This window comes from Doryrhamphus excisus, linkage group LG9 (assembly GCF_037039965.1).
Source record: "Doryrhamphus excisus strain RoL-2023G ecotype Guam linkage group LG9, RoL_Dexc_Guam_v1.1, whole genome shotgun sequence".
In the NCBI taxonomy this organism is placed as follows: Eukaryota; Metazoa; Chordata; class Actinopteri; order Syngnathiformes; family Syngnathidae; genus Doryrhamphus; species Doryrhamphus excisus.
The window spans coordinates 11,582,683-11,654,771 of NC_136365.1; the positions used below are offsets into that span (position 1 = coordinate 11,582,683).

Genomic DNA, 72,089 nt, shown 5'->3' on the forward strand with positions numbered 1-72,089 from the left:
TCCGCATACCTCTACTTCTTCTACATCTCCTGCTGCTGATCTCCATCCTCAACACAGAATCTGTTTCTCCCAGGCAATGTCCCAAAGACAAGTGCTTGTTCCTCAACGGGGAATGTTGGGGATTAATCACAGCCTCTTATCCTTCTAGCTGAGAGAGAAGGAGTCTTCTCGGGGAGAGGAAGATAGTGGGATGCAAACCATCTTTCAGCTTTTAATTCCAAGCTGTGCAGGATGCAGACATGTATATGCCTCTGAGCATGTTATGGTCCTGTGCGTGCGTGGACACACGCGGCTGCGTCGAATCAGCCCAATCGCTGTTTAATATCACGCAGGCTGCTACGAATCTCACCTCGCACCTCTTCCTCGCCTGCCCCTCTTCATCGCACATGGATTATTTGGCCTGTGTGCCGACAGCTGCAGGCCTCAATGAAATTAGACTGGGTGTGTGCAGTGGCCTGCACACCAGGGAGGACGAGAATATTAAACCGCACACAGCCAAAGCCTCCACACCCACAAATAGCTAACTGAAATACGATATAAAGTGCTTCCATCGATATATGTTGATCTAAAGATGATGCAGGGGCCAGGCTTTCATTCACATTGATTTGCCCCAATTTGCCAACCTAAACGTACATATCTGTATTTAGGTTTCTTTCATTTTATTACTCCAAAAACAAACCCAACCCAGTCTACTGAATGTGACGTATGTTTTTGGCTGCGATAAAGTGAGATGATCTGCAGTTCTGAGGATGTTGAGGAGGCATTATTATGTCGGTTTACATTCGTAGACAAACGTTGACAATGACACAAATAGGAACTTTTACAAAGTCTACTGCCTTGGTTTTTTTACGATGGCAATTTGCCATTCTATGTTCAAGTTGTATGTTCATGGTTTCTTCATCATGCCAATTGTTTCATTGTTTTTATTCATTCATTTTACTCTTCTTTACGTCAAATGTTATTGTTACTGTTCTTAGTATCGACCTGCCCTCAGGGACAGAGGACACACACAAGGAAACATTGCACATTATAAGGGAACGTCCAGAAATGCCGGATGAGCGAAAGATGGAAGACGAGAAGCACTTAATGACACTCCCAGTCAGAGGTTGGCTTAAAGGTTAGAAAGGAAGGCGGGGATGAAAGCGTAGAGAGGTAGGTTGAAGATATGACAGGGTGAGGGGGTGGGGGGCTCAGGGGGCAGAAGAAGGGAGAGAGGGAGCCAGAGAATGATGGATGGATGGGGTGTGATGAAATGAAGAGGTGGTCATAGTGGAGATGGATGAAGCCACAGCCAACAGACCCAGTGCATGTCCATGGGCCCGTTTGAAGCCCAGTGTGTGTGTGTGTGTGTGTGTGTGTGTGTGTGTGTGTGTGTGTGTGAGAAAGAGATCAATCCCCATTCATGTCTATGTCATACAATGTCAATAGAGTGTGTATCACACTTGTGTGATGACAGCAGAGGGTGGACTGTACTATTATGTGTGCGTGTGTGCAGAGAGGTTAAAGGTTATCTGCTCCAACTCTGCATCCACTGTGTAGGAAGAGTGAACAGTGAAGTAATCCCTCGTTTATCACTGTAAAAAAATCCAAGTTGACTCAACTTAAAAAAATGTGCAACCTCGCTGCCTTAAAATTGTGATTAAATTGTGATTAAATTCTTTCAGGTAATTTCAACTCACAACTAAGTTTCTCCAACTTAAAAGATCAAGTTCACGTGACTTATTGCTTTGTTTTGGGAACTTTCTTTATTAGGTCAAATATTTTGTTGCACCAACAATAGAACTAATATCAAGTAATATCAACTTGACTTTCACTTTCATTCTTGTTGAAGCTGGAGTCCAGCCATGTAACCAAATGTATTACCGTCAAAATTGTGTTGTCATGGACTACTTCGATGCAGTGCAGTCCAAAGAGCATGGAGAAAAGAAATGCAAACAAAAGTGAAGACGAAGAGGGAGGACAGAAGGCAAGAGGACAAAGAAGAAGCAGAAAGAGGTCTGCCTCTGCTCTGGCTTACTTCAAGTATATAGCTGATAGAGATGGATGGAGGTGTCTGGAGTGGGTGGGGGAGCATGAGCGGGATGCATGGCTGATGGAAGGTGCAACTTGGGGCAGGGAACGATGACAGAAGGTGAGAGAGGGAGCAGTTAGCGGCACGAGGAAGAGCTGCAGAGTTCAACGTTATGGAGTGTGGTCCACAGCCAGCCGGGCGATGGTGGGGGTGGGGTGGGGTGTGGTGGTGCTGGGGGCGGAGGGGGGGTGGGTAACAGTTTGATAGCAGGGATGAGCTGGGGAAGCAAGACAAGGAAGAATGGAGTTGGATGACCAACGGATGCAACAAGCATTTCAATACTGGGGCTGCGCTTAGTATGCGGCACTCACTGCTCAGGCATGCGGCATGCATGCTCGGATATGTATTTATTGCAACATGCATGCTGGGATATATATTTATTGCAGCATGCATGCTGGGATATGTATTTATTGCAACATGCATGCTGGGATATATATTTATTGCAGCATGCATGCTATTGCAACAAGCATGTTGGGATATGTATTTATTGCATGCATGTGCACTAAACTCACTTTGACCAAATTTACAATTCAAATCATTTTGATTGTGCTGGAAATTCTAATAAAAAAGACTGAGCTCACACACTAACCCCCCACCGCCACACATACACATACAAGTAATATTTTGCCCCGCCATAGTGATAAGCCATAATGAGCTCCGCCGGCACCCTCTCCACCTCTCACAGTCCTGCAGCTCTTTGGCTCTTCATTGCCCCACTCTGTCCATCATCTTATCATCTGGCCTGCCACCTCTATTACTCTTAACGCTTTCTTTTCTCCTCAGGTGTTCTCACCCCCCCCCTCCCCCTGCGACTTTCTCTTCCGTCCTTTTCACCTTGGCTACAACTCTGACCTTTCGTGTCTGCTCACTTCCCTGCCAACTTCTCGTCATTCCCCTTTCTTCAGCTCATCATCAACACTGCCGTATAAAGAGCAGCCCACCTCTGGGGTCTTTTGCAACCAGCTGGTTTTTTTAGTGGCCTGTTTATTTAATTTAACAAGAAAAAAAAAACCTTCATTAATTTTATGAGAATAAAATCCAAATATTAAGATAAAATGTTGTAATTTTGCAACAGTAATGTCACATGTGTGAAGAAAAATAACATTCATTTTAGGAGCATGAAGTTGAAATATTACAGAGACTATTTTTTGAAAAGTCATAATATTATGAAGTTGTAGTTTTTTTTTTGAAAATTTGGTTACAGAGAATGTTATAATATTAGTCATATTATGTCAAAATATGACTGTCACGGTGTGGCTTGCGAGCGTTGCGACCCTAGGATGCAGAGACGAAGACCGGGTGCAAATAAAAACTGAAGATTTTGACTTTACGGACTTGACTGAAATAAAGTCATAATTACAAGATGAAATACTAGAAGTAGAATAAAACATATTAAAACAAATAAAAATGATCTGTTATTGTCACGTGATAATAGTTCAAATATTTAAGAACAAAAACATCATTTTCTAAAAGTCATAATATTATGTCAAACAAGTTGATTTTTTGGAAAATCAGGTTGCAGAAAAAGTTGTAACATTATAACAATAAAGTCAAAATATTGACATTGACATTAAGAAAAGTTGAAGTACAAGTGAAAAAAAGCAGCTGTAATTTTGAAAGAATAAAGTCAAAATAATAAGTTTCAATAAGCTCATTGTCACGTCATTATTTTGAGACATACGGTGGAAATATAAAAACTATATATAACATATCATAAATACGGAGGAGCCCAATATTTACATTAAAAGTATATTATTATGACAAAAAAACAAAATGAAATAATGTTGTATTTTTTGGGGGTATAAAAATAAATATTATGGAATAAAGTCAAGAAGGTTACAAGAAGAAAAAGTTGAAAAGTTTGTTATTGTTTCGGCTCGGCCAGGTCACCCTGGACTGGTGGCCAGCCAATCACAGGGCACATATAGACAAACAACCATTCCCACCCACATTCATGCCTATGGTACATATGGTATGGTATACCAATTTGGAATCGCCAATTAACCTAGCATGTTTTTGGAATGTGGGAGGAAACCAGAGTACCCAGGGAAAACGCACGCATGCACGGGTAGAACATGCAAACTCCACACAGAAACGGCCGAGGGTGGAATCGAACTCCGGTCCCCTAGCTGTGAAGCCTGCATGCTAACCACTCCTGCGTGCAGCCACAGATTATTTAATTATTGGAAAATAATGTCAAATGTAGATAATATTTGTTTTAACATTGACTTATTGAAATGCAGCATATAAGTCCTCCCACTGCAGTATCACAGCAACACTGACATCATTCAGCATCTTACTATGAATTGCATCTTGGAGTAACAGTCAAAGTTGTGGTATCTTTATTGAAATGCAGCCCCAGCATAACTCTCGTGAAACTCTGGCTCTGCTTTTCATGATGCCAAAATAAACTTCCTGCCAATCATAAATACATATTTGACCTTGTCTTGGTCATGCCTACCTACCTTGCCTTTGGCATCATCCAACTTCCATAATTAGAAGCTGTCGTTTCTTGTTTGACTGATCCCAGTAGGGGGTATTAGACCATTTTTTTTGTTTTTTTTTATCAGGTGTCAGAGTGAGTTTGGTGCTGTCTTAATGAGTCTTCATGATATGTCTTCAAATAATAACAAAAGAAAGTAAAACCACTGTTTGCTCAATGAAAATATTCATGGGCATTGCTTGCTTAGTGTGTTTCAAATACGTCAAAGCTATTTTGGGGTACGTTTGACCATAGCTATGGTAGAAATAGTCAATCTTCACACAATTTGAAGGCTTATTAAAAATAAGAAAACATTTGGTTACAAGGCTGGATTCCATCATTAATGAGGAAAGTAGAGCTAAGAGCCCAAAATGAAAGTATGGAGCCTATGTTGCATTCGAGTTTGCTTAACTTTATCAGTCAACGCCAGAATACGTTGCAAGGGTACTACTTCACAATAAGGTAAACAATGTAGTCGTAGTAGTAGTTCATTACGAAGGAACCTACCTAACCTTAACCCTACTCATTAGTTCATCATTTTGTCTTCATTACTTCCTCAGTAAATACTCTAAATGTACAGTATGTGCCTTGCTTCCTCAGTAACTACTCATTAGTTTCTCAGTAACTACTCTAAATGCATATGCATTAGTTCCTCTGTAATTACTCTCCTCATTATATCCTCGATATTTCTTCATTGGTTCCTCAGTAACTATTGTGAATGTATGTGTGGTTTACACTTTACAATAAGGTAGACAAAATTACAATAGTTAAAGAGGAACAAACCTACCTAGCCCTAACAACTACTCATTAGTTTGTCATTAAGTATTCTAAATGTATGTGCCTGAGTTCCTCAGTAACTACTCTAAATGTATGTGTCTGAGTTCCTCAGTAACTACCCGAAGCGTACAAGTCTTAGTCCCTCCGTAACTACTCTAAATGTATATGTCTGACTTCCTCAGTAACTACTCTAAATGTATATGTCTGACTTCCTCAGTAACTACTCTTAGCCTATAAATTGTAGTTCCTCAGTAACTACTCTAAGCATATAAGCCATAGTTCCTCAGTAACTACTCCAAGCATATAAGTCGTAGTTCCTCAGTAACTACTCTAAGCATATAAGTCGTAGTTCCTCAGTAACTACTCTAAGCATATACATAAACCGTAGTTCCTCAGTAACTACTCAAAATAGATGTTTGAGCTAATCTGTAACTACTCTAAGTGTATACGCCTTAGTTCCTCACTAACTACTCTAAATGTATTGTAAAGTTGCTTTTGAGAGAAGAGAGTTTGGAATGTTGCCAGATTTAGTCACACTGATGAAGTTTGTCTTGCAAACTGCAAAAAGTGCCCATAGAGTGACATGACAAAAAACATCTGCCATTGGCTGGCCACCAGTCCAGGGTGAACCCCGCCTCTCACCCAAAGTCAGCTGGGATAGGCTCCAGCATACCCGCACCCTAGTGAGGATAAGCGGCATAAAAGATGGATGGATGGCCAGTCTAGGACTTGCAAATGTACATGTCAAACGGATGTCCTTTGTGGATTTCTCATTGTTTTGCACGTAGATCTGCCGTAGGAGCAGTTGTGACCTCGGCTAGTTCAAAACATCCATCCATTTTTTCTACCGCTTGTCTTGGGAAGCCCCCCCTGTGAATTCCAGTGGCTCTACTGTTTATCCTTCCATTCCAAGCGTCCCAGTAAGTTTTGTCCCCACAGTGGCCCCCGCCAAGGTAATAGTACGTCTCTGTGATACGGATCAACTGTTGTATAGCCAACGGATGCAAGCTGGGTGTTGGGAAAAATGGCATGACATGCAGCACAAAATATGTCTTGGAACACAAAGTAACACTCCTGTTTGTTTTCTGCTCTGCACCTTGAAGTTTTTTCTATCATTATTTTCCATGCGCTGCTTCCACAAACTCTCCAACAATATCCCAAATCCCTATGCTCTTTATTCTGCCATCAATCCAGTTTATACTGGGAATTTCTTTTTGCTTCAGCCCTTTCTCCATTCACCCGTCCTCATTTCATTTCAATTACATCCCACCTTCTCTCTTTCATCAGGCCCTTCATTTCCCTATACCGTCTCCCTCGCTCCTCTCTGAATATTTGTGTGTGTGGCAGCTGGACGCTTGTGGTTATTTTTCAGGCAGCAGCCCAGAAGATTGGACTGTCATAATCTATGGTCCTGAGTTATAAGTGTTTCTAAGCCAAACCTGGGGACAGGACCATTTTTCCCTTTTTTCCTCCTCTCCATCTCCACACCCTCTCTCGTTTTTCTCTCTTTCCCATTATTACTCACTCTTCTTCCCATTCTTTAACATGATGTCTTACCAGCCATTTTCCACAGTGTTCATAATTCAGACCTTTTGGATCCATGCTATCACTCATGCAGTAAATTAGAAGTTTACCATTGACGTGTTTTAGTGTTTCATTGCTCAATGCTCACATTGTTTTGTCCATATTTATGTTAATCCAATATGGATGCTGTTGACTGGTGCATTAATCATTTTATTAAAGTCCTCGTTGGAAGTTGTACACCATCAACGTGATGCGATATAAATATACTGTAGCTGTGCTGTTGCTTTCTCAAACTCATGTGGATGGGGAAATGTGGAGGTAATGGGGAAGTTGTTCTCCCCGTGCATGCGTGGGTTTTCTCCAGGTACTTCGGCTTCCTCCCACATTCCAAAAACATGCTATCAAATTATGAGTGATAATAGTTTTTTGCTTTATGCTTATACAACTTCAATGAAAGCTAGGTTGGTGTCTGATGGAAGCCTGGTTAGTAGCATGAATCTGTTCCAGGAGGTCCGTCTCAAAAGGAAACGTACTCCAGCTGAATCAATTATTCAGATCCGAAATATTGTACTGCTACCTTGGTTAACATCCGCCCCGCACCTTTTCGGTTATCATCCACAATTTTTTCCCCCAACAAAACTGGGTGAAGTGATGTTAAATGTTTGGTCGCCCAGTCATTTATTGTTTGTAATTGTTAACAAAGGCAGAAACAGAAAAATGTCAATAGGCGATAATCTGGCGACTCTAAATTGTCCATAGGTATGAATGTGAGTGGGAATGGTTGTTTGTCTATATGTGCCCTGTGATTGGCTGGCCACCAGTCTAGAGTGTACCCTGCCTCTTGCCCGAAGACAGCTGGGATAGGCTCCAATGGAGTACATTTCCTTTTGAGACGGACCTCCTGGAACAGATTCATGCTACTAACCAGGCTTCCATCGGACACCAACCTAGCTTCCATTGAAGTTGTATAAGCATAAAGCAAAAAACTATTATTACTCATAATTTGATAAAAACATATACGTTGCTCATTTATGATGTAATCACAGATTGACTTTCAAAAATGTTAGCAAAAATATATTTTCATAATTTCACAATTGTAGTTTGACAGGCCTAAAACTATTTAAATGCATTTTAATGACGAATGAAAGAACACGGTTATACTCACTAGGTGTACACTAACCGGAAAATGAACACATTAAATTTCAACGTTGACCAAAAACAGGCTACCCGGGGCGTACTGTACTAGGAGGAGGAAGTCGGTTCACCACATCATATCCTGTCCATATCCATAGAGATACCTTGTACAATTTTGACTGACTTTTCCTAATCAGTGATAATTTTGTGTTTGCGCTCTTTTTGTAGTTTTCCATCGGGCATCATTACTTGAGAATCCTCACCAAGGTTATGCTATGCATAAAAAGGTACTAGAAAACTCCACCAGGAGCCTTTTTTATCTCCACTGTAGCAAATTAAAAGGTCTATTACCGCTCTGTCAATACATAGATGGCCTCGGGGGTTGTCTTTGCCAGGAGATATTGATAAAAGCATTATTTAGACTTCAAGCAAGAGAGAAGAATATCAAACTTTTGAATGATTCAGAGGTTTGGGAAGCTTCTCAACTTGGAGGAAGATGGCCATGATGATAGAGCCATGCTTGGGGACACATTTTCCCCTGGAAAGCTGTGCCAAACAGGACAGAGATAACAGCAGAAATCTGCCGTCTGGGATAGTATTTGCCGACACCGCGGACACGCACAGACTTCACAAAAACACAAACAAAGGTCATTTAGTTTGTCTTTGTTGCCTCTTTTGGTCAAGGACGTGACGAGCATCATCACTCCACAGCTAACACCAACAATTAAAGCCTGAGCCCCGATTAAACTCTGTTAGTGTCAGGCGTGTGTGTAGTATGTGTGTTCTATCCACCTGAAAAGATTAAGTAGGCTGGACACAACAAAATCATGACAATGCACACAGAAGGCATGAAGTTCTTCTGGAAGACAAGAACAGCACTTTCTTGGAGCTCTTACACGACGTTATAGTCAACCAGAGATGATATCAGGTCATCTCAAACACTAATCCCTCCATCGCTGGAACTAAAGTCTACTCCTGCAGTGTCTCGCCCTTCCATTGACACATGTGGTCTATTCATTCATTGATTTTCTATGCAGCTTAATCCTCATCAGGGTGGAGGGAGTATGCTGGAGCCTATCACAGCTGACTGGGTGAGAGGCGGGGTACACCCTGGACTGGTGGCCAGCCAATCACAGGGCACATATAGACAAACAACCATCCCCACTCACATTCATACCTATGGACAATTTGGAGTGGCCAATGAACTAAAGTCTATTGTGCTTGACAAAATAACATATCATAACATACTGAAGCAGAAGCACAGACGTGAAATGAAGAGGACGTTGAAAAGAATGAAAGGATAACAAGAAAAAAACAGATTTATGAAACCTTCCAGAGGTTTATTACATTTGGGAGCCATGTTTGTTGGGAGAGAGAATTACTTTACCGGTGGCAAACAAGACTCTAAAATATTGTTATGAAATGAGGAATTGTATTGTTTTGTTATGCTTATCTGCCTTCTCTCCTCCTTTTGTTCTGTGGCATATCAGTTGGAATGCTGGTGAAGATTTGAGTTGACTTCTACTGTTCCAGCCTCCCCAATAAAAATATGCTTAATGTTATGCTTATGTTTAATTTTTGGCTGACCACATTGCTGACAAGGAGTCGGACTCATTTCCAGTGAAAGTTTTCAAGGCTGCCCATCCTGTTAATAACCTTGATGGACATCCTTTTTAGGCACAGCCACATCTGCTTTGGTGGCTGCAGGATGGGATCTCTGCTTTTTGCAGATGATGGGGTTCTGCTAGCTTCATCTGGCCAAGAACTTCAGCTTTCACTGGATCGTTGAGTGTGAAACGATTGGGATGAGAATCAGCACCTTATAGTGGTCGTTGCCCAGCAAAGGGTGGAATGCCATCCACGGGTCTGGGAAGATCCTCACCTAAGTGGTGGCTTATGGTTAAGTGGTTTATCTTGTCGATCTACATTCCTCCCCTCACCCATGGTCGTGAGATCTGGGTAGCTACTGAAAGAACAAGAGTGTGGGTGTAAGCGAATGACTATCGAGATAGGGTGGATGGGGAACCTGGTCAGAATGCATCCTAGGGGCCTCTCTGGGGAGGTGTTCAGGGCATGTCCGACCGGTAGGAGGCCTCAGGAAAGACCCAGGACACTATGTCGCTCAACTGGCATGGGAACGCCTCAGGATCTGCTGAGAGGAGCTGGATGAAGTAGTCGGGTAGCGGGAAGTCCAGGCTTCCCCCCTTAGACGGCTTCCCCCACGGCCCAACCTCGGTAAAGTGGTAGAAGATGGATGGTTGTTTCCCAAATGTTTTCAGTCTACAGCAGAAATGAAGGAATTAACCTCATTTTTCCATTCCAGTTCTCATCATCACTGAGAACCCAACTGTTGTATAAGTAAAGAGGTACAAGGTACCTTCTTGCAAATACAACCGACATTCTGAGTCTGTTTCCTTTTGTGGCCTGCCGGCTTAAGAAAGTCTTGAGTCATCAAGTGATGTTGTTTTATCTGTCAGTCATCTTCAGAAATGTTGAGTCAGCTTGAAAAATATATCAAATCCAACCCACATTACTGTCTACGGTAGCATAATATTGAAACTGGCTGGAAATGAAATGGGACAAGAACCAGCATTTTGGTCTTTAGTGCATGTGTGTGTGTGTGTGTGTTCCGGCATGCCATGTCAATGTGCAGACATGGTGTTAGTTCTGCAAGTGGAGTCACAGAAATAGAAAATGCTGACCTCTGTGCTCGTCATTGAGCTTTGTCTCCACTGATAGGAGGGGCCACGTAGGAGAGTTTCCCACACATTTCTACATGATACAACATCCACCTGCATAATGTGCTGACAGACGGAAAACTAAAGGAACTTTCTGATGAAAGATCAAATTCTATTCCCAAAAAAGTGAAAATCAATGTGTTAATAATATCCACACAGAAGTGATTCTACTCAAGCGTCAATTTATGTTCTATGACAAAAGGCTTACAAATAATGTCGTACATGATCAGGACAAAGTACTTTGAAGTAAAATAGTGAATAATAGTGTACCTGATTACACCACAAAGAACTAAGTGGATAATTGATTAATGTGACCAGACTCATCATCAAGTCAGAATAGTCGTGTGTTTGTGTTGAAGATAAACAGTCATCATCATCCCCAGTGTGCAGGGGATTTGTTGTCCTTTGTGAAGGCTACCATAATAGTGCAATCTGTTTTCTTTGCCCATGTACACCACAAGTAGCTGCCACAGATAATGAATTAATTATCCCTCCACAACAGCAAATGCTCTTATTGCCTTTTCTGCCAATTTTCAAGCAACACCTGCTGCATCCTATCCATTTCCACACTTGACACTCTTGTACTTCTGCATGAAAACCCGACTCCTGATATCCCGAGTCTGCTTTGTTAATCGTGTTTGTTACACACTGATGAAATCCTCATTTACCAGATCCTCATTTACCGCAGCTAGCAGCAACTGTGATCAGAACAAGCACAATGTTCTTTGTTTGTCCTGAGGGCAGCGGTGGTTCTGGCATGAATGACGCCTTGGGCGGATCAATGGTGTGGTGCCAAAACACCTACCCCCTGTTACCTTATAATTAACCTGAAGACCGGGGTCCAGCGGCACCCACCCCCTTCAGACCTTGCTTGGTTTCGTCCACATTACGTGGTGGACTTTTGATCAAGTTTGGCGAGTCAACTTTACAGTTTAGAGGGCGCCCGTCTGCCGTGTGCTGACCTGACGAGGCTTTGGTGAACGCTGAGCATTAGATTTGATTTTTGTTTCTTTCCCCCTCCGCAGCGCCCACTGGAGAAAGCCGCCCTGGGCAATTGCCCATATGGCCCATAGCTAGAACTGCTACTGCCTGAGGGTTGTTGTAATTATTTGCATTTGTTTTATTTTATACCGGGTTTTCACCATGGAGAAGCTGCCGAAAAACAATGCTTTTTTTATCTTCAGGAAATTGTAAGTTGAAGAGAAGAAGTTAAGTTGTCTTTAACCGTTGTATTTTCATCAAAAACAAAACCTTCAGTACTCGAAGCAAAGTTTTTCAAGTGACAAACAAACAAAATGCTTATATTTAAGTAGTACGCCTGTTTTCAGATGACTTCATGGAATAAGACATTCCATGAACATTTCAAGGAAATAGAGTGGTCATGTTACCCCTAATGCATAAGTGACTGACGTAACAAAAGCCTGCACAGTGCTGTCTTGTCAAATGCACCGTACGCTATGACAAGTTTACCCATTAATTTTAGATACAAACCCAAATAGAGGCGAGCTGAAGAAAACCTAAAAAAGTGGAGGCAGTGTGACTTGCCAATTGCACCGTGTACGTGAATGAGGCACCGATCAGCTCCTCTTTGGCTGCCGTTGTCTAGAGAGAGGCGGTCACTGTGTGCGACTGGCCAATCACCGAGCATGAAGCATTAACACGTAATGAGCATTTTCTTCAAACACGAAAACAGATGATGATGAAATGTACTCATTTGATAATCGTATTTGGCAAAAATGCATTATCCGTAATGGATACTTGGTTTATACCGAGTATCTGGCTCATCCCTAGTATATTGTATTGAACAAAAAAAATAAAAATAAAAAGTCTCTGTGATGGAAATATGCCTTTTCCTCTGACAGCGTGTTCCCATGACAACCGTTGTTCTGGGTGACATGGGTGGAGACACAGTCACGGTGGAGTTTCACAGCTGCACACAAACATGCATACACCCCTCAGCATCGCTTTGCTTTGTGCACCCAAAATATTTCAGAACTCCCCTGTCGCCCACTGTAGCCCTTCTCTTGTTTATGCTTCTCTTTCAACTCAGGGCTGGGTTGTCATTTCTAAAATTCCCCCAAGTCAAATGACAACTAACATGTCGGCTTTTGTGCTGTTTCCAAAAGCTTTTGTCTCCTTGGTGGCCTCCTTCTCCCGCCTACTTTGCTCTTTCATGTCTGTCTCTGACTTCTGTCTCTTTTCTTCTCTGTTCTGACGCCTTTCTTGCACAGCCGCCATTGAAAAGGGTTTAAATGGACAAGTGGTACTCCATCAGGCAACAAATCATCCTATTTATCTGTTTGTGACTTTGCCCTGAGTCCTTTCACGGCTGCTTCTAGCTTTTTCTAAGGTCCATTTGGGAGACCCCTGCAGACACACCTTTGGTAAATGTCATGCAAGTCCACTACTGCTACAGTTTTCAGAGTGCATGATCTGCTCTTTATTTCCAAAAGGATTATCATAGCTTTTACATCTTTGCCCATTAACACTCTGTGTTAAAGTGTGTGAAATGCCATTAGGGGATTCACATAAGACCTGAGAAGTTTCTCTTTTGAAACAACTCATCAGGTAGAAAAGATGGCTACTGGCACTTACTGAGTACTTACTGCAAGCGTAAAGGTCACTCAAATAAAGCAGCTCTGTGAGGACCCAGCTATCCCTGCTAGGAATGGGTACCGAAAACTGTACTTTTATAGGCACTGAGGACATTCCGTCAGTACTACAGAGCCCCAACTCAAGTAAAATCAAAAGGCATTACCTTTGTTTTGGTACCTAAATTTCAGTCTCCGTGGTGTGTCATGGCGGCGCACCAACCAACATTCAATTCACAAGCTTGGTTGAGGACGTTTACACTAACAAGTTTGTCTCAGTTTGCGTGTTTGCCGACCAAGGCTGGAAATGTATGGCACAAATTTGCCTTGGTTTGCATTCCCGTCTAACGACTTGTTGTGTTGTTGGAACACACTGTTAGTCCAACTGTGTTCTTTATTGGGGTGTCAAGAGACACCCAACTCACATCACGATGCACGAGATTGGGTCCACGGAAGATGAGACGAGAAGATTTTAGCTTCATTTAACTTCATATCATTTTACAATGAAAATTGGACAAAAGCAATGAAATGTTGTTTGTTGAAGCTCAAAGATATTAATCACGGCATGTTCACAGCAGGGATGTCCAGCTGTCTGCTGACATTTAAGATGAAGTCAACTATTTAGAAGAAAACACCAACACACACATACATTAACCGTGGGAGGAGATCAAAATGAGGTAGAATAAACTGTCACGCAGGAACTCACGCAGGGCGTGACAATAATAATAATAATAATAAAAAATATGTATTAATCCTACAAGGGCAAATGATCACAGAACAGCAGATACAAAACCCCACAAGAGAAAGAATCAAAGTATTATAAGTAATATAGTAAATTATATACACTATTCACAACTGTGTGCCACAGGTTTATTGCACAGTTTATTGCACAGTTATTGCACAGTTAACGTACAGGATTCCTGAAACAGTTTTTGTGATAGAGTCTGACAGTTGTAGGAAGGCAAGCCCTCCAATACGTCTCCTCCACACATTTTGTATCATTCTGCCAATAACGGAGCTCCTTAGTGAAGTGTGTGTGTGTGTTGGAGGGGGTGGGAGTTCTTTGTCCGTCATGGAGAACGGCCTGGCTGTCATGCTCCTCTTGCCCACCTCCTCCACCTGTTCCAGAGGACATCCTTGGACAGAGCCGTCCTTCTCAATCAGTTTGTCCACCCTCGTCCTGTCAGCTGCTGTGTTACTGCTGGGAGACCACACCGAAAGTGGCAGAGGCCACAACAGAGTCATGGAAGGTCTTCAGAGTGCACCCAGTCTCCTGAGCAGATAGCGTCTTCTCTGACCTTTTTTATAAAGTGCAGTTGTCTTATGGCTCAGATGCACACCCAGTCACTTCTGACGTGTCCCATCTTAATGTCTCTTCCGTGGATGTTAATAAATCAATCAATCATTTTCCCCCAACTTTAGATTGACACATATTAAAAACCCACACGGTTAATTGTATGGCCCACTTTGCACTCAGCAGAGATTCTTTCCAATGTTGCAGGAAGTTCTAATTCAGGTTGTAGTGTTAACTTCCTCACCCACACATCCTTTCACTTCTTTAAGTACCATGCCCTCGGTGGAGAAACCTTTCGACTGTTTTGGCAGGAGGTCCCGAAAAGCTGCAAAGTGCTCCTGTCACATGATCCTCTACCAACGTAAACATATTGCATGCATTTTGATTTTGGACAATAATGGTCATTTGGTGAGGTAAAAAAATAGTAAGATCCTTGACGTCAAATATAAAATGTATAACGTTCATCTGCTGTCTGAAAAAGTGCCCCCCAGGACAAAGTAGTTGGACAGCTTTATACTATGGACGAATCGAAGGAGTTTATCCAGGCAGTGATGATGCACATTGACTGGGGGACTCAGACTTTTCCTACAGAATACTGCAACACGACGGCGCCATGAAGCATTGAAGCGCCAGCAGACATTTATTTTATTGTTGAAGTGAAAATAAACCAGTAAAACCAGTTTCAAATCCTTCCCAGATTAAGAAGCCATGGGTGCAACCGAACACAATTAACTACAAGCATTGTGTTGCTTGCAGAGCGGGATGCTGAGTGAGAATAATAGGTGGGAGAGGACAGGAAGAGTGTCTCCTCACCTCTCTGAGCCCCAGCGGCAACAGCTTCCGCCTCCTGCCATGTCATGTATTAACACAAGTCGAGGGAGTCGAGAGGCACAGAGGAAGAGGAGGCACAGATGAGGCTGTGTCTCTGTGGGAGACAATTAATAAACAGATTGTGGAAAAAAAATGGCTGAATGAACAACGCCGTGTAAGGCAAATCTGCATTGCCCACTTTCTTTGGCCATTATCACTTTGTGCCATCATGATAACATCTCTTCCAAAAAGATTGTCTCATTCCACAGTAAGCAACCTATTGCTATACAGGGGCGGTCGCTCAGCAACCACACTGGGTAACGACGGCAAAATTGGGCAAACTCACCAGAGAGACCACAAGAACTCTTTTGGATTCAAAATGAAACATATTCAACAAACAAGAATAATCCACTTGGCTCTTCACTCATGAGCATGACCTGGATGACCCTCCTGCGAGCTTGGACATTGTCCTCCGATTTGGGATCAACATTTGCAATAAGGTTGACTGTTTGTAATGATCAGATTAGATTCAGATCGGATTCAGCTCCCTGTTGGGAGATACTTCAAACCTGCCATAAAAGCCTGTTGTTCTGCCGACCAAGACTGGTGCATGTCTCACATAGTGACCAGTGTAGAATACGACATAACGCAATGTTTTTTAATGCTCAATTTATCCACAACCAAAGATGTATTTATACATTTTTTTCGTGTATGTCTTTTACTGGAAAAAGAGGTGATGATGCAACTGCACAATAGAAGAGCTCATTTGGTGCGGTTTTAAGCCATAAAACGGCCACAAGGTGGCACTTTATAAGAGCTCGGTATGCATCTTTCCAATGTAAAAAAACACTCCGCAGCCAAGTCAAAAAGCATCGAGGTGTGTAGTGTGCAAGAGGTAACGCATTGAGAGGAAATTGGAATGTCTGTACGCACAAACGTGTTTGCATGCACACACATGTGAAAAGTGTAACTGTTCATGGTGTTTTAGATATAAACACATTTTTATTTTCATGTAAAACTGAAAAACACATTTGTTTGTGTTGTTTGTGTAGTGACATAGTTGTTTTTAAAGATACATGGCTAAATTTAGGTCAAAGTCAACGTTACAGCTGAAATGTATCTTTTCAGAAAAAGCTGTTTTTCTCCCTTTTTGTTCCACTGCTGATTACAAAACAACAGAAAAAGGTAGAAAGAAAGTGTTTTTCTTTTTCTGACAAAAGACACGATTCTAATCTTTGGGTATGTCCCATGTACTGTATGTACCATGTACTGTATGTATGTATCATGTTCTGTAGGTACCATCTATGTATAGCCTGAAAACACAATGATCTTTGTGCCTTGAAAAATCATTTTAAATCCTTAATTTAGCTAAAAAATGATAAAATGTAATGAAATATGCATATTTATATGAATCATTTATATATTTTTAGCTTGGAATCTTGGAATTCTAATCATAAACTCGCGAGGCAGGACTCCCTGCTGAGCGTGCGGGGATACACTGTCATTATATAAAGTCATAACAGAGTTAAGGGTTAAACAATAAAAATGTAGAAGGATATTTAAATGATGTGAAAAGGCTTGGATGGATGGTCGGAAAGAAATGTTGTGTGGTGTTGGGTTGGGGGGGGGGTCCTTCAAGGGACAAGAAAACTTTAGATGAGACAGACAAGATGTGCCTGCACACAACAAGTATTCCCTTCATTTGAGTCTCTCACCTTTACAGTCCGTCCAGTGTGGCTGTTGGAATGAAACACACACACACGTTGAGAAGAAACCCACTCTGGTTCCATCGTGAGAGTGAATGGAGGCCACTGAACAGGAGCCTCCATAGGTGGCACTGTAAGACCACGGATGGCACCACACTCCGTGGTGCTGTTATCAAATTCATGCTGTATGCACACACATAGACACATGAATATTGCATACCACGCCTTATCATTCATGTATGTAAACTGCACAAAGACACTGCTCTTTGTTGACTGACGTTGTTTGCCTTTGATTGGGTGCGTGTAGAACGTTTCTCAGGGCAGAGCTGCTGCGAGGATGTCGACGAGCACTGTGATGCTTGCTCCTTGACAGTTTCCCAATGTCACTGTCAACACATTGTGTAGAATGCCTTGTTTAGTTTCTGTTCTTGTGGCTTAGAAGGCGGATTGACACCTACAAACAACACACACACAAATCCTCCTCTAATGTTAAAAAGACCCAGCTTGTGATTTTGATCATTCCCGACCGACTCCAGTCTATCGACTGGCACATCTGTCGGTGGTTGTTGCATTGTTAACAAAATATCATTCACACTCGCGGATGCTGACACACACGCTTTCTCCCCGGCCTTCTGTTGCACAGGCAGATACACACTACATGTGTTCCGACACATGCTGAACAACAAGGTCTGTCCTTCTCAAGCCGGTAGCGTAGAGTTCAGAGGCGGCAAGTGTTCAGCTGTGTTGACTTGAGGAGAGGGGAAGGTTGCTGAAATAGATGACACGCTCAGGGCTGCGCACACACTCAGGAGCAGATGCAACCGCAGCACTTCTATAATAGTTCCTGGCCCAGTAATGGTAGGAATATATCTGCAGGGTAAGCGTGCGTGTTTTGGTGTGTGTCTCTTCCATCTTCGAAGAACTTGGGGGCACGATGATGGTGATGACAGAAGTTAGAATGCATCGCCTTCCATGGTCCAAACCTGAGTGGAAGACTGGCTTGTTAGACTCGTTCCTCCTGTGCTACACACAGTTTTTGCGGTATTAGTCATAAACAAATACATCATTTTATAGTGGTGTGTGTGTGAGAGAGAGAAAGCGAGCTTAAAAGAACAAAAAAATAACGGCCCTTAGATGCTTGCTCGGCTTGTGTCTGACGAGACGTAATTAACCAATCAAGTCGTGCCGCTGTGCCTCATGTATAAATGTGCCTTTTTTCTTCCAGAGGGAAAAGACATTTGTGTATTGTTTATTCTTTCAGGAAATACGGTTATGATGGTGAGCTGATGCTGGTGTTGGGAGGATGCCGTTAATGTGGCTGCTGAGGGCATTTTTCAGTTTATGCAGAAAACATATGTCAAGATTTTGTCTTGTTTTGCTTACATTTCTAATCTGGGGTGTGTATTGTCCTGGTAGTCACACGACGTGCGTCCAACTGTGTCCGTATGTTATTTTCATTCATTCATTTTTCTGCCGCTTATCCTCACGAGGGCGGATCCTATCCCCGCCTATCCCAGCTGTCTTCAGGCGAGAGGCAGGGTACACCCTGGACTGGTGGCCAGCCAATCACAGGGCACATATAGACAAACAACCATTCACACTCACATTCATACCTATGGATAATTTGGAGTGGCCAATTAACCTAGCATGTTTTTGGAATGTGGGAAGAACCCGGAGTACCCGGAGAAAACCCATGCAGACAAGAGATTGGAATATTCCTTTCCATAGATACCATTGTTTTCAGAAAAGTCATTCTGTAAGATTCCTTTCGGAAGGAGGAAAAACTCCTCATGTAAACGTCGCTTATGATGTCATCAGCGGTTGACTCCTGGTTTATCAAGGTAGTTTTCTGAACTTTGGAGCGGACGCCTCAGGTTGGAATCTCCACTAGTAAGCACCATCGGTATTCGTCAGCATGCGGCATTTAAAGGGCTGCAGCCAAAAATCAGTATGAAGATCAAAAAGGTCCGCTGTGTTGACTCCGTAATCAGGAAAAAAGCCGATAGTAACCAACAAACTCTGTCCGAGACCCATCTGTGTTAAATACATGATAACTGCGATATTCGAAGTGTGCTACAGTAAGGGGTTACTGTAGTTAACTAGCAAACAAACTCTCCTTTTTTTTATTAATCACGGCTGCAAAATAATCATAATAACAGTGGAGACAAAGAAAGTTGCAAGTGCCAAGTGTGAAGGAAAAACTAACCTTAAATGTTAAATCATTTCTTTTCATTTGTAAGTTTTTTCCGTAGGTACACCCCAGGTACACCCTGAGCTTTAATCCCATAAAATACCTCTCAAATGTCATGTGACGCCACCACAAAGCTTAAGTTCCATTTTTGTGTCAAAGTAACTTGAAATTTGCCCAACATTACTGAGGTGTTTTAAGTGTGTTTCAACGTGTGAAAACACAATGCAGCTTTAACCTCACCAAGTAGATGATGGCAGACTTGTGTTGTCATGGTGCCATTGCAGGGTAACACCCTCCCACATCCCACTCAAGGAGTCTCCGAGTCAACGATTGGTGCCTCCGTCAGCTGAGATGGACTCCGCCACTCTTCATGATGAAAGATTATACCTGTCCTGCCTTCCGTTTATCCTGGGAAACATATTTTGCCTCCTGTTAAAGTAGTTTCCCATAAATTCTCAGTTTTTTTTTTTTGTCGGGGTGGAGTGGGGTTGTGGTGTGTAAGAAGAAGTAGGAAGAATTTCCTATATTTTCCATAAAATGTCCCATTTTTCAAATGCAAATGTTGACGTGTATGAAGGATGTAGGTCTGCTAAGCCTCAGCCACAAACACTTACAGTAAATGGCCTTTGAATGGGGCTGTCATGAGACTCACCTCCAACTCGCACGATGACATGATGCACGAGATTGGGTCCATTCGTAAAACACAGGACGAGATTTTAACATCAATTTAAGTACAACGAAAATTTATGCTAAACAATATTATTGTCACCATTTTTACACCAAATAAACCACTGATGCTATGCTATAATAAATAATACATTACAATAATATTATATTATAGTAATGCAATATTTCATTATATATATCATCTTTCACACTATAAAGCTGTGGAATTGCCGTTTGTGTAGTTTCTCACAGACAATTCATACTGTCTGTGAAACACGTGCAGCATTTCTTGAGATGCTGGCTTTTTAGCAGGATTAAAGAGCAGCCTTTCTGTGAACGCACACCATTTTGTGATGTTCCATTTGTATTTACTTTGCCAATCAAAGGTCTCAGTGAGTTTTGACTGACTGGACCAAAGCTCTGCAGCTGGATGACCATTTTTTTTCCCACATGAGAAAACTGGGTAGAGAGAATGTGTTTGAGATAGGCTAGTTTTTTTTTTGTTGCCTTCTATGTTGCCACCACTTTTTAATACATCCGTCTCATTTGTGTTGATAGGATCACCTTGCTTGTTAATATTCCCACACGAGGGCTGTGGCATTTGGCTTTGAAAGCATCTTTTCCATTCTTAAGTTCTAGCACGTGACCTGGTATGCACGGGGAGAACATGCAAACTCCACACAGAGATGGCCAAGCGGAGAATCAAACCCAGTTCTTCCCATTTCCTGACTGTGTGGCCTACATGCTAACCACAAGTCCACCGTGCGGACTAAATTATTTCTCATTATGATTTTTTTTCTCAAGGAGAAATCTAGTCAGGTTTTAATGCCACCACTTTTCAAGCCAAGAATATCAATGCACATTCTGTATACCAATGTGTACACATACAGTACATGCACACACGCACACATTCAAAGGAATTAGTTAATGCTCAATAACTTGTTTTGAATCTCAGTACACTCAAAGCTGTGTTAGCATTTCAATTCATTGGCCTGACCTTCAATACATACGGTGGAGTGGATAGAGTGTGACACCAAAAGGCTTTTCGCATTCATCATCTGAAGAGGAAAATGAAACCCGAATTAAATGTTTGTGTAATGATTCACAGTATGAGGACGTCTTGTTGAAACTGGCTGAAGGCATGTCGACTCAACACTCTTGACAAGGGAGTCTGCCTCACAGTGAACATGTCCAAATTGTGCCCAAGTGTCAACAGGCCATTGTTACCGAGCACAGCCTTAGCGTTGCAAAGACTGTTACTGGAATCCTCTTCCACTCCTCTGTGATGACATCCCTGGTGCATATTAGCTTCTTAAGTTCTGGGCTAAGTTTCCGAATGCACAAGTTACTATATGCTGGGCAGTCTTTATTGGAATGACAACACAAGCAGGGTAGATTATGTAGATGCATCTTGGAGAAACATCTTTTCGAGCTTGCTAGCCCCTGTTGCTAGCGTGATGACCAGGCTAAATGCTACACCATGACTCTGATTCCATCTGTACATGGATCATCTTATGTCATCATTCATTTGTGGTCAGTAGTCAAACATTTTATACTTTTAATAGATGTGTGAGGCTGCACGACGGCCAAGTGGTTAGCACGCAGGCCTCACAGCTAGGAGACCCGAGTTCAATTCCACCCTCGGCCATCTCTGTGTGGAGTTTGCATGTTCTCCCCTTGCATGTGTGGGTTTTCTCTGGGGACTCCAGCTTCCTCCCACATTCCAAAAACAACAACAACAAAAAAAACATGCATGGTTGGTTAATTGGTAACTCCAAATTGCCCATAGGTATGAATGTGGGTGGGAATGGCTGGCGACCAGCCAGGTTGTACAGCTGGGATTGGCTCCAGCACCCTCTGCGACCCTGGTAGGGATAAGTGGTAGAAAATGAATGAATAATTGATGAAACACCTCAAGGGTGCGGCTTGGACACATCCTCAGTGAAGAACCTAGGGTCATTGGGTGTTTCGGGTCTTTGATCTTCAGACACCCTCACCTTGGCGACCCAACCGGGGGTGATCAGGCCCCGGTTTGTGTCCAAGCAGCGTGCTACTCCATGCGTCTCCCCTCTTGATCCACAGCCACCTCGAGGCTTTTTCGGCTGCCTCGCTGATGTTTTTGGTGGCCCTTCTTTCTTGCAGCCCTCTGATGCCAAGCAGCTCGAGTGCTCGATGTAACGACTGCCCTGGAAAGCCTCTGCAGCCCACTTCTACGGGCTCACAGCGGGCCCTCCAGCCTCTCTCTCTACACAACTCCACCATCTCCAGGTATTTGGCCTTCTTACGCTCGTGGGCCTCCTCCATCCGGTCTTCCCAGGGGACTGTAAGTTCCAGCAGCACCGCTTGTTTTGTTGCGTCCGATGTTAAGACCAGGTCTGGCCTCAGTGACGTCCTGGCTATGTGCTCTGGAAACTTCAGTTGCCTCCCGAGGTCCACGAGCAACCTCCAGTCACGGGCTGTGGCTAGCAGTCCAGTCGGGACTTTATGTCCTGCCGGGTGTTTCTCCCCAGCCCTGACGAAGGTGATGTTCTGCCTACTCTGGGGCTGGTGCTTGCTCTGTTGGATCCCGGTGCAGATGGTGTCTGCTACTGCCTTCAGCACCTGGTCATGGCGCCATGTGTATCTCCCCTCTCCCAGGGCTTTCGGGCAGCAGCTCAGGATGTGCTCCAGGGAACCCCGTGCCGAGCACAGTGGGCATGCTGGGGTTTCTGCTAGCCCCCAGCTGTGAAGGTTTGATGGACTTGGGAGCACATTGTACACTGCCTGAATCAGGAACTTGAGTCTGGCTGGTTCTGACTTCCAAAGTTCTGACCAGGTGATCTTCCGTGCCGATGCCTGGTCCCAATTAGTCCATGCTCCTTGCTGGCGCATGGCCACTGTCCTGGTTCGGCGTTCCTCTTCCACCTCTGCACGGATCTCTCCCTGCACCATCTGACGTCTCTCTCGTCCCTGGGCCTCATCGTAGCGTGGTCTTATGTGGCAACCAAGACCAGCTCGTCCAACTGCCACTGACCCTACTAAGACGCCATGCCTTAGTCTTGCTTCAGCCTGGTCGACTGCCTCTTGCGCCTGCCACTTCCTCCCCGTTCTGACCGTGATGCCTGCGGAGGAGACTCTGGTGTCGGCTGAGTCCCTGTACAGCAGCACCTCTCTGGCTCTGGTGACTTTGAACTCCTCGGTCAGGCCAGTAAAGGGGAGTTGCAGCTTGTTGGTATTCCCATACAGGGCGATGCTGCTTAGACTCTTTGGCAAGCCTAGCCACCTGCGCAGGTACTGCTGATGTTGCGTTCGAAGCCCTCCACCGTGGATACTGGGACTTCATAGATCAGTAGTGGCCACAGGAGTCTCGGCAGGATACCATGCTGGTATATCCATGCCTTGAACTTCCCCGGGAGGCCCGACCTGTCCACTACTGATAGCCAGGTCTTCAACTCTGCGTTGGCTGACTGCACCGCTGCCTTGTCTTTCAGCGTGCTGTCGAAGATCTTCCCCAGGCTCTTCACGGGCTTCTCCGACACTGATGGAATGGGGACTCCATTCAAGTTGAAGCGGTGTTTATCCTCAACTTTCCTCTTCCTCAGGACCAGGACCTGGACTTGGCTGGTTTGAACATCATACTCGCCCAAGTGATGCTCCTTTCCAGTCCACGGAGAAGCCACCTGCACCCTGTCACTGATGTTGCTGTGACCGTCAGATCGTCCATGAAGGCTCGGATCGGAGGTTGGCGAACGCCAGATTTGGACAGGGGGCCCCTACACTCCACTTCTGCTGCCTTGACAAGCATATTCATCGCCAGTGAAAAGAGCGTCACTGATATGGTGCAACCAGTGATGATGCCCTTCTCAAGGCGGTGCCATGCCGATGTTGCTGTCCCAGAGGTGAACCTCAGACTGAAGCTGCTGTAGTAGTCCTGTATGAGTTCAGTGATCTTCTCTGGAACGTGGTGTGTTGTCAAAGCTGTTGTTACCAGTTTGTGTGGAATGGATCCGTAGGCATTGGCAAGGTCAAGCCAAAGGACTGCCAGATTTCCTCTGCTTTCTCTTGCCTCACGGATCAGCTGGGTGACCACCCCTGTGTGTTCCAAACAGCCTGGCATGCCTGGAATTCCTCCCTTCTGCACAATGAATGTGTGAGGCATATTAAGGGCTTAAACCTGTCACCCGAGTGAACAATGGCAACTGAAAAGAAATGGGGAGAATTCTGGGGATGATTCTAATCTAATAATGCCAACATCCATTGTTATTGCGTTTGTGGAATAGATTGAGTTGACATGAATTGTCTCTTTGACCAACCACTCCCGCCCCATTTGTCCATTGCTCCAAAGCCTTTCCCACAATCTCATGTATTTATCGCTGTACACAAGTTTCTGTTTTTCTTTCTCCTCCCTTTGTCCTTCCATCTAGCTGTTGTTCATTCCAAATCAGACGTTTTCTTTTTTAATCCATATTCATGTAATTTCTATATGGCAGTCTTGGGCTTCTGATAGGGATCGAAGGGACTCTTAGACTGCTAGAGGTCTTAAAAGCTTGTCTGATTTACAGTAATAACTTGGCATATGTCCAGAAATGCCATTATGGAGGCTCCCCCTCAGCCACCAAAACACACACACACACACACAAACAACGTTTAACAAAGTTGGAATGCTAAAGAACATGTAGTCGGATCACTGCACCATGCACTTTGTCAGACAACATTGATTTTATGGGAAAACATTTTTCTTTGGAAAATGTCCATTAAACAATACTTCATTGAATTCAATGCCATTGATTATTGTAAAAGCATTGAAATTTAGTTTGCCATCAATGAACGAATCATCAAAGATCTTGACATAAGTCTAATTTCAACACTTTCACTTTCTGTTACTAATTCTTTTTTTGTTGAATGTTTTTCGGGAACAAAATCTGATTCACCTTTTTTGCAAGCTCAGCCAGGCTCACATTCCACCTGGACTTGAAACAGGGTCTCATTTTTGGGCCTTTATATTGGGCCTTTAGAGCAGCTACACATAAAAGGCTTTCAAGATCTTCCAGACTCAGCACCTCTTCCTTAGGTTTTCTGCCTCCCACCCCAACGGTTTGTGTAATTTACTCCACTTTCGCCCTTTTCCAGGTACACCTCCTGCTGAGACCACTCCGCCGTGATTGGTCACACTCCCTGCGCTTGTTGTATTCACACTCAGTGCTACACAGACAATCGCTTTTGTCCGATTAATTAAGATTAGAGAAAATAAACACAGTTAGGACACTGATAAATTGTTATTTACAGCTTGGTCTTCTGCTGACTCAACACCACAAAGTAACGCTGGTTTGGTAGACAGTTTCGTGCCTTTGACAGATGAGCATATTTTTCTATTTTTCTCTCAGCAACTCCAACCACTTCTGCCTACCACGTTCCTCTTTAGGGACAAACATCTCCTGGGAGCCATTGTTTGATGTGCTAACATGGTGAACAGAGCGAAGCAGAGCAGGGTTGCTGGGCATGCCCATATAAGGATGTCCGTGTTGCGTTGACATCAGTGGAACTCTGTGTTAAAAGGGACTCACTTCGAAGTACGAGTAATTATCTGGCACGTTAGTGTTGTTTCAAACGATAACACATCATTCTAACAACATTTATAGGTCAGAAAAGTAGAAAAGTCCCTTGGAGGTCCCCTTTCAAGTGTCAGGGGGTAAGGTTTACCAATGTACTTTTGTGCAGCCACACTGGCTGACATCCGTTAAGTCTAGTTAGGATCGGCTGGGTCAGGGTCAGAAACCTTTCCCATCAAAAAAGCCATTTTGCTTTCTCCATAGTAAAGAAAAATATCCTGGAGCGGCACAACATTACACAGCTTATAAACTTTTAAAGGTTTATAAGAAGAGAATTCAACAAACAGAAGTGTAGAGTGCACCTGTAGGACTAGTTTTTAAAAACAATTCCAACACTGAAATACGTATTTGTGTTAGATTACTGTGATTGGCTGGCGACCAGTCCAGGGTGTACCCCACCTCACGCCCGAAGACAGCTGGGATAGGCTCCAGCACCCCCGCGACCCTTGTGAGGAAAAGCGGTATAAAATGAATGAATGAATGAATGTGTTAGATTAAAACAAGATGTTGCCTACTTGAACATAAAAAAGCCCAGTAGATTCGGTTATCAGTGCTGTGTGCTCAATATTGTTTGCATCACTTGACTCATCACAGGAAATTGAATATGCTGATGCTGAATTAATGTCACCAATTCGCCTACTGGTGATTTTTGTTGAAATTCTGTTTGTCCTGTCCTTGACCGTCTTTGTAGAGACATTTCATTTCACGAATAATTTCCTGGATATATTTTTAAATTCAGGGAATTTAAAAATTGTCACGAGCAGGCTTGCGAGCTTAGCGATGCGACCCCAGGATGCAGAGAGCAGGACCAAAAATGTAGGCAAAAGGGATTTAATGGCATTTAAGCAATGTAGCCAGCAACTACAGGCAAACCAAAAACAATGAAGCCACAAACGAAAAGAGCACACACCTGAACTAAATAGGGAGTGGAAATTAGAGACAGGTGTGTGAACTGAGTCAGAGAGCAGAAGGGAGAAGTAGAAAGGAAGTTGAACCAAAATAAGGGCATGAAAACCGAACTGAGGCAAAAAAGGAAACTAAAGGAGCTGTCACGAGAGGGTGACGCCCACATCGTGACAGTACCCCCCCCTTAAGGACGGATCCCAGACGTCCAAAAAGTCCACAGACAAAGAGGGATGGGAGGCGGGGGGACCGGAGGTGGGTTGCTGGCCGGACCTCTCCGGAGGTCGGCCAGGGTGGCAAGGCCACGCAGGAGGGCGGCCCGCAGGGTGAGCAGCCCGAAGGGAACCGGGCTCCTCTGGAGGATGGCCATGACGGCAGGCCCAGCAGAAGCCATGGGTGGACCCCTCTGGGGGCCGCGCAGGGTGGTGGGCCTGGCCGGGGAGGCCCGCCCGCCGTGGAAGAGGTGGCGCCGGAGGAGGCGGCTGAGGCGACGGCGTGGCGTCCCGCCGTGGAAGAGGTGGCGCCGGAGGAGGCGGCTGCGGCGAGGCGACCCGCCGTGGAAGAGGTGGTGCCGGAGGAGGTGGCTGCGGCGACGGCGTGGCGTCCCGCCGTGGAAGAGGTGGCGCCGGAGGAGGCGGCGGCGGCGGCGGCGTGGCGTCCCGCCGTGGAAGAGGTAGCGCCGGAGGAGGCGGCGGCGGCGTGGCGTCCCGCCGTGGAAGAAGTAGCGCCGGAGGAGGCGGCGGCGGCGTGGCGTCCCGCCGTGGAAGAGGTAGCGCCGGAGGAGGCGGCGGCGGCGTGGCGTCCCGCCGTGGAAGAGGTAGCGCCGGAGGAGGCGGCGGCGGCGTGGCGTCCCACCGTGGAAGAGGTGGCGCCGGAACACGAGGAACGGACTCTCGGTCTTGGCTGGACTGTGGAGCAGAGGAACAGCACAGTGAGTCTTGGCCGAGAGGTAACCTACCGGACAGCACATCCCGGCCAGCTGGAAGAACCGGTTGCGCTGGCGGTCCGGCGGGCTGTTCCTCATCAGGCGACCAGCTGAGGGCATCATCCCCACACCCCTCGGACAGGGTGTGATGTGCGTCCTCCAACTCACGGCTGGTCATACTAGCCCCCCCTTCCGAAGGCGGATTCCAGACGCCGTATGCTGCTGGATGTGGAACCAGGGACGGGAGGAGGGGGACCTGGAGGAGGGTCTTGAGTTCAGCCCGCTCTGCTGCCCGGACCAGGTCTAGAAGGGACCTCAGGCGGGGTTTGGGCTTGGGAGGGGTCTGGAGTATCAAGCCACTGGACAGGAGAGCCAGGGGATGCTGCGGCTTGGGGCTGCGCGGCTTGGGCACAGGAGGAATCCGGGGAGTCACGCAGCTTGGCACGGAAGCCGGGGTTTGGGAACCCTTGGGGCTGCGTGGTTTGGGCACAGGAGGAATCTGGGCCGTCACGCAGCTTGGCACGGGAGCCGGGGTTTGGGAACCCTTGAGGCTGCGTGGCTTTGGCACAGGAGGGGAACGTGCGCCGTGGTCCTCTTCGTGTTGCATGGGAGGCAACGGGGATTCCGAAGAGGGAGGCGACTGGGGCTCAGCGGGCTGTCGTAACGGGGGCACCATCAATAGTCGTGTGATGGGCCGGCACTCAGCGACAGCGTGGGGGGTTAATTCCGCCTTGGCGTGGCATGGCGTGGAGGAAGGGGGTGCCCTCACCTTACAGCCACGTGAACCTTTTGCAGAGGTCGGCCGAGACATGCGTCGGCGTCGTGGTCGGATAGGCTTGTCCATTGCGGGTCCCGAATACACCCACGCCATGGGGATAAGCGTGCCGTCCGGCCCCCAAACCATATCCTCCAGCTCCTCCGGGGTAAACATGGCTGATTCCTTCTCCATGGCCTTCAAGATCTGCCAAGTCCAGAAATCGCTCTCCGCGAGGTCGTCTTGTGGTGGCTTCATTCTGTCACGAGCAGGCTTGCGAGCTTAGCGATGCGACCCCAGGATGCAGAGAGCAGGACCAAAAATGTAGGCAAAAGGGATTTAATGGCATTTAAGCAATGTAGCCAGCAACTACAGGCAAACCAAAAACAAAGACAATGAAGCCACAAACGAAAAGAGCACACACCTGAACTAAATAGGGAGTGGAAATTAGAGACAGGTGTGTGAACTGAGTCAGAGAGCAGAAGGGAGAAGTAGAAAGGAAGTTGAACCAAAATAAGGGCATGAAAACCGAACTGAGGCAAAAAAGGAAACTAAAGGAGCTGTCACGAGAGGGTGACGCCCACATCGTGACAAAAAATGTTTTTATGAACGTTTCCTTCATGTTTGCCGTGGGTTACCGACCCCTGGGTAAAAAAAAATTGCCTGAGAAATCACCACAAACATAATACTAAATGAACACACTAAAATGGCCCATTTCAACAAACTTTGCTTTGCTTCTTCCTACTCCTTTTGGACATGTTCATTCATTCATTCATTCCTCTCCCAGCTGTCTTCGGATGAGAGGTGGGGTACACCCTGGACTGGTTGCCAGCCAATCACAGGGCACATATAGACAAACAACCATTCACACTCACATTCATACCTATGGACAATTTGGAGCGGCCAATTAACCTAGCATGTTTTTGGAATGGGGGAGGAAATTATGTGAAACTGTTAATTCTAGTATGTGATGTATAATGAAGTAAAAGAAATGAAATATATCTTTAAATAAAAACAACCCTTTGACATTCGCTAATTAGCAAATGTGGATTTATTGAAACCTTTTATACCAACCTACAAGTCCCGTGAAAACTATGAATTCAGGATGTTTCCGGTGTATTTAGCTGATGTGAGGCCCTTAGCTTGGGTTACCTCGGTGAATGCGACACCTCCAGCCCTGATCACATGACCATGAGACACAAATGCAGGTTCAACAGAAGTCCATTACTTGACCGGATTCATTGCCTGCGTTGACTCTACACAACCAAGAAGTGCGACTGATGTGACCTTGCCATGATGATCAAGTGTTTCTCTGTGGAGTACGATCAGATGAATGAAAGAGCAACGTTCTCTCCGGGAGACACTCTCTCTGGCAGAGTGACTGTGGAGGCCAGGAAAGAGACCAAAGTGCAGTGTTTGATGGTCAAAGCCAAAGGGAAGGCTGAGGTCAAATGGTGTGATCAAGATGGGCCAACCACAACGCTCAACCAAGAGAAGAAGCACTACTTCCATTTGGAGATCATTATTCTTCAGGACAAAAATAAAGGCGATGGTCTGTATTGCTTTGTCTTTGTGTGAAGAATTTGGTCAAAGTTAAACTAAAACCTCTAACTATCCCCGTTCCAAGTTTTGTCCTAAGGATTAGAATTTTCAAAATCACTAATAATCTTTTTTCACTGTGTTGTGTCATTTTTTTTCTTCCTACAAGGTTCAGAAATTGTTGGTCAAGGGAGAAATGTGTACCCTTTCACCTTTGTAATTCCAAATATGTGAGTATGCTTCTTTTAAGTCCAGTATGTAGACAAAAGTATTGGGACACACTTCTGATTGAATAAATAATCCAACATTAGCATGCCAACATGCTAACCAATAGACCACCGTGCACTGACCACCATCTGTCTATAAAGTCCCAGAAAAGAAGCGCGATCCATTCTTGTTGTTCTTGATGCTTTGTCTGGATACTCAATTTCAAAAAATGATACGGACTAGTTTTCTTGGCGTGTGCACGGATGACAACTGGGATGGTATATGAAAGTTCACAGCTATATTTTTGGTAATAATAATAGTTTTCATTGAAAAACAAATCCTCGGGTGTACAGGAACCAAGGTACTGCTGTAGCTACAAAGAAGAGGCAAACTCCATATTTTCTTCTCTTTGGTGAAGGTGTCTTAAAATGTTCCGTATGCCCATTTTCATACTAAATAAAACCTCTGGAACTCATGTAATCATCATTTCCTGACAGAGATATGCCTTCATCGTACGAGGGAAAATGGGGCAGAATTGAATACTCTTTAAAAGCAAAGCTGAGCATGTCAATCTGGAGCATCCACAAAAGGAAGATTGAATTTCCGTTTCTGACCAATGCTGAATTCCCATTTGCTTCCAAATCAGAAATGATCATCATTGGACTTCAGGTATGGACTATTGCTGAGATCAGCAGGATGTTCTTGTCAGAAGTGTTCTTTCTGACATGTGTGTCTGTGTCTCATAGGAGCAGCAATCTGCAATGAAAATGTCATTTTATGGATCTGGAAAGGTGACTTTGAATGTTAGCTCAGAAAAAACGGGACTGAGGCAAGGTAAGCACATTTCGAAAGCCACTATTTCCGCCATCACACTCAAATGGTGCAATGACAACAAAGGCATCTTACTACATTCCTAAATAGTGTTCAACATAATCTGATGGCCCAGTGGTTTACGCACTTTGACTTCCACGAAGGCTGCATGTGATTGTTTACCAATATGTGCCTTATGATTGACCATCTGGGGTGTATTCCGGCTTTCGCCCAAAGTGAGCTAGCATAGGCTCTGGCTCCATGCAACCCTAAACAGGACAAGCAGTAGAAAATGGATGAATGGCAAACTTGATAAGTGGCATTTGTCTCTCCTTGTAGGTGAAACCATGCAAGTGTCTGTTGAAGTACTTAACGACTCAACTCAGGCGGTAACACCCAAATTCTACCTTTGTGAGAAACAGACCTTTGTCGCTCAGTCAAAGACTATTGTGCACATCAATGAGATCCTCTTCGGGACGGGAGAGTCAGTCCAAGCTCAGACCAATCGGACCATAAGGAATGTTCTGAGTATCCCTTCACAGCTCCCCCCCACCTTCTTCAACTGCTCTTTGATGAAGCTCGAGCACACAATCAAGGTAATCATATGTAACGATATCAACAACTCTCAATTGTACCGTTTGTTATTTTCTTATGGTGGGAACAACATCAAATAATGTTTCAGTTTGTACAGTTTGCTAGTAGGCTCAAGTCACTTATTTGGACGCCAACCAGATTTTCCTTACACTCAAAATTGGAAAAAAAAAATATTGGCTGTTTGGAGAGGGACACCGTGTCTAGTATCTAGCACATCCATTGTTTTTGTTTGTAACAAACCGTCCGATACAGAAAGTTGGCCGCCTGATCCTCTGTTGGAGGAAATTCATCTTGTCCTCCCAGTTGTCAGCCGCACTGGCATAAAACCTGTGTCACGTGAAGCGCAATCGCATTGTTCATGCACGTCAACTGCTCCAAATCATCCACTCAGCACACCATTTGCGATATAAAGTGATCCTTGTCATTGTTTTGCTTCTTTAAGCATACGTGTTTACTTCATGCCCGTCTATTTGTTTACAAAGTGATGCATTTTCTTTCTTCACATACGCTTCATTAAGGATTTTACTTGTTTTTCTGTTTAGCTCTTCCTTATGTCATTCAACATTATCTACTTGTGCACTTGCTTCCTGGCTTTCTTCCATGTCCTCATCCTCTGTAGTTGTGGCGCCAAAGCAGATGCCTTTTTCTGCCCGTTACAAACATTGGTAGTCAACACCTTTGAAGATTGGATATTAGCAACAATTAGCTTGTCTTGATAGCAATTGTTAGCACTGGACATACTAACTGCATTTTTTTTATTTGACAAGTTAGTTCCTCATGCCAAACATTGTTCAAGTCAGTGGTGTCAAGTGGTGGGCTGGAAAACTGCCAAAATAGTTCATAACTTCCAGATCAGTGCCGAGCTCTTTTGACATCACAAATATATCTCATATTTAATATAATATATGTAATAATTGGGGGACTATAATGAGACGTTTTGATAAAAGTCTTATGCAGGGTAAAGAGTTTTGATCTGACAAATTTCAAGTATGAAATTGCTAAGGCTTCTGCTTGGACATTAACAGCGGCATCCATTGAACTCAAAAGCAGTCACACATTGCAAGCCAATGACCCAGGGAACGCTGAGTGCAAGTAAAGGTTAATGTAAAGCACTTAATGTGTGCTCCCAATCCTGCCTGGCAAACTGCCCCTTCCACATTACATTCTTTATCATTCACAGTTGCCATGCCATAGTTCCGTCTGAAAGACTCCTGGCTGCTCTGTCCCATGGAAGAGATTTTCTCTAAATAAGAAATATTTCCACATTTAATGTTGCGAGATCTTGTGAGACGAGAGTCACATTTATTTATTTATTTTTTAAAATTATTTTCTTTAATTAACTGGGATGGCAAGTGGACTTCCCTACCTTAAAAGGCACTCAAAGCTTTGGCTCTGTTAGTAAATGTACCTTGCGATGGCGCAGCATTCTCACAGCAGCCTCACTTGATTAGGAAGTGTGCTAATGTCAGCGAGTTTTGGTAAAAATGTTAAAAATGATTGAATCATACAGAAAATTCTGGCATCTGCGTGGAATGCTACTGCGATGATGAGAAGCTATGCAATTCAAAGTGTGAAGTGGCAAGACTGTATTCAGTTTTCCATGAACATTTGCTCCATTTATCTTCTAATTTATTCCTCAAAGGCTGCCATCAGCCAATGAAAATCTAGGTCACTGGAAATTTGAGTCGCTATTCAATTAATCAGTTAGAGGGTCGTGTAAACCGATCTGGCGGCCTCAGGCTGTGAGAGAGACAGGTGGTGTCATTCAGGGTTCACCACAGGAATCACATTAGTGTGGTGTTAATCCATGTCAATATTGTCACATGTACCCATATTTGAAAACATACACAATCATCACGCCCTCACTCTGTCACAGTTTTTCAAACATATTCATAAATTCATGCTGTTTTGATGTTGTTTCATGAGTAACAATGGTTAAATGCTCAAAAGTCCAAATATCAGGCATTCAGTGAACATGGTCGTGTATGTAGTGTAATATCTGACTTGTTGGGTGCATATTTAAGTAGCGCAGCCTGAAAAATGACGTGTGTATCATCAGCTAGCTAGAGTTGACAGCGTTAAAGCTGAGCGTCAGTCGTGTACAGAATGCATTTGTGGCGTGAGTTGTGTCTGACAGCAGCTCATGTGTGGATGCATACAGGATGTGATCCCCGCTTGTTAATAACATCATTGAAGTGCATTAGGAGTCTCTCCTTGACCACAAATTGCGGATTTATAGTTTTATTCTCCACTGATCACAAGGTGCCAGTTACATTACATTGATGAGACAATGCTACCACAGGAAATACGCTGTCAATGCTAATGTGTGTGTCTATGTTATGTCATTGTTATGTCTATGATATCGTATATTCTATTATTATATCTACGTACTGTATTTGGCAATATGAGTGTAAAGGTGACTATAGGGGTGTTGTTCCATGTCTGGAGTGCTCTAATAATGTTAAGAATCATATTAAGAAGGTTTTGCTCTATGAAAATATTCAATTGATAAAGAAGGAATCCTATTTTGTGTAAATTCTCTTTTCATGGTCAGCAGTGGGAGCAGTTTACCGCTATACACAAGGGATTACTGTACTGATGTACTGTAGGGTGACCGTATTTGGAAACTCAGCTCGGCAATGTGATACTGATCAGAATCAGAATGCCCTTTATTGTCATTTTACATATAGTAGAATGAAATTGCAGCAGCTCCATTTTCAGTGCAAGACAATATGACAGTACAAAATATAGAAATTAGACAAATAAATAGAAGGATTAGAAGAATAAATAATAAATAACAAAGGGTTTACATTGTAGAGGACGATTGGTTGCCTTGGTTATATCTTGTTGAGGGAGATGATGACTCGAGGAAAGAAACTGTTTTTTAATGTGTTTTTTGTGTCACGTATCGGCTAGGCTTTGTTGCGGTACGACCCCAGGATGCAGAGAGCAGGACCAATGGCAGGTAAATAATATTTATTTTTGGCTGTAATTGTAGCAGGCGGCAAAAAAGGCAACTCAGCAGCAGCGAGGACAAACGACAAACAAACAATGATCCAACAAAAGGAAAAGCACACACCTGAACTAAATAGGGAATCACAAATTAGAGACAGGTGTGGGTAACCATGGTAACTAAGGCAGACGGGGCAAAAGAGGAAGTCCAACACAAAACCAGAGTTTCCAAAAGGGAAATCAAAGCCCAGAACGGGAACATAAACAAACTGTCAAGCACGAACCCACACAGGGCGTGACAGTACCCCCCCCTCAAGGACGGATCCTAGACGTCCAAAATAGATAGCAGTCAAAGAGGGATGGGTGGTGGGGGGACCGGAGGTGGGTCGCCGACGGGACCCTTCAGGGGGCCTGCCGCCCCGGCGGAGCCAGCAAGACCCCTCCACGTGATGGAGGGAATGGTTGGGACGGTATACACCCTCCGGGGGGCGCCCTCGACCAAGCGCGAGGTAGGCATCCTCAGGCGGGCGCCCTGGGTGTAGAACCAGGTCTCCGGCCGAAAGTCTAGAGGCCGTCCGGCCCCGACGCGGAGACGGCAAGGATGCAGGCGTCCGGCCCTGACGCGGAGACGGCAAGGATGCAGGAGTCCGGTCCCGACGCGGAGACGGCGAAGAAGCAGGCGTCCGGTCCCGACGCGGAGACGGCGAAGAAGCAGGCGTCCGGTCCCGACGCGGAGACGGCGAAGAAGCAGGCGTCCGGTCCCGACGCGGAGACGGCGAAGAAGCAGGCGTCCGGTCCCGACGCGGAGACGGCGAAGAAGCAGGCGTCCGGTCCCGACGCGGAGACGGCGAAGAAGCAGGCGTCCGGTCCCGACGCGGAGACGGCGAAGAAGCAGGAGTCCGGTCCCGATGCTGAGACGGCGAAGAAGCAGGAGTCCGGTCCCGACGCGGAGACGGCAAAGAAGCAGGAGTCCGGTCCCGACGCGGAGACGGCAAAGAAGCAGGAGTCCGGTCCCGACGCGGAGACGGCGAAGAAGCGGGCGTCCGGTCCCGACGCGGCGACGGCGAAGCAGCGGGCGTCCGGCCCTGACGCGGCGACGGCGAAACAGCAGGCGTCGTCCATGCCAGAGCCTGACCATCTGCTCCAGCAAGCCCTGCTGCTCGTCCTGCAGGTGGAGTGGGCTGTGCCTCCTCACTCCCCCAGCAGGTGGCGCCATTCTCCCCTTCCATCGGCGGGCTGGGCTGTGCTTCCACCATAGCCCAGCAGGTGGTACTAGCCCCCCCTCTCGAAGGCGGATCCCAGACGCCGTAATCCGAGGGAGCCGAAACCAGGGCAGGGAGGAGGGAGGCTTGGAGGAGGGTCACTGGCTCCTCCAGGTCAGCAGTCCCGGCCACAGCCACTTGTTTGGGCCTGAAGCTGCACGGCTTGGGCACGGGCGGGATCAGGGACGCCGCGCAGCTTGGCATGAGAGCCGGGTCTTGAGAACCCCTCGGGCTGCGCGGCTTGGCCACAGGCGGAATCCGGGATGCCACGCAGCTTGGCACGGGAGCCGGGTCTTGGGAACCCCAGTGGCTGCGCGGCTTGGGCACAGGCGGAATCCGGGATGCCACGCAGCTTGGCACGGGAGCCGGGTCTTGGGAACCCCAGTGGCTGCGCGGCTTGGGGACTGGAGGAATCTGTGAGGCCACACAGCTTGGCGCAGGAACCGGGTCTTGAGAACACCTGAGGCTGCGTGGCTTGGGGACTGGGGGAATCTGTGAGGCCACACAGCTTGGCACGGGAGCCAGGTCTTGGAAACACCTGGGGCTGCGTGGCTTGGGAACTGGAGGAATCTGTGACGCCACGCAGCTTGGCACGGGAGCCGGGTCTTGAAAACCCCTGGGGCTACGTGGCTTGGGTACTGGAGGAATTTGTGAGGCCACGCAGCTTGGCACGTGAGCCGGGTCTTGGAAACCCCTGGGGCTGCGTGGCTTGGGAACTGGAGGAATCTGAGAGGCCACGCACCTTGGCACGGGAGCGCGTCTTGGACACACCAGGGGCTGCGTGGCTTGGGAACTGGAGGAATCCGGGGAGCCTCGCCACTTGCCACGGGAGCCGTCGGGGAACGCACGACAGGCTGTGACTCGGCCACAGCGAGAGGGTAGTGCTGTGCAGTGGCGTGACATGGCGAGGCGGAAGAGGGCGGCCACACCTCTTGGCGACGTGCCGTGCGTCGGCGTCGCCGCCGCGTCGGAGGGTGTGCAGCGGGTACCGGGAACACCGACGCCATGGGCACTAGGGTGCCGTCCGGCCCCCACACCATGGTATCCAGTTCCTCCGGCGTGTACCGGGCACATTCCTGCTCCATCGCCTCGAAGAACTGCCGGGTCCATTCGTCGAACTTCGCGAGATCGTCAACGGGTTCGTCGAAGCCGGCAGAGCGTGAGGGCTGGTCCACCTTAGCTCAGCGTGGAGCGGAGAACGAGCGTGCCGTCGCACCTTGGCGCCGCGGCTTGCGTCGGCGTCGCGGAGGGTTTGGAGTTTCCTCGGTGGGTCCGGGATACAGCCACGCCGTAGAGACATACGTGTCGTCCGGACCGCGCACCAAGTCCTCCATTTCCCATGGCGGTTTCGCCATCTCCTTGTCCTCCATGGCCTTGAGGAGCTGCCAGGTCCAGTAATCGCTCTCAGCGAGGTCGTCGTCGTTTGGTTGGATCATTCTGTCACGTATCGGCTAGGCTTTGTTGCGGTACGACCCCAGGATGCAGAGAGCAGGACCAATGGCAGGTAAATAATATTTATTTTTGGCTGTAATTGTAGCAGGCGGCAAAAAAGGCAACTCAGCAGCAGCGAGGACAAACGACAAACAAACAATGATCCAACAAAAGGAAAAGCACACACCTGAACTAAATAGGGAATCACAAATTAGAGACAGGTGTGGGTAACCATGGTAACTAAGGCAGACGGGGCAAAAGAGGAAGTCCAACACAAAACCAGAGTTTCCAAAAGGGAAATCAAAGCCCAGAACGGGAACATAAACAAACTGTCAAGCACGAACCCACACAGGGCGTGACATTTTGTCTGCCCTGATACATCTGTATCACCACCCAGAAGGTAGTCACTGAAACAATTGGATGATCCTGAGAGCTCTGCTGATGCACCGGGAGTTGTGGAGGTCTGCCAGGGAGGGGAGAGGGCAGCCGATGATCTTCTGTGCTGCTTTGACTGTCCTGTACAGCCGCTCTCTGTCTGAAGCAATGCAGCTCCAATACCAGATGGTTAGGCATTACGTCAGCAGGCTCTCAATGGAGGAGCGGTAGAAGGCCAGCAGAAGTTTCTGGGCCACGTTGTTTTTCTTGGGGACTCTCAGGAAGTGGTCAAATCACCGGAGATCTGGACTGCCAGGAATCTGAAATCATAGACCCTCTCACGTCCTCGCCATTGATGTAGAGGGGGAGGTGATCACTTTTCGTCCTCCTGAAGTCCATGATGATCTCTTTAGTCTTCCTGGTATTCAGTCAGGTCATTTTTTAGAGCACCAGGTTGTGAGTCTCTGAACCTCCTCTCTGCAGGCTGTCTCATCTCCGTTTGAGATCAGCCCGACCACGAATTTGACGATCATATTGTTCCTGTGGGCCGGACTGCATTTGTAGGTGTTGAGACAGTACAGCAGGGGGCACATGACACAGCCCTGTGGCGAGCCAATGCGGTGGGGGCCGAGCCTCACTTTCTGGGGCCTGTTGGTAATAAAGTCCATAATCCAGCTGCATGTGAGAGAGGGGATGCCGAGTGTGTTTTGTGTTTAGAATGTCCGGGATGATGGTATTGAAGGCCGAACTGTAGTCAACGAAGAGCAATCTAGCATCGATCTTGCTGCTGTTCCAGGTGACTCAACACGGCATGCAGAGTGTGATGGCGTCCTTTGTAGATCTATTCGTTCGGTTAGCGAACTGGTGGGGGTCAAGTGTGGGGGGGGGGGGGTAGTCCTTGATGTGTCGGAGTACTAGTCTCTCAAAACACTTCATGATTACTGGGGTGAGGGCAACAGGGCGGTAATCGTTCAGGCTGGTTGGAGGTGATTTCTTGGGGATGAGGATTATTGGGGCTGACTTTAGGCATGTTGGAACTATCATTTGAGCCAATGAGAGATTATGAGCGCTATTAATGAGAGATCTTGCAGAAGATGTGGGACAGCTGGTGAGCGCAAGCTCTAAGCACCTTGCCAGGTACTCTGTCAGGGCCGGGAGCTTTCCTGGGATTCACTCCCTTCAGCACACGTCTCACCTCCTGCTCCTCAAGAATGAGTGGTGGTGCAATTCAGCTCCTCTGCCAAGGACTTACACTGGTCTGCCATCACATCACAACCGCTGTAGTTGGTGATGCTCTTGATGGCCTGCCACACTTTCTGTGGTCTGTTGCTGGCGAGGTGGGACTCCATTTTCTCCTCGTAGTCCGCTTTGGCTTTCTTGATTCCTTTCCTCAGATGTAGGTAGTGTCCGGCTAGCTGTATGCTAGCGTCGGGGATCTTTGAAGTGAGCGAGGTTTCCGTGATGATGAGGGCACAACAATCCCGAACATAGCGGTTTCCAAAGAGCTGTAGTTTTAGGTCATCCGTCTTGTAGGTGAGACGTGGTGTTGGTGAGGGACAAGCTTGGGAGGGGTGGTTTGTGCGGTTGTAGCTTTAGCTTTAGCTTTAGCCGTTAGTCGGCTCTACAACCTTGCTTCTGCTTCCTCTCCCTCCTCCGTTTGCGCTACTTCACAGACCCGACAACAATCCACAGGGAGTCCGGCGGCCTAGCTAGTTCGCATGGGATGTTGTGGCTGGTATAAAAGTCCATCAAAACAGGCGTTTTATGTTGGTAACCAATTTCTAAAATATGTCCCTTGTTAACAAAGAACCAAAAAGATGTGATTAATCACGATTAAATATTTTAATCGATTGACAACCCTAGTTAAAACCCATATTTACAAAGTCATAAACTGTTTTTCTATGCTCTAATTACAAACGTATTAAATTTATTATTGAATGCCATATCATGGAAATGTATTTAACATGGTCGGGTTTGGCAATAATTAACTGGTATAAACGAGGGGACGACTGTATTACAAAATACGATCTATAACCAAAGACTCAAATTCAGTTAAAATGGTGAAATGGAATGAAATAATAGAAATAATGTCTCTTCTGTGTGACAAATAAGTATAACTATCTAACAAAAATATGGTATTTTTTTAAATATAGGCTATTTATTTATATATTTATATATTTATATATTTATATATTTATATATTTATATATTTATATATTTATATATTTATATATATACATGTATTTTTATTGATATGGAGTATTTGCAATTTTAAGACATTATTTGAAAAACAATGACAACCATAACATTCCCCCCCCCCCCCCCCCCCCCAAAAAAAAAAACGGCAAAAGAAAGACAATGGCTAGGGAAAGACATGAAAGTAGGACATGTCCTGGAAATGCAGGGTTGATTATTACTGGTGCTCTTCATGCAATACCAGTCCTACTGTGCGTCAAATAGAATATGTATTGATTTCCATAAGCATGCATCACTTGTATTCCTCCTTTATGTACACGCTCATAGAACTCGCTTTAATAGCTTAACTGAAACTTTTTCCCATTACAGTTCTTTTTTGCTATATTGATGTTTTATTATGTCGTATGAAAGGATGCAGACGACCACTTTTATACATTTTGATACATACCAATCTAATGTAGCTTAGTGTATGCCGAGCATTCTTAGCAAAACATTATTAGTAATATTAAATAATATATCTAATTAATAATTGATTAATTTTACTTGTAGACTAGGCTGCTGAGTGGTAGTAAAAAAACAGGCAGTCGCTGGACCACACTTTGGACACCCCTGAATGCAGTGATTCAAGTTTGTTTGTTCTGAGCTGCAAACTGCGGTTAAAATCAGAATTTTGGTTGCAGGTCACTCTTGGTGATCACTTGGCTAGAGATCCAGACATCAAACTTCCCCTGGTCATTCTGCTGGCTTCGTCCAAACCACATCACAAAAAACCCAAAGACAAGCTTGGGACGTGGAAGTAAAAGTGCCAGATTCATCGGCAGCAAACTAAACGAATCCAGCTAATGGTGAAATATAAGTTGTATTCTGTATCGTCTCCTTTGTGTTTTTATTGTGTGGCGTAGCCATGAACCACATAGTGTCTGAAAACATGATCAATATTATGACTCAGCATTTTTGTGATACAGGAAATGAAATGACCAAAATGTTTATTTACGTGTTTAAGTGAAATAAAATGATTTATTTTCAGGTGTTCATTTACAGCCATTCTTTGAGTTGCCAGTCATTTCTGGTTCTGGCGGTTCGACTGTGGTCCACTTGGACAAATTCCCAGTACAGCATTCTAGTGGGCAGGCATTGGTACTGGTACGTGGACAGGGCTGAACTTGGCTGCTAGAAACACGATAAGAGTAGACAGTAAAACAGCAAATTGCAGCAGTAATTGCCTTAAGGAGACATATTTTGGTCATTGATTGACCCTTTGTATCGAGTTGTGGTCTCCTATAGAGCAGCTACACACCATAACCAGCACAGAAAACATTGTAGATCTTCCAGAATCTGCACCTAGATGCAGCTCCAGCTGCATTATTTTTGGATTTGTGTTTCCTTCCAAAACGGCTGCTTTAATTTATTCCACCCATGGCGTGCCTCCGGGCACACCCACTCCACTATTATTGGTCACACTCCCAAACTACTTCCTGACTGCTGTGAACAACACTTTCCAATATACTCATGGGTATAGGAGTTGATAATGAATGAATACCCATGTACGGATGCTGTTCCTGGACTTCAGCTCAGCATTCAACACGATCATCCCCCAGGACCTGGTACGCAAGTTGGAGCCACTGGGCCTCAAGACCTCCCTGTGCAACTGGCTGCTTGACTTCCTCACAGATAGAACCCAGTATGTCAGAGTGGGCAACAACACATCCAGTGTCATCTCCCTGAACACCGGCTCACCCCAGGGATGTGTTCTGAGCCCCCTGTTGTTTACCCTAATGACCCATGACTGTCGCCCCAAGTACAGCAGCAACCATATCCTGAAGTATGCGGACGACACAACAGTTGTGGGCCTCATTCAGGACAACAACGAACTGGCTTACAGGGAGGAAGTGAAACATCTTGTGGATTGGTGCAAGGCGAACAACCTGATCCTGAATGTTGACAAAACAAAGGAGATCATCGTCGACTTCAGGAGATCCAGACCCAGCCACACTCCACTCAGCATCAACGACACAGCCGTAGAAGTTGTGAACACAACCAAGTACTTGGGGGTGCATACCACGGACAACCTCGGCTGGTCACGCCACACCTCCGCTCTGGCGAAGAAGGCACAGCAGCGACTGCACTTCCTGCGGCGGATGAGAAGAGCCTCCCTCTCCCCTCCTATCCTTACCACCTTCTACAGAGGGACCATCGAGAGCCTGCTGACCAACGGCATCTCCGTCTGGTCTGGGAGCTGCAAGGCCTCGGACTGGACGTTACTGCAGAGAGTGGTGAGGACAGCGGAGAAGATCATCGGGACCCCGCTCCCCCCCATTAAGGACATAGCAAACAGCCGGTGTGTATCTAGAGCCCATCGGATCTGCTCTGACCCCACACACCCCCAGCATGGACTGTTCTCTCGCCTGGCGTCTGGGAGAAGGCTCTGCAGCATCCGCTGTAGGACGACCAGGTTCAGAGACAGCTACTTCCCCCTGGCCATCAGACTGCTGAATGCCAAATAAGCCCCTCTACCCTTAATTACATTATTATTATTTATTTAAATTATTTGGGCAATTTACTGTTCACGCTGCACTTTACATTATGTTGTTCATATTTGGTGTCTATTCTATCTATTTATTCTCCACATTATTATTATTATTATTATTATTATTATTTATTATTACTTATCTTTTGTGTCTGTTATTATATGGGAGCCAGGCAACGACATTTCGTTGGCAATTTCACTACTGTGTTTTTGTGCAATGACAATAAAGGGAGTCTATCTATCTATGTCTATCTAATAAAGTATTTGGAGAGCTAATTGAAAAGTGTTTAGTAGCTACTGGCAGCTCATAATCTACTGGCTGGAGACTCCTGCACTGTATGAAATCAAAATTCGCCTGCTCGAGGAGGAGCACTCATTGCTGGACACACTCTGTCAGAAGCACCAATGGTGCCATGGAGCTCAGGAGAAATGGGACGCGAGGGTGTGCCGTCCTCCTTGCCTGCTCGTGGAGGAGAACTCATTGTCAGACACACATTGTCACAAGCACCGCTGGTGCCGTGGAACTCAGAAGCCGGACGTGAGGGTGTCACTTGAGTGGGTTCAAAAGTTAAACAATAAAAAGTTGCATTTTATTACAGGATTTATTCATTCATTCATTCATTTTCTACCGCTTTTCCTCACGAGGGTCGCGGGGGGTGCTGGAGCCTATCCCAGCTGTCTTCGGGCGAGAGGCGGGGTACACCCTGGACTGGTTGGCAGCCAATCACAGGGCACATATAGACAAACAACCATTCACACTCACATTCATACCTATGGACAATTTGGAGTCGCCAATTAACCTAGCATGTTTTTGGAATGTGGGAGGAAACCGGAGTACCCGGAGAAAACCCACGCATGCACGGGGAGAACATGCAAACTCCACACAGAGATGGGAATTGAACCCTGGTCTCCTAGCTGTAAGGTCTGCGCGCTAACCACTAGACCGCCGTGCCGCCCTACAGGCTTTATATAAAAACATATTTTACTTGTAAAACATCCACTGTTTTGGCAAATGAGCTCTTCAAATACTGCACAAAAGAAGGTGGTTCAGACAGCCATTAAGTGATTTACTCGCATCATTTCATGCATATAATTACTTTGAGTACAGTTGGAGTCTTGGCAGAGTCTTGGTAAGTAGTCTGGCTCCACGCACACTGTGGAGGTGTTTAGCCGCACACCCGCAAAGCTATTGCCAGTTTGCAATTTACAATTTATTTGTTTGTTCTTAAACCTGCTTGGACGTGAAAGTGCTCATGACATCACGAAGTTGGAAAAAAACAATAACCAAATGAAAACAGTCACTTAATGAAACATATTTGTCATACTGCTGTCAGAGAAATCAAACAATAAAGCAGAAGTAAAATGAAAAGGTAATTTTGACACGCCCCACCCAGTGAGTAATTCTTAACACCCCCATCCTTAGTTTGATGGCTCCGTCAGACTTTTGTCTCACAACTCACAATAAAGCCAAGATAGTGACATAATCACAACAATATTCAATAATAATAATAATCTATCCTAAAAAGTGAATGAAACAACATATTTTTAACAACGTCCGCAAGGAATCTCCCTACAGAGCGTGTACTCTGTCAGATATTTTCATTGCTAAAATACGTGTTTTGTAACATTGCTACAGATAACACAATATCAGTCTAGCTAGCACCTCAGTTAGGAATTAGCATTAGCATTAGTGCCAGCACTATGCTGGACACAAGGGATGAGCCGGATGCTCGTTAGATGAGTATGAGTATGAGTATGAGTATCTGTTACAGATAATGCTTTTTTTTTGCCGTATAAGAGTATGAAACGAGTACATTTGTGTTTCAAGAAAATGTTCATTAAGAATTCGTCTTCACGCTCTGTGATTGGCAAGTCACACACAACGACTGCGTCTCCCAAGACGACTCTACAAGCGGCAGTCGGAGAGGAGCTCAAGGGCATCTCATTAGGCAAGTTGACAAGAGCTGGTGTTGTGTTGGTCACACTGCCTCCACTTTATTAGGTTTTCTTCAGCTCGCCTCTATTTCAGTTTGTAGCTACAGTTACTTGGTAAACTTGTAACGTACGCGGGCTTGTGTGATATGAATATTAACATTAACATTAACCGTTTGATTGTCGCATTGACTGGCCACAACATTAATTCATTCATTTTCTACCGCTTTTTTCCTCATGAGGGTCACGGGGGTTGCTGGAGCCTATCCCAGCTGTCTTGGAGCGAGAGGCGGGGTACACCCTGGACTGGTCGCCAGCCAATCACAGGGCAAATACAGACAAACAACCATTCACACTCACATTCATACCTATGGACAATTTTGTATTGTATTGTATTTGTATAGCGCTTTTCAAAATACTCAAAGACACTACAGGAGAATGGAGTAGAATAAAAGCAAGTAAACAGACTAAAAGATACATTAAAATACAACATTCATTGGTTAATACACAGTTAAAACATGAGTAGGGGCGGGGCACAGCAGTCAGGTATAAAAAGTTAGACATTAAAAACAGATTGAAAGAGGTGGGTTTTTAGTTGTTTTTTGAAACTGGGAAGGTCACGGCAAGCACGGAGTGAATGGGGCAAAGAGTTCCAGAGGGTGGGGGCAGCGATGGAGAAGGCTCTGTCACCCCAGGTTCGGAGCTTGGTCTTACAGGGGAGTGCCAGGAGGTTGGAATCTGAGGAGCGAAGGGGACGCGGGGGATTGTGTGGATGGAGCAGGTCTGTGAGATATGGGGGGGTCAGATCGTGGAGGGCTTTGTAGGTTATGAGAAGAATTTTGAAGTGAATGCGTTGGGGGACGGGAAGCCCCCAGCGGGAAGGTTTTGGAGGACAGGGGTAATGTGTTCACGGCAGCGGGTGGAGGTGAGGAGGCGGGCAGCGGAGTTCTGAATATATTGTAGTTTGTTGAGGGTTTTGGAAGGTGTACCGTAGAGAATACTGTTGCAGTAGTCCATTCTGTTGTGATTGTGGTTGTGATGAATGCATGGATCAGGGATTCAGCGGCAGAGAATGTAAGTGATGGACGGAGTTGGGCTATGTTCTTAAGATGGAAGAATGCAGTCCGGGTTAACTGTTTGATGTGGGGTTCAAATGAAAGGGTGGGATGAGTGGAGATGGAGTGAGGGTGGCGCTGTCAAATTGAAGATAGAAGTTATGGGTGGGTGTTATTATTTTGATATTTGATGATATTTTTGGGACCAATGATGATAATATCTGTTTTGTCACTATTAAGTTTAAGAACATTTTGTTCCATCCAAGTTTTGATATCAGCTAAGCAATTGGTGAGGGTGGAGTAGATGTTGGAGTTGATGGATTGATGGTTGATTAGGTACGTTATGCTACAAATTTAGACGTTGCATCTTAAACTTGTTTCCTGCATCGTGCATTTCACAAGAGAGCTTTATATGGCTCGTTGTATCACGTTGTCTGCTCTCTTTGGTTGGTGGGATGAAGCCACTTGGAAAACTTAGCTTCGAACACTGAATGCTGTGTTTTTTGAAAAAAAATACATTTGACAAGGACAGATGAGTTGCCTATGCGGCATCACTGCACGTCTGCATGAATCAACAACCCCACCCAGACCATAAACATATAATGAAATAAGTCTTACAGATCATTTACACACATACACAGTACACATGTAGCAGAATAATCATAAATATAGCAACATCTCACTACCGGTTTATGCCCCGCCCACTCCGAGTACAGATATAGATACAGATCATTTAGTTGGGTGAACAGATATATGAAAATTTAGATACAGATACCGATACAGTTAGTGGTGTACTTGCTCATCCCAACTGGATACTATGGATCATATTTGCAGGAGAAATGTGCAGGGCAGTCCATCCTTCTACCCAACAAGCGGACAGAATACACAAAAATATAAAACAAACAAAAGCAATTCATCCATAACTGTACCACAAGCGTTGAGAATGCATTGGAGTGGATGTGCAGTTGGGGGTAAACCGGTAAACCGCTTTTGGGTGCCACACAGGGGAGACAATACACGGCTGCGATTGGTGAAACTCATCGCCAGTGCGTAACAAACCACGCACAAGGGAGGCAATCAGCAGCTGTGACCAGCAAGATCATCGAACAATGTGTTCACCTGCAGAGCAAATTTTACAAGTCTCCTGTAGTTTTGATTGGCTATCAGATGGGGAGAGAATTTGGGGTCATCAAAGCTGTGCAGCAGAAGAAACACGGTTGGTGTTGATTGAATGGAGAGGCCATGTCCCCTCCTGTGTGTGGTGCCCATTAGACATAATTTGCCCCTCCTCCTCCAAAACCGGAAGAACTGACAAATGTTTGAAAAAAATGTAATACTTTAACATCCGAGTGCACATCTAACACAGGAAATATGCCTTTGAATGTCATTTTTCATGTTGGAAATATCAAAAGTAGCATGTGTTTCTAGTCAAAATCAAAAGGGAAACTACTGTATCTTGTGCACTTGGACATCACTTAATTATCACTTTAATGGAATACTTTAAAGGGGGACACGTTTTGCTCAACATAGGCTCTAGCATAGCCAAGACCTGAGTGAGCATAAGCGACAGAAAATGGATGGATGGACCAACACCTTGAACACACTGAAAAGCTCAAGTATGCAGCAGAGTTACGTTGGTGAAGTGCCAGTTCACTTATTAAAGAAGAAAACTAGCACACATCTTTTTCTTATTCATGTGTGCAACAATCAGACTAAAGCCCAAGTCAAATCCCGAGCCATCGACATCAAAGCTCAAGTCGAGTTGTAAGTCTTTGGTGATATTGTAAAGTCTGCAACATTCTTACGGGAGTCAAAGTCATGTGACTCAAATCCGCACCTCTGGTTATTAGTTCACTTTCTCCATTTGGTATGTCTCCCAAGCCGCAGTGCGCGAAAGAAAAGGACAGCCATCACCCTGGAAGTGAGATGAACATCATTATAAGCGCGGACAGATGCTCTTTTGGTCCCAACCACTGGACTGTGGCCACCATCATTAAAGATGAAATGACCGAATGTTAGCATGACATGCAAAAGATGACTTAGAGTGAATGAGATGTATTTCCTCAGGAAAAATATGGCAATATTTGGGGAGAAAAAATGTAAAAACAGAATGATTTTTTTTTACCAAACATCGATAAATTTGCAGTGTTGCAAATGTGCGGTTATCCACCCTAGTGACTTTCTGTCAATCCATGTATTTCACATTGAGAAGCAGCTCTTATGGCAAAACTAATTGGAGAGGTCATAACAGGCAAGGCAGCTTTAGATTCATGCAGGCTCTCCACTCTGAAAACATGCCTACACACACACACGCACACAAATAATTAAATGATAAAAAACAAAATTAATCCTTCACATGGAAAAGGATACAAACAGAAAATGCCCAAATGAGATGAGTAAGGAGTGGTAATCGGCTCCCAAACAGTTGAGACTCAATTAAAAGTTTCTTCATTCTGCTAATGACAAATTACATCAGCGATGCAGAGTGTGATTGAAATACAGAAAAGAATCCACAGAGTCCCTGATTGCTTTCTGAACGAGCGGGGTGATTGGAGTCACTTTGGGAAGATGGCTCCAATCTGCACATATGTCAGGGGAAGTGCACATTGCACCTGTCTTTGGCGAACACAGATGTACGCACACCCGTTCCGCAACACAAAAAAGCCTACACTGCGAACTGGAACAAACTGAAAGGATATACTGCTCATATATTAGCATGTTATATTAGCATGTTAATGATTAAACAATGTGATATACTGTATGCAATCTATGACAGGGGTAAGGTATATATTGTATTTATACAGTATATAGATATAATAAATGTCCATCCAAAATTTTCTATGCCACTTATCCTCATTAGGGTCATGTGGGTGTGCTGGAGTCTATCCCAGCTGACTTTGGGCAAGAGGCGGGGTACACAGCAAAATTTTTCCTTGGTTTGTGTTCACCCACTTGATTAGCATGCATTATGGGGAGTGTAACAAATTGTATTTGTGCTTGGTTTGTTTATGCTGCCTTGTTTTATATCACCCCGAGACGAAATCTTAATTTACTCTTCACGACGGCAGCTTGTAATGCAAAGGAGTAGCTCTAAATAAGCCACTATGAGTCCAAAAGAGGTTGCGAGTGACAGCAACATTTCACTCAAGAAAGAAGTTATTGCCATGTTTGCAGATGACATCCATGTGGCCGCTCTCAGCAGCATGTACTGGAAGCCCTCATCAATAAGTACCATCCTAAAGGATAACGATGTAATCAAGTGCGCTAATGTTGCGGAAGCAGTAACAGTGTTAACAAAGATCACAAACCATGGAACGTGTTAAGAAGCTGTTGCTGTTGTGCATCAGAGCCTCAAGGGAGGTAGTTGGCTCTAACCTGTTTCAGCGAGCAAGGCTGCTGGATCTAACCTAGAAAACGCCTACAAATGTGTCTGTTGACAAATTTAAAGAAAGATATACAAGAACAGGGATATACAGCATCGTCAGGCAAGGCGAGTTTGCAAGGGCAGACAAACGTGTCTCCAAACTGGAAGGCTGTCCACTATAGGTGAAATTATGTTCATTTGTCTATTTGATCTGGCCGCCAGTCCAGGGTGCACCCCGCCTCTCGGCCAAAGACAGCTGGGATAGGCTCCAGGCTCTGTGACCCTCGTGAGCATATGCTGCATAGAAAGTGGATGGATAGATTATTATATGTCATGTTTGCTGCTTATTTTAAATGTCAAACTATGCATGTTAAAGTGGACCTATTAATATTATTATTCCCTTTGTATTGAGTTGTGGACTCCTATAGAGCAGCTACACACGATAACCAGCACACCTAGCTTTCTAGTTCTTCCAGAATCTGCACCTATTGACCTGTATGTTCTTTGGATTTTGTGATTCTAGCGAATACAGTCTGTTTTATTATATTCCACCCATGGCTCGCCTCCAGGCACGGCCACTATGCTGTGGTTGGTCACACTTCCAAGTGCAAAGAAACAATTCTGGTTTGTGCCGCCAATTTCATATAAGTTGATAAATGGTGATGTATCTTTTTAAAATGTTTGCTTTTAACATACAGCCATATGTGTTGGATCCTGAATATGATTCGGAAGTGGAGACTTTACAGTCCCAAGTTTCTCAAGAAAAGAGGTTATTTGAAAAGTGGGAAAAGCATCATAGGTCTCCTTTAAAACACCTCCCAGCATCATCTCCTCTCCTTCCCTTCTCCTTCTTCCTTCAAGGGGAAAATGTTCTGTGGAGGACCCATCTCTGATGGAATCAACATATTGCATGTAAATTTTAATCAGTCACATAGGATATAATGCTATACACTACAGCTCAAAGTTTTGGATCACTTGGAAATTTTTGGACCAGTCTGAGATATGACTTTTTCTTGGCGATCCTGCCATGAAGTCCAGCATCCTGAAGTCGCTGCTTCACTGTTGATACTGACACTTGTGTTTGGCGACTACTATTTAGCGCAGCTGCCAGGTGACGACCTGTGACCGGTGACCATCTTTGTCTTAAACTACACACTCACAGATTTTTGTTTTCTTGCACAGTTGTGAATCGGGGCTTCCCACTCATTTTTCTGTGCTTGTTAATTTTGTAGATGGATTTTCTAATAATCTATTAGCCTTATACTAAAATGATGAACTTGGATTAGCAGCCATACCAGGAGATTGATGCAGAGGACTGACAGTTGTTGATAGTAGGCCTCTATGCAAAAATGTAGATCCTTCTTTGAAAATCATCTGATTCATTTTAATTGTTTGTCCATCCATCCATTTTCTCTTATTCTGGTCCGGGTCACAGGGGCACCAGTCTCAGTAGGGAAGGCCAGACTTCCCGGTCCCCGGCCACCTCCTCCAGATCCACCGGTAGGACATCAAGGCTCCCAAGCCAGCTGTGAGACATAATGATTTGTGAAATGCATGAAAATGTTTTTCTTTGGAAAACAAAGAAATTTGCAAGTGATCCCAAACTTTTGAGCAGTAGTGTAGGTTATAAGCTAGTGACCCCATATGACCAGACATATAGGCTATAATGTTAGTTTACTCGAGGGCCAGACACAGTGACAGACAGGATGCATTTCCATAGGAACATGGACTAGGACAGGATGTAGTACCACAAGAAGCAAAGGCGACTTCAAAGGGGAGCCCCCACTGATGAAGGACTTGGCAAGGACGATGTGAGAAGTTTGAGGACATCAGACCCTCTTGAGTTGAACAACTACTTTGTTTGTCAAGATTTTTGTCTGTTGCTTAAGTCAGTCAGATTGCTAGAATAAATCTGTGGCGGTGAATCTGAAATTTACAATTGCTTTGTGAGTCGTCATTTAGAAAACACAGACAAACTTTTTTCCCCCCTCCAACATTTAAAACTTTGATCAGTGAAGACAGATAGAATGCAGTCCCAGAAGCTGCTGTGAGGCATGCTTTCCTTTTTGTCTTTTTTCTTTTGATGGAAAAGGAAAAAGGTATTTCGAGAGAGAGTCAATGAAAACAAAATACAAAATTCTTTTTGTGATGGCATTAATCTTTTATTGGCTATGTTGAATGATCTGAATCCAGGGGGAGGCAATATTTAATCTAGTGCCAAAACATCAGGGGCAATGATAATCACAAAACAGTATTTTAAGTGTATTTTAATCATCCAGGGATTTTTGTTTGTACAGGTAAGTAGATTTTAAAGGATTAGAGAATATGGCCATTATTGTGGAGTATTGAGAAAATGCTCAAAGGCACATCTGCGGTTTGAAGATGTGGCTCACAATATGAAAGAAGATGGTTTTACCAGAAGTTCCTTCTATGGGAATGGGGCTTTTGGCAGACACCAACTTTATGTGGTGGGTGCATTTTACACTTAAGGAATTCAGCAAAACATGTTACGAAAAAACAACTGTTGTTTTAGTGCAGTTGGAGTTTATAGAAAGGCTACAATAAATTTATAAATAAATAAATACATTTCCTACTTTTGGGGGTTCCAAAACCCCCAAAACATGATGCATGCTCGGCATCAGCATGGGACATAAAGAAAGCAATTTGGTTAAGGGTAAAGTCCTCTGATTTGGACGTTGAACTTTGTTTCCATTCACATAGTGTGATATTTTTCCGATCTTGTGCTCTTGTGATTTGGTTGAGTGTTCCAGATTGAGGGTAGTGGTAGTGAGTTGGGTTTGTTTGCTTAAAACAAACTCCAGAATGCAAGCATTGTCATTGTTGTGATGGTTTCCATCAGTGTTTTTGAAGTGACAGACAGGACAGTGGAGGAAGTTTAGAACATGGTAGTGATAAAGTAACTGGCCGCTGACATCCTCCACTCAAACCTGCTAGCTGACATCAAAATTGCCTCCAAGGTTAGCTGCTGGTCGTCTTCCAAAGTGTTTCTGCCTGGCATCCGCCATCCCTACCCGAGTGGTCCATTCTTCCTGCCCTTTATTCAGGCCACCCACTGAAGGTATATCCTGCTCAGTGTCCTGAATAGTACTTTTGAAAACTGCTGCAGGATAATTAGTGATAGCAGCACTTCTACACTGAAGCCAGGAATTGTAGGCCAAAAAATAAAGTGCTGTTTTGAGAGCAGAGGTCATTTTATGATGAGCTGAACTCACTGTGTTGATTAGTAGGCAAGACTTTTCTGATGAAGGACACATAATCACAGTGGAACTCCTGAGGTCAAACACAATCCAGCCTGGGCAGGATTAATCTTCTGCCTCCTTCACAAACCTCACTCCTCCTGGTGTTTACCGATATTACATGCTACATGTGTCACAAGACACTCAGTTCATGGGACAAGATGATACATGAAACTGGGTCAATGAGACTGGATTTTAACAAAAAAAAAGTTGCATGAAAAAAAATGAACTCCAACTTGGTGCCCTGATGTGTGCTACCTGGAGGTCCTGAAAGAGCACCAGACAGACCGGCAGACAGACAATTTATGTTCATATTGAAAGTCTCCTTAACAAAGGCATATCATCATCTGTACGTTTCACCGGTGATATATGTAAAAAAAAGTCAAATTTGTTTTTGTCTCAATGAATGGTTGCATTTTTCATATCATATTGCTAGTAGCAAGGGTTGGGACCAGGACCAACAGACCCCTGACCCTTTTTATTTTTTAATAATTAACTAATTTTTGGGTCACCTGGCAATCGAGGGACCTTGCAATTTTCTTAACATTTCCCCCTTATACAGCACCCCCATCGAATCGCACTCATCATAAATACATTTTAAAATGACACTTAATGTTTTTCATCAGCATCTGTATCGACCAATTTCACTCATGGGTGATCTGTTTCAGAAATCTGCAACATCGGATCATCCCTAATAATAATAATGAGAAGAAAAATAAGATATAAAGAGGAAATGTGGGACCTGCAAGTTGGGCGAGTGGTTAGCATATTGACCACAGTCAGAAAGATGGTGAAGATGCTTTCCTCCCCCATTCCAAAAACATGCATGTTAGATTCTTTGGCCACTCCAAATTGCCCATAGTTGTTTGTCGAGATGTGCCCTGTGATTGGCTGGCCACCAGTGCAGGGTGGATCTAGCCTCTCGTCCAAAGAGAGCTGGGGTACGCTCCAGCACACCCTAGTGAGGATAAGTGGCATAGAAAATGGATGGATGGATGGAAGAATAAAATGTGGAGAGAAAGCATGCTGGTCAGACAGGAGTTTTCTATGTCTGTTTGGGCATCCCTCTACTAAACTTCGTAATTGTTTCTCTACACTGTTTCCACAAGTCCACTTGCTTAGACTTCAAAATATTTGTTGTAGCAAGGTTCAGGCATTCTATTTTATTTTATTATATTGTTTTAGACATGTGCTGGTACACACACACACACAATCACAGAAACACAAAATCTCTGCCAACAACTGGAAATAAAAGTGGGAGATATGGACTTATCCTGGCTGTGAATCACAAGCTCAGAATGTTGGAAAAAAGCCCGAGGTCAATCTCCAACCAGGAGGTGAGACAAAGAGAAGAGGTTGTGTATTAGCCTCCAGAGTAAAAAATACTTATTTTTTCAGCACACTTCAGACTTACATACTATATCATGCAGTTCTTTCATGACTGCATACAGATATCCAAGTAGGCTTCTAAATGAAACGAATCTGATGCAATAAGAGATGCAAATGTCTCCTCCCCTCTGAGACATGTACTACAGTAGGTTATTGGCTAAGATTTTGTTGATTCTCATTGACTCAGTCGTTCCCATCTCCCTGGAGTTTGCAATTTTCCTCATCCCGATTTCCACGCCGGCTCTTCCGCTTCTCACCTCAATCACAGCTTTACCTTTGTCGCCACAAGGGTTTTGATATCTCTCTACCCCTTTTCGCCTTCTCTTTTTAACTCTTTTTCTCACTTATTATGCCCTTGGTTTGATGCCCTGCAACTCAGGCAATATTTGAGCTACAGAGAAACAATAACAGGAAACAATGTTCAATCCGGAGTGTGTGTGTGTGTGTATATATATATACTTGAAAGAATGCTTGAATGTCTTCTTGAAATTATAGTTGTCCTTGAGATAGAAGTCACCCTTTAAGACTCCATAAACTCCACTAAAAAAGACATATTCTTTATAAGATCGACCAAGCCCAGATGACATCTAAAATACAAGCAACAAACACATCTAGTGATGGTGGATACATTTATTGTATAATATTTAAAAAAATAATTGTATCCAGCTGTTCCGTGATGGTCGTTACACAGGGGATCAGTCCATATAAACAAAAGGTATCCAAAGACGGCAGGCAAAAGGCATAGTCAGTAAACAGGCAGTGTTCAATAACCAGGCAATGTCTCCATTTCTGTTCAACCTGTACACCTCTGATTTCCTGTACAGCTCTGGGTCTTGCCACCTGCAGAAGTTCTGAGGACTTGGGGGTAGCAGGGGTTGGGTGTATCAGAGGTGGACAGGAGGTGGAGTACAGGATTGGTGATGGGACCAGGCAAACCACTGCTCCTGAATGTGGACAAGACCAGGGAGCTGGTGATCGATTTTAGGAGGAAGGTGAGCCCATCAACATTCAGGGCTGGGATGTGGCAGTAGTGGACCGATACAAGTACTTGGGAGTCCACATGAACCACAGACTGGACTGGAAGGACAGCAGCAATGTTTTCCTGAGGAAGCTTAGGTCCATCAATGTGTGCAGCAAGCTGCTGGAGATCTACTACCAGTCTGTGACTGTGGCGCTGTATTTTCTTGTGGTTTGTTGGGGGTGCAACACAGCAAAACAAACAAAAAAAAAAACAGTAGCAAAATCGGAAGGACAAATTGATCCAGAATGCCGAGCAATTTGTTAGTAACAGCCTGGCGTTGCCGTTTGTAACAGTGAGAGACAGAAGGACACCGGGGAAACTGCTGTCCATCATGTACTACCCCATCCACCCACTCCATCGGACAATAGAGGGCAGCGGAGCTCATTCTCTAACAGACTCTGGCAGTTCCGTTCACACAATAAATGCTTAATGACTACAATCATTGCACATGCCATTGATTCTTCAGATGTTCCAGAAGCTGCTGCTTCAGTGGAGAAAAACAGTTCAACTTGTTCCACAGGTGATTATACTTTGCTTTAGAATAACCACATTTGGATAGGCTGTGTTTTCAGATTGTGCCTTTCAAAAGATGGAAAAAAAAATCTGTATACGATTGCCCACCCTTAGCTCATTTACTAAACATCTTAAATCATGGTTGCTAGACAATACTGTTCCCACAATCAGATATAAAAATGAAGACTTTATAGTAGGCCGCACGGTGGACGAGTGCTTAGCACGTAGGCCACTCAGCTAGGTAACCTGGGTTTGATTTGCATGTGGGTTTTCTCCGGATACTTCCTCCCACATTCATGCATCCTAAAACATGCATGTTAGGTTATTTGGTTAGGTTGGTTAACTGGTGATTCCAAATTGTCGATAGGTATGAATGTGAATGGTTGCTTGTCTATATGTGCCCTGTGATTGGCTGGCCACCAGTCCAAAAACAGCAGGAATAGGCTCCAGCATACCCGTGACCCTAGTGTGGATTAGCGGTACACAAAATGGATGGATTTTATGTTCATTAACATGCACTGTCCCCTCGACATAAACAAACAAAACTAAGAACCAAGTCTCTAATTCCATCACCAGCTCACAGCCCCCATTTCCATGCTATCTGGGGATTGCTATATGTTATTTCCCATTAGCCAGTGTTTATTTGGCATTTTAGCTCAGTATCGATGTCTCGTAACATTGGCATGCCATTTACAATGAGACTTTATTGATCCACAGGGGAAATTGCTTGGTTACAGTGAAATGCAATGCAATATGAATAAATATAAAAATATAAAGGTGAATACAACTAATAAAAGCTGAACAAGGTTTGCATATTTACAAATAGTGTGTAGAAATATGGTAAATGCAAGTAAAATTACACTTTATACAGCACGGCGCAATAATGTGAATGACCTTTTATAGGCAAGTAAGGTATTTTAGTGGTAGTTTACTGTGGGAACGGAACTGGAGGAGCATGTTGCAGAATGAGCTCCACTGTCCCTCTATGGTCTGATAGAGTGGGTTTATGTGACAACTGTAATTTGTAGTTGATTGAGGAGCTTACGATGTATTCACAGCATACATTGGGAAATTTGCCGGAAAACAAGGTAAAATGTTTGCTACCAATGCCGGTTATCTTGGCAGATTGCTGTGGCTCAAGCATGGATCACCCGCAGTACCAAAAGGCAATTTACAGAAAACTCTTTAAAATGGAGTGCGATGGGAAATAATGGAAAATAGTGGAGTTCCCTGAGAAAATTGGGGAGATTGACAGGTATGTGATCCCATTTACCTGGATAGCCACTGAAAAGTAAGACAAAAAGGAAGAAGTCAGGCCTGCATTATTGAGGCCCCGCCAAGCTGCAGACTAACCTCACATGGCTGCTTTATGTTGAAATGTATCTGACCTGAGAGCATGCAGGGCAGGTGTGCTCCCATTGGCCCTGCATGAGGCGTGTGAAGAGGTGGGGTCACGGGTTCAGAGCCAAGCTTTCAGCCCGGCAGGGGGAATGAGATGGTGATTGATGTTGGAACAGAAACGGGTCAAGCCCTGCCCTTTCCATCATGAGGTCAGACTGAAAATGTGATACAGGATAATGTACACATGCACAAGTAACACCTTTCCCCAAAACAAGTACACCAGGGTAGATTTTCATCCAGCTTGCCAAGAGCCCCACCCTCTTCCAAAAATGTCCATCAATCTGCAGCTGACACTGATGCACCGAGAAAGCTGACTCACCTCTCTCTGGTCTCTTTCCCCTTCAGTCTTCTCATCCTTCCATCTTACTTAACTTCCACACAGTTCTGTTGCATCCTCTGCTGTCTTCATCGCCCCTCAATCGTCACGCTTTGTCAGCCGATGACAATGATGAGGTTATTGCATTTTCATCTCAGTGGCGGTTACTTTTTTCTTGTTTTTTTCCTCACTGACTCAATTAGAAATACCATAAAGGAGAAGCTGACAAGCTAACAATCAAGGATCTGACATTCAAGTTTATTTCACCTCTTGCTTTCCTCCTTGCGCATCTTTTAAATGTAGGTTTTTGTGAAAGGAGCATAGGCCAGCCAGGTGGAATTGCTGGTAGGGGTTAATGGAGAGGAGACACTGAGGTTTTATTAGCATCAGGAAGAGATCTAGCAGAGGTGACAGGGCTGTAAAGAAGCCATGACACTATTTATGAAGCTGCATACTGCAGGAGAGGTGCATGTACTATTAAGACCCATTTTCATTCATGGCCCGACAGTTCAGTTTGCCAGCAAGACTTTTGGTGGAAGCTTATTGCATATAAAGACCATAAATCGAATGAATTGGAATCTTTCATTTTCCTAACAATATTGCCTTGTCAATTAGCGATGGGACTGACTGACTCGACTTCTCATGAGCCACTCACTGAAGTGCATCAGGTACTCGAGTCACCATGCACGTGCACAGTAAGCTTGGCCCCGTGTGTAATTAAAACTTGAATCTTTCTCGAGCACCTGAGCACTCGAGTCAGTGAAACTTGGGTCTTGGGTCTCGAGCGCTTGTGAGTCAATTTCAGCATGTAAGACTCCAGTCTTTCTCGGCTACAAAGGAGTCAGTGAAACTCCAGTCTCCGTCAAAAACTCATGAATCAGTGAAACTCCTATCTTTGTACACCCGTGAGTAAGTGAAACTTGACTCTTCATCGAGCAATCATAAGTGAGTGGAACTTGAGTCTTTGTCGACGGGAGAGTAAGTGAGTTTTTGTTGTTTTTGCTGAGTACTTGTGAATCAGTGAAATGTGAGTCTTTGTCGAGCAAGTGAGTGTCAGTGTCACCCAAGTCATTGTTGAGCACCCCTGTGTCAGTGAAACTCATGTTTTTATTGAGCACTTGTGAGTCAATAAGACTCGAGTCATTGTGGAGTACACGAGTCAATGAAACTCCGATGTTTGTCAAGCACCCGTGAACCAGTGAAACTCGAAGATTGGTTAGCCATGAGTCAGTGAGACTCCAGTCTTTGTCAACCTGTGAGTCAGTAAAACTCAAGTCTTAGTTGAGCACCCACGAGCCATTAAAACGTAGGTCTTTGTCAACCTGTGAAGGAGTAGCTTTGAGTCTTCGAGCATTTAATGAAAATAGAGTCTTTGTCTAGCACTCGCGAGTCAAACATGTCACGACTGTGTCAGTGGAACTCGAGATTTTGTTTGTCTGTTAGTCAGTGAAATTGTCTTTGTCGAGCACTCGAGTCAATGAAACTTGTGCCTTTGTGGAACATTCATGAGTAAGCGAAACTCTAATCTCTGTTGAGCATCTGCGAGCCTGTGGTATTTGTGGGCTGAGTGAATTGTCGGTTTTGTGGAGCCACTGATTCAGCTCTGTTGGAGGAAAGGAGAGTTGATTTGAGGCAAGGAGCAAATCTGCTGCTTTTTCCATGTAAACAAATGCAGTTAGAGGAACGGTTTTACACTTGGACATGTTGCCTGGTTACCTTCTTTAATTTAGCTTGCGGTAGAAGGGGTGAGTAAGTGAAGGAAACAAGTCCCTATGAGTCACAATTCAGTAAAAAACTTGCAAGTTTTGAACATGTTCGCACATCTCCAGTGTTTCAGAAGTTTGCTCAAACTCAAAACATAAATCGCTACTTTGTGTGCACACAAGCTCATTTGCATTAATGAGTGTGAGCATGAGGCAGCCATGCATGCAGATATACAAACACTACAAAGGGTTTTGTGACATTCAGTCCCCACCTTCTCCTCCTCTTCCCTCTATGCAATAAAAATGTTAATTGACAAAGTCTGCCAAAGATACGCGATTGCCTCCATGTTTGTGTATGAATAAGACTGTGAACTGTAACTGTATGCACCTTCCTCAATTTAAAAGCATTTTCCATCTTTCGCCCACACATGGTCTACTCTGTGTCTTTGATTCAGATTGTCTCCAAACGTGTGTGCGTGACTGCTGTAGCAGACTAGGTAAGCAAAGTTGTTTTTTCTTTTTTAATTTTTAGTGACTAACAAGGCTGGGATGCCATACTCACTTTGAGTTGCACAAGTATCTTCAAAGGAGGGAATGGCATCTAAACAATCATTTTGTCATATAGCCATCCATTTATTTTAGGTATAATGTGTTTAGGGACAAATAAAGAAAACAAGAAGGTTATTGTAAAGTGGGCGATGAGTATTTCATGGGAACCATACCTTGATTTTGGTTTGTATCTAAAGTTATTTGGTAAACTTGTCTCGTAGTGTATTTGATTTGATAAGGTTTGTGTTATGTCAGTCACTTATGCATCAGGGCAGCATGACCGCTTTTTCCCTTGAAATGTATTTGTCTTATTCAATTAAGTCATCATAACATAACTATTACAATATTGCCTGAAAGGGACCACTGTCCATTGACAGTGGTAACAGTTACCGATTGACTGGCGACAACATTAGGTACACCTGCCCAGTAGCTGCATCAAACACCGCCTGAATGGCTAAGGTCAAATATTACAGCCCTCTCAATATGCTGCAGTATGCACATTGCAATCTTACACTCGTGGACAAGAGAGCTGTATACGGTTTGCTGTGTCACTGTCGGTTTCTTTTCGCCTGCTCTCTTAATTTGGCTGATGAGAGAAAGTCATTTGGAAAACTTTGTGTGTACTGTAGGCTTTGTTTTTTGATAAAAATACAGGCTGAGAGATTAGTTCCCTGTTTGCCATCAATGCATGTTTGCGTGAATCACCAATTTCACACAGATCATTGCACATTACTAAATAATAAATAATAGAGATCACTTACACACATACACAGTACACACATAGCGAAATAATAATATAACAACCTCTGATCAGGGCGGCACGGTGGTCGAGTGGTTAGCGCGCAGACCTCACAGCTAGGAGACCAGGGTTCAATTCCACCCTCGGCCATCTCTGTGTGGAGTTTGCATGTTCTACCCGTGCATGCGTGGGTTTCCTCCCACATTCCAAAAACATGCTAGGTTAATTAGCCACTCCAAATTGTATGAATGTGAGTGGGGATGGTTGTTTGTCTATATGTGCCCTGGGATTGGCTGGCCACCAGTCCAGGGTGTACCCCACCTCTCGTCCGAAGACAGCTGTGATAGGCTCCAGCACCCCCGCGTGAGGAAAAAGCGATAGAAAATGAATGAATGAACAGATAGTGGTTTACGCGCTCATCCCTAGCAGACACCAAAATTGGACTTTTAACAGCATGTTCCAAATCTTGAATGCATTGGTAGCGACGTAAAAAGTAGCGACCAGAAGTAAGAAAACCAAATAGACATCCCTGTCTCTTTTCATTCAGTGGCAGTGAAATCAGGCAAACATGAGGTGTAGTGATGGTTACTGTTTCGCTTGAAGTTAGTTTTTCACCTGCACAGATGTCTAACCTCTGGACACTACACTATTGTGTATCGATTACCAAAATCTGCTCCAGGAAATATGTTAGAATTTAGCTGCATATGGAATGAAAGGGTTATATGTTTCTTCTTTTTCGCTGTAAGTAATGTACCGTAATTTAAAGTGTTCTCCATTTAAAAAAAGTTTGAAGCCTCAGATGAGCATCGGCTCCTGCCAGCTCACCTTCAATCCTGTTATCTCTTTCTGTTTGCAGTGATTATAAATTTGCTAGATAGCCTGAGCCACCCTTTGAAAATGAGATTTAAGTAAAAGCTTGCACTATTTGGATTGGTTGGAGCTGCAGTGTGTTCCACACACGTTGCTGATCCTGAATGATGGGGTGATTTTGATGCCGGAGACAGTAATCTCTTTTATTCTGATTAATTGGCTCCAGACCAAACCACGATGTGTAAATCTTCACAAGGTAGGAGTCCTTATTTGTGAATCAAATATTTTCCAATTTAAAGCGTAGAAAACCAGTTTATGACCTAAATATAGTTGTAAATTTATTAGGGCAATTTTGCTCATCATCGTTCTAAAGACTCAAAAACAGCTAAAAAGAAGCAGCTCATTCATGCACGTAATGGGACACACCCATTCTATTCTATTTTAACACCTCTAAAAATCTCTAACAGCATTTAATGGTTTATATCCATGCTGTGATCATGTCGTAACATGTCGATACCATGTAATACAAGAATTTGGTCATTTTTAAGCATTATCGGAACTTCCTTGTCACATTGATTTCTTATACAACACAGAAAGGAACACTATACCTAGCATTAACTTTTCCAAACTCAAAAACAAAAACACAGTAGTTGTGCGTTAACTCAAATATGCAGCATTACTAGGGATGTCAGCTAATATTCCGCCGATATTGGCAGAAAAATGTAGTATCGGTCAATAGTGGTATGGGTTTTTTTCCCTATAATGAAAAGCGGTGTAGCCCTTTAAGCGCCACAAGCAGTATTGCTATGGCTATAAGAGTCAACACTTTTGAGCCATTGCTTTTTTAGTATTGCTTAAGTTTGGGATGGCAGGACGTGGTGGGTCTTCAAAACACAGCTATTGGTGAGCCGGTCGCTCATAGACATGCATATGCAGACACAGCATCAACCATCCGTTTATGCTGATGGACCAGCATAGACCAGCATAATTTCCATGCTGGCCCATGCTGGTGGACCAGCATAAACCATAGCATAGACCTTCTGGAAGATAGAGAAAACTTCCTGTGCCAATTATTGTCTGCAGCTGCTCTATAGGAGTCTACAACTCAATACAAAGGGTGAAAAAAAGCACAATAGGACCCCTTTAAGATAAGACAAAATCACCTTGAAAGTTTTTTTTCTTAGACAATAGAGCTAGAAAATGTTGTTAAGTCAAAAGGACTTGAAAACATCTCGTTTTGAGTCATATGTCACAGCTGAAAAAAAAAGCTTCATTTAACATCTTGCTCCTGTTATTTATAAAGGATGACTCATCTTGCTTTAAGAACTATACCCAACTCAAATGAAGTTAACAGTCAATCTGAAATCTGCTTTTTTGAAAACACCAGAATGCAGACTATCTTACATTTCTATCAAACCATGTCTATGTGATAAAGACAACAAAAACCCCAAAAGGAAGCTATGAAATATTTCGTTGTTGGTTTTTTTTTTACCTCTTTTCTCTGTTCTTTTATACTACCAATAAATCACACCACATGATACCACAATGTTATAAGTGAAAATAAATACTGGCACTAATTGCACATTAGGCTGCATGGCGGTCGAGTGGTTAGCGCCACAGGCCACACAGCTCGGAGACCCGAGTTCAATTCCACCCTCGGCCATCTCTGTGTGGAGTTTGCATGTTCTCCCTGTGCATGCGTGGGTTTTCTCCGGTTTCTCCAGCTTCCTCCCACATTCCAAAAACATGCTAGGTTAATTGGCCACTCCAAATTGTCCATAGGTATGAATGTGGGTGGGAATGGTTGTTTGTCTATATGTGCCCTGTGATTGGCTGGCCACCAGTCCAGGGTGTGCCCCGCCTCTCGCCCAAAGACAGCTGGGATAGGCTCCAGCACCCACGCGACCCTTGTGAGGATAAGCGGTAGAAAATGAATGAATTAATAATTGTACATTAATTACGTTCCATATTCTGCCCAAATGCCCCTGTTGTCTTTTCTTCAACTTTCATCTCTGCCACGCTGCAGACAGATACAGCATTTTAAAGAAAAAGGGTTTGGTCTGTCTTCAACTGTTTCATGTTTCTTTCGCTTTACTTCTTACTACTTATCTCGTTTGTCGTTTGACTGCCAGCACATCCGCCAATTTCTAATCTGTTCTAGCGGATAAGATATGTTAGGGTAAACACTAGAAAAGTGCTTGATGATTTATAAATCCTTTGTTTGCACCCACTTATCTTCTTTGGCTCATCACTCTGTAACCTTGAGATAAAGAAGTGAATGACACTGGAAGCTGCTGATGTGCAATTAATCACGAGTGGACATGCATACAAAGACACTCAATTGCACATGCATGAATATGGGAGGCCATGCACACACACAAAATACCCTGATGTGAAATCTCAGATTTGGTTTTGCATGAGCACATTATGACAAATCACGCCATTTTGCAATTTTATGACAACAAGTTTATTCATACATAATACACACTCTTACTTTCTCGTCATACTAAATACATCAATACATACTGTAAAGTATATATACTGTAAAGCATCATTTTGGGAGGCCTGCCAAAAAGTCAGACACTACGACACGTTAGACTCCCTTGTAATCCCACAACTGCAGCATTACAAATGAAAACAGCATCAATCATTGATTGGGCTCTAGAAGTAACCAGTCTTAAAAAAGTTAAGTATAGTTTTAGATTCTCCGGTGTTTGGATACCCCTTTGGTGATACTTGATAAACTGGGCGTCCTCGGGTGAGCTGTGGTGCTCCATGTATTCCCCACCACCACTGCGACCCCCAGGATGTTCTTGGTGGCTCTCCTGGTCTGCAGTTCTTTTATAGCGTGCCGCTTTAGTGGGCACCCGACTTCAACTGGCTTAATATGAGCTTTCCAGCCATTACAGTGGCATTCAGCGACGAGCTCCACAAATTTGTTCCAGCAGAATCCGTTGTGAAGACCAAATCCGGGCCAAGTGTTGGCTGGGAATGTCAGCAGTCTTCTGAGGTCAACTTGGATCTGCCAGTCAGTGTCAGTGTAACGCTCCTGTACAGCTGGGCTGATGTTTTTCCATCTTATCCACACTTGCTGGGCTAGCTGTTCTGAATGGCTGTACAGATTTAATGTCCAAAAGACCTCACAAACTGGTCTGATAATCCCTAAAGCCTCCAGTAGTCATGCAATTATATCCAATATCCAATATTCCTCTTTACCGTCTTCTGATGACCATTAGTATGTAACAGGTTGGGGGGGGGGGGGTGTCTCTATACTGATATGAGCTGTGGGGGGTGCTGGAGCTAACCCTCACGTCCTGACCAATCGCAAAAGAGTAAACGTGGTCGGGGAGGAGGCTAAGGAATCCAAGATGTTGGCCAAGAGGAGAAGAATGCAGAATTAGCCTGGAAACAACTTTATATTTTACTGTAGTGCCTTAATGAGATCCATTTTAAAAGGTCCCTTAAATGAGCAGGATGGGCCCGTCTGAGATATAACTTCACTAACAACACCTCTCGCCCAAAATCAGCTGGCATGAACTCCTGCTCCCTGAATAAAATAAGAAAATAAACACCTAGCATTTTTCCAGTCACGTTAACGCTGTTAATATTAAACTTCTTGGTGGCAAAATCCATTTACTTTGGAAGACTGCAAGAAGAAAGTATTGACTGAGTGAGTCAGAGATCACATACTGTCTGTCTGACTAGCCACTTCCACCCACTCGCCCATTAAAGCTGCACTTTATGGCTTTCACTCAACAACTGGAGTCCAGTTGAAGTCAATTTAACTATCGTGTGCAAATTCCTTGTAACAAAAAGGAGTTTGTCTTCCTCCCTTTGCTAAATTGGAGGTTGCTTGTTGAAGTATGACAATTACACTGAGTGCAGCGAGCTGCACTAAATGGGCCACGGCACACGGCCCATCCATGAAACAGTTTAGTTTCACATTGCAAGCACTGGGTGGGGGGTCTTCTTGCCTGAAGAATTACTTTAGCTCTCAGTGTTCAGATAGCGGGTGCAGATTCAGTTTGTTGGGGGGGTTTCAAATATAGAGGATTTACGTATATATGCTGACTGTACAACACTCACATTTATGTTGAACAAACTAAGACAAACAAAACACACATTTGACTTGAATAAGCTCGTTCGCTTTGCTGCTCTCAGGTAAAGATTTTGGAATGTAGATCCACTGGTAAATGTCGCCCTGTCCATCTTGCGTTCCATCCTTCCCAGTCACTCGTGAACAAGACAGAGGTACTTACACTTCTCCACTTGGATATTATCCCCGACCCGGAGATGGCAATTCACCCTTTTGTGAGCAAAAACCATGGACTCGAACTTATGATGGTCATGAGCTTAGGGGAGTGACTGAAAAAGACAAGATTGTGGGTAGAAGCAACCAAAATGACTTTTCTAGAACAACAGGACTGTCCCTTAGAGATAAGGTGAGAAGCACTGTCAACTTGGAGAAACTGAGAAGAACCATGCTCCTCTGCATTTAGAGGAGCAAAATAAGATGGCTTGGGCATCTGGTCAGGATGCCTCCTAGACACCATGCTTTGAAGGGAGGTGTTCAGGGCACGTCCAACTGGTAGGAGGCCTTGGGGAAGCCCAAGGACTACAGTCCTGAGAATGCATGGGAGAGGTGAAGTCTGGACTTCTCATCTTTCCAGGAGCGGTCCCACACGACCCAGCCTGGAACAAGAGGAAGAAAATCGATGAATTGATTTGCTGGTTTCAGCGTAGTGAGACATGCACCTCCAAAAAAACTGCCCAAGTTGTGGTGATGCTGACTGCAAAATAAATCATTGGTCGGCTTGTAAACATGCAGGGAATAATGTACTACGACTCATTCAGAGGGCGGAGAGAATTCTCTCCGATTTCGGATCTACTGACCCGCATCGATTAGTTGCAGTAGTGGTGTGTCAGTCATGAAGCGTCAAAAGAAGGAGTTCTTTTCTGTGAACGAAATGAACGAAGTCACCGCCCCAAAAATACCGGCTCAGTCCGTTCAGTTTCAAATGCTTTTTTTTGATTGGCTGGAGAGTCAGTTCACCGCTCCTTTTGCAGGGCGGGACTATCTGCGTGCTTGCCTGTCTTATCCTATCGTCGAGCCTCGTTCTGTGGGTGGGTGGGGTTAGCTGACTGAAAGACCGAGAGATTGCCCGACACTATCGGTGACCTCGTTCATTCCGTTCACAAAAAATAACAAGTTCTTTTGACTCGTTCTTTCATGACCAACACACCACTAGTCATCACGTATTGTTGCATTGTTGAGTCGAAACGAACGTGAACATGAGTGAACGGACGGCCTCGACACGGCTGACCGGTTCTACGTATGCACAGGGGGAGATCACAGGCTATCAACCAATTGACCAAAATGAACAATAGGAACGGATCTTTTTTGTGAATGAACCGGAATGATCCAATTCACTGAAATGAATGGTTTTGCCCACCACTAAGTTACAGCTCCAGTAACACTCATTCCCATCCTTCACTGTCGATGAAGAAAGCTAGCCAGCTAAATAGCTGACAAGAGTTGTAGTTGCTCAGATTTGATGTCATGCCAGTTGCTCAAGCCTTACAAAAGCTTTAAAAGTCCCTGGCTTCAGTTGAAAGTGCAGCAAGGAGCCATTTGCAGTCCTTTGTTGCCCAGGGTACACATTACGACCATTTTTATAATGTTGAAAGATCTGGAAACAAGCTTGTGGATATTTTATACATATATTTTTCTTTTGAACATGGTATTTTATCCTGATGCAAGAAGCCATGATATATGTTTGACCCATATGTTTGGTCATGTAGGGACCCACTAAATCTAGGTCTATACAAACATTGGTATTTCAAAAACTTTCCAAACTTTTATCCTTTAAAAGCGAAGCATTTGTTTCTAGTGAGTAACCATCAGCCAGGCAGTAGAGTTCAAACAATATGGTAGCAAATGCAATGTTTGATGTGGAGATATCCTCCACGGCAGCTTGACGTATTCATTCATGGCAGGATGAAGCCATGGTTTTATGTTGCATTTTCTTTAAGGCCCCATCTGTTGAACATCTTTTGCATCTCACTTGTAAGATGTTTTTCTCTTTCCTATCCGTCTGGCTCATACAACACAAGCAAAGTCACTGAAATGGCACACAATATTTCAAGAAACAATCATTTCACAAAGTAGGCCACGCATCTCCACCAAGGTTGAACTGTTACCAAAGTGAAAAAAAAATACTAAGTTGTGCATATGTTTGTCCATCTGCACGTTTGGTAGAAGATCACTTCCTGTTTCATGGAGGATAACAGACAGATGGGTGCTATTATGGTGGTGGTGGATGGACCAAAACTTAATGGCTTCTTGCTTCCCTCTACAAAATTTCATGGACATATCCTTTGCTTAATCCTGCTAACTGTACATATCCTGCTTATGTTTCCTGCTTTACTTTATGTCAATAGCAACGCTGTCAAAGACAGCTTAGACAATAAGACCGTTTTAAAGACCGTCATTATTCTGTTGGGCTGTGACAAGTTTTTGCGAGACTAACATGTTACAAGCTTTCTTGTTCAGAAAAAAAGTCATGTGCCCTAGACCTCGGACTAGGTTTTTTTATATTAATTAATCACACAATAAATGGAAAATGAACTAGATTTTTCCTCCCCCACGTGCATACGGATATGTTTTCCTCGTCTCCCGCCTCCAAACAGACAGGAAGAGTGTTCACTCTGTTCTTTGGTTTCAGCACCTTGGTTCCATAAAATGGCATGAATGAAGTAAGTTCTATTGTCAGCCAACAGTCTTTGCCTCTGTGGGTGGAGGCGGGGCCGGTAGCGTATACAGACGTGTGTAACATAATATTTTGTATATATGTACTGTATATTTTGATACACTGTCTATTTGTTAACTAGATGAGCGAGTACACCACTATCTGTATCTGCATCTGTACATGTTCACCCATCTAAACGATCTGTATTATCTGTATTTGGATGGGCTGCACGGTTGTGAGTGGTTAGCGCGCAGGACACACTGTTAGGAGGCCCGGGGTTCGAGTCTCCATGCAATGTGAATGATAATGTAATCTAACGTCATGTCTCGTAACATACTGATGTCTAGTGACCCGAATATGACATGTAACTTCATTATTTAATTTGTTCATTTTCTACTGCTTATCGTCACGAGGGTCGCGGGGGTGCTGGAGCCTATCCCCGCTGTCTTCGGGCGAGAGGCAGGGTACACCCTGGACTGGTCGCCAGCCAATGGTCGCCAATCCCAGGGCACATATAGACAAACAATCATTCACAGTCACATTCATACCTATGGAATATTTGGAGTGTCATCATATGCTAAATTAGCTCACAGCCTGTGGACACTCACTTTATAAACATTTTTGCCAGCATGTCAGCGAGACTAAGTTATGTGAGAGAATTTCTATCTTGGGCACAAATAGACCTTTGAGCCAGACACTCATCTCCACTGCCATGTTCATTTGAAGTTGAAGTTTTTTCTGCCAAATTGAGTTGAAAGGAAGGCTGTCAGGATGGTTGTGTCTCGCTGTCGGTCTCTCCTTAGCTGTCGCTCCCATTCTCATTCACACACAGATCAGATGCACATGCTGACTGACTGTTTTGAAACAAGGTCAGACCACAAGGAAGACAAAATGAGAGCAAGATAAGGGTTTTTTTTGTTGACATTATCTTTTTTCCTCCACAAACAAATATCTTCCTTAGTCTGTCACAAAAAGTGAAAGTAATCATTTTCCCGCCAATGTAATGTGAATGCCATCTTTGTCTTCTCTGTATTATCCATTTTTTGTTTTATGAATAAGATACAGTTTCTAATGGCTGCTACTATTACAGAGATAACAGGTACAGTAGTACCTCGGTTAACATCCACCCCGGTTAGCATGTTTTTTGATTGTTCATAGTTTTGTTTACAATGAATTAATTATTCGATTGATATTTCTAATGGAAAAAAATGCTTTGGTTTACATTGGACCTTTTGGATGGGATCACGAAAGGAAACAGAAAACTGTTTCACAATATTTCGCTGTGTTTCTACGGACTTTGCCTTTCTTGTGACACACATCCAAAAATACACACTAATCTGTCTTGCTGAACTGGTGTGTCACCCAGTATCACCAGTAACAAGCTGGGACCCCAACTACACTGTGGCCTTGGGGGACAGTTGTCTGTTCCGAGTGGTTTGATGGGACACGACCGTGGGTCAGAATCTCAGGTAACTGAAACACAAACACACACACACCAGCCTGGAGGCAGGTGATGAGCAGGTCAAGTGGTCCGGTGAGCCCTGCAATAAGTGAAAGGAAGAAAGTCGGAAAGTCTAGAAACTGAAGACACAAGAGAAGCAATTGGGAATGAAGAAAGATGCTCAATGAGACACATTTCAGAACTATTTTGAAAACAAAAATGGCTCTCGATACAGTAAATGTGTGGCTCGGATTTGATGCTGTGTTCATTCATCGTCTTCCCGCTGTCTGTCTCCTCTGCCTTCCAGCTCAAGACTGTCCCCATTGGGGATGTCTACAGTAATGAAAAAGGATGTCTTTGAGTGTGTGTGTGTGTGCGCATATATGGATGGTCGAGGATGGGTGTGACTGCGCACGCACACACACGTGTGCGTGTGTGACGTGTTTGATAATGAATAAGGATGTGCTGTGTGTAAAGCTGGTCGTTAATCACTGGCAGTGCTGGCAGCTAACAGATAAGCAGATTGATCCAAGGCCACAGTGGGAGCAAAGCCTGGCACTGGCCATTCATCACACACATGCACACACACACACACACACACACACATGCACATACTGTACTTCTGTACACCAAAGACTAAACGTTGGCTAAAGTGTTTAAGCTCATGATCTGTTGTTCATTTTTTTATCTTTTGTGAGAATTAGTGCGGAATCTAAGAAGACGAATTAAGATGTTGCACAAATATTTAGAAACATGCAGTCCACACTTAAATAGAAATAGAAATAGAAATAGAAGTCTATGTTTCGGTCATCCATGAATCCCACATGGGAACACCAGGACCTGGGGGCCCAGTGGAACAGATGACGAGATGACAGGATGACAAAACAGAGTTAAGGACACGCTCCAGTACAATGTGACAGCTTGGCAGGCCCACTAGGGACCGTGGGCTCTGAAATCAGGATAGCCTGTGAAGAGGCTATGGCAGCAAAGAATGTGGTCAAACATCTGTGGCTTTTCTTTTTTTTTTTTTTTAGCTTCCATCACTTTGGCATCGATCATTAGAGACAGTGATGGACAGATCAGCACACAGAAAACATTTTAGATCCCATGAAAAATACACAAACTTTCCTTCATCTAAACAAATAACATCAACATGTTTTTAATTCTACGAATGTGTGTTGACAATCACTGATAATGTCTGCCGATTCGTTAGTAGGGGTGTCACTAGACACAAGAAGTTGAAGCTTTATTGCCAAAATTAATTGGCAATGAACACAAGAAGAGACGGTACACCAGATCTATGAGTCTACAAAAACGAGACAAGACAAGAGTTGAACTTTTCTTTTAAGAAAAGACAATATATTGCAATCTACCAATAGAATTTCTACCACCTTACACTCTTCTGCACTCCGTGTGTACGCTAGTGGCCCCGCCTCCAGCCACCGAGACAAAGGGACTGACTGACAAAGGGCTCACTGCATTCATGCCATTGTTCTAATGAATGATAATGTAAGATCAGCCATGATGTCGAAGCCAGTGCTACTGTAGCCAAGGAAAGTATGGGGCGTTAGGAACCACCGAACAAAGCAAAAGTCTGAAAATGTGAGGAAAAAAAACATGATTGGTGTATCAGGATTACATGTATGTTGTACATTTTACTTACACCGTAATCTGTCATTCATCACGGTTAATTGGTTCCAGAGTAAGTAAAAGTAGGATCCCTTCTTTATGAATGGAACGTAATGGAATGTAATCCGAGAAATTAAGTCATTTAACCCTTTTTTTGTTTTGGCATGACTATTTGAAAAGGTTGTAGCTTGAAAATGATAAGAGATGAAAGCATTGCTGTTAATTAGAAAAATCATTAGTATGACCCAAAGTCAATTTATTCATCTAATTTGCATATCATGACATCAGGCTGGAGATCCCCGTCTCCATGATATCTGATCCACTTGTGATTCTCTTCCTCACTTCTCAAGCAAACCTAGCCATCATCATTGTCACTTACAGTGGTATCTTGAACAGGACTTCGGCCTCAACAGCCATAATTACTGCTATTATTACATAGATAGATTCATCTATGAATAAACGAGAGCCTATAGAGAACTATTTTCATAGTTTACTTGTAATTAAGGGTTTTTTTCCATTACTTATTTGTTTTTTTTTTCAACAGCATCTTTTACAACATCGTATATAAATAGTGTGCCAATCAGGACATCACTTGCCAACTTGAAGGACAGCCAAGAGTTGCTTTTTTTAGTGAGTAGTTAGCAACAGTAGAGATGTGTTTTATGCAGAAAAAACATCATAGTTCCTGCCCAAAATCTACAAACTGAATCAGTAACGTGCGGTCATCTGCTGTATGATATTAAACTGTAATCAGTGTTTCAGTCTGAGATTTTTGCCTTCGCATTCGTTCTATGCATGGAGAAATGCTGCAACTATGGCTTCTTCAACCCCAAAACAAACAAACAGGAGACAGGCGATAATGCAGGAGAAAAACATTCTGGAAAAAAAGACACAAATCAAAAGGCAAGGTGAGCAGCACTTGTCAGAAATCCAAAAGAAGAAAAGAAAAAATCAACTTGTGTGATATAATGAAGGAGAGACCAGCAGAGACATTTGTGGATTGCCAAATGGATGGATAGATGAATAGCATGCACAGACCGCAATCCACACAGGCAGAAAAAGCAGGCAGCGTGGTTACAGGTGCATGGCGGAGTGAACAGGCTGGCCTGACATGTGATTGGTTGGGGAGAGTGGCAGAGGTGTGACTGGATGGCTGAAAAGAACGGCAGCAGGAGTAGCGAGGCCAGAGTGGCAAAAACCTCATCTGAATGAATAACACTTCCCAAAAGTTACAGTATTGTATTGTCTGAGGGGACTGAGGGGATTTTGGAAGTCTGTATTTCATGGCAAATGTTGGTATCACTCACGCTCATGTAACAGATATTAAACATCATTTTATTCTCATGAGTATTCATAAGATATGCTGTATAAACAGTGATGTGAAAGTGTTTGCACCCTTTCTTTTTTTTGTCACAATGTTTCATGTCATCAAACAAATTTAAATATTAGTCAATGACAACACAACTGGACACTGAATGCAGTTTTGAAAATAAACTATGATTATTAAGGGAGAAAAAAAAAACAAAGCTACATGTCCCTGTGGGAACAAGTGATTGCAATCCAGTGTTGGCCATGTTTTTATACGAGTATCTTCCAGCGCTGTGGAGGAAAGTTGGGCCGCTCATCTTTGCAGAATTGTTTTCCAGCATGAAGCCTTTGGAAGGTCATGCCACAACATCTCAATAGGATCCAGGTCTGGACTTTGGACTTTGACTAGGCCACTCCAAAGTCTTCCTTTGGATTTTCTTCAGCCATTGAGAGGTGGGCTTGATGGTGTGTTTCGGATCATTGTCTTGCTGCACAACCCAAGTTGCTTTTTCTCCACTTAGGGTCATGGACAGGTGGCTGGACAGTCTCCTTCAGGACAGCAGAATTCACGATTTTGTTGGTTTCATGGCTTCATGGTTCCATTCAGGTTCTGAAGCAGCAAAACAGCTCCAGACCATCACACTACCACCACCATATTTTATTATTGCGATGATGATTACTGTTAGAGCAGATGTAACGGGACACACACCTTCCAAAAAACTTTTTTCTCGATTTTGCCAAAGGACTCGGGCATCATCAAGATGTTTTCTGTTAAAATGGAGACCGGCTTTAATGTTCTTTTTGTTCAGCAGTGGTTTTGGTCTTGAAAGCCATGCAGGCTGTGTTTGCCCAGTGTCTTTCTTATG

General features: G+C 44.1%; 1 protein-coding gene and 1 pseudogene across 1 annotated transcript; one reads left to right on the forward strand and one right to left on the reverse strand.

The window, feature by feature from the left end:
• Nucleotides 1–21,967: 21,967 nt before the first annotated feature.
• On the reverse strand, nucleotides 21,968–28,412 carry LOC144899787 (uncharacterized; annotated as a pseudogene).
• Nucleotides 28,413–29,447: 1,035 nt separating this feature from the next.
• On the forward strand, nucleotides 29,448–40,388 carry LOC131136495 (arrestin domain-containing protein 3-like). Its single transcript, XM_058083381.2, has 6 exons — nucleotides 29,448–29,706; nucleotides 29,863–29,923; nucleotides 30,398–30,569; nucleotides 30,647–30,734; nucleotides 31,050–31,306; nucleotides 40,201–40,388. Exons 1-6 carry the CDS (start codon nucleotides 29,448–29,450, stop codon nucleotides 40,318–40,320), a joined length of 957 nt encoding a protein of 318 aa, XP_057939364.2. The 3' UTR covers nucleotides 40,321–40,388.
• The last annotated feature ends 31,701 nt before the right edge of the window (nucleotides 40,389–72,089 follow it).

Bases quoted from the DNA above. Each gene is read 5' to 3' on its own strand.
- LOC131136495 (XM_058083381.2), top strand. From the start codon at position 29,448: ATGATGATCAAGTGTTTCTCTGTGGAGTACGATCAGATGAATGAAAGA. The intron at 29,924-30,397 runs GTGAGTATGCTT...ATTTCCTGACAG, and splicing joins ACCTTTGTAATTCCAAATAT to AGATATGCCTTCATCGTACG. The intron at 30,570-30,646 runs GTATGGACTATT...TGTGTCTCATAG, and splicing joins TGATCATCATTGGACTTCAG to GAGCAGCAATCTGCAATGAA.